This window comes from Sycon ciliatum, chromosome 2 (genome assembly GCF_964019385.1).
Source record: "Sycon ciliatum chromosome 2, ocSycCili1.1, whole genome shotgun sequence".
In the NCBI taxonomy this organism is placed as follows: Eukaryota; Metazoa; Porifera; class Calcarea; order Leucosolenida; family Sycettidae; genus Sycon; species Sycon ciliatum.
Window position 1 is genome coordinate 41,765,996 of NC_088644.1, and position 72,089 is coordinate 41,838,084.

The 72,089-nt window shown below is 46.9% G+C and overlaps 1 protein-coding gene and 1 long non-coding RNA gene across 3 annotated transcripts; both read right to left on the reverse strand.

Annotated features, from left to right (window-relative positions):
• Positions 1 to 10,903: 10,903 nt before the first annotated feature.
• On the reverse strand, positions 10,904 to 52,725 carry LOC135810149 (uncharacterized). 2 transcript variants are annotated; one of them, XM_065323615.1, is made up of 16 exons: positions 52,564 to 52,725; positions 48,735 to 48,879; positions 48,148 to 48,283; positions 47,639 to 47,800; positions 46,979 to 47,131; positions 45,680 to 45,830; positions 43,463 to 43,605; positions 41,503 to 41,553; positions 37,011 to 37,167; positions 34,389 to 34,518; positions 30,286 to 30,421; positions 29,810 to 29,916; positions 28,386 to 28,457; positions 24,812 to 25,025; positions 16,592 to 16,687; positions 10,904 to 11,592 (listed from the first exon to the last, which is right to left on the reverse strand). In XM_065323615.1, the coding sequence occupies exons 1-16, from the start codon at positions 52,626 to 52,628 to the stop codon at positions 11,429 to 11,431; spliced, it is 2,082 nt and encodes a 693-aa protein (XP_065179687.1). In that variant the 5' UTR covers positions 52,629 to 52,725; the 3' UTR covers positions 10,904 to 11,428. The 2 variants fall into 2 exon arrangements, with proteins under 2 accessions (XP_065179687.1, XP_065179688.1); XM_065323616.1 differs by lacking the exon at positions 52,564 to 52,725 and adding an exon at positions 49,519 to 49,798.
• Positions 52,726 to 68,662: 15,937 nt separating this feature from the next.
• LOC135810888 (uncharacterized) lies at positions 68,663 to 70,213 on the reverse strand. The gene is made up of 2 exons (XR_010552440.1): positions 69,813 to 70,213; positions 68,663 to 69,051 (listed from the first exon to the last, which is right to left on the reverse strand). It is a non-coding gene; the product is annotated as an uncharacterized LOC135810888 (long non-coding RNA).
• Between the last annotated feature and the right edge of the window lie 1,876 nt (positions 70,214 to 72,089).

Here is a 72,089-nt window from a genome sequence, read left to right on the forward strand (position 1 = left end):
TTATTATTATTATTATTATTAGGTAAACAGTTTCCTCTGAGACAAAAATGCGATAATACTCATAAAAAGGACACACTTCAGGCTCATTACAAACATCTTGAAAGTTTTTGTCTTCACAAGTATACTTTCAAGCCTTCTCATCAGGTGAAATACAGGCAAGAGAAAAGGAACAGGAACAGTGGATTAAATACAGTAAGAAGGTATTGAGTTTTCTCGCATTTGCACCTTTGTGTCATTATTGCAATTTTCGCTGTTTACTTTAGCTATCTTCTTTCTTTCTTTCTTTCTTTTTGCGCTGTTTTACCACCTTCTTACTGTATTTAATCCACTGTTCCTGTTCCTTTTCTCTTGCCTGTATTTCACCTGATGAGAAGGCTTGAAAGTATACTTGTGAAGACAAAAACTTTCAAGATGTTTGTAATGAGCCTGAAGTGTGTCCTTTTTATGAGTATTATTATTATTATTATTATTATTATTTAAAAATTCGACGAGGAGACAATAACTTCGCTTACATTGTTATTAAAGTAGTCCACATGTCGCTTCAGCTCGTCCTACTTATTGCCATATTAAAATTATTATTATTATTATTATTATTTGAGGGATTCCCCAAAGGCCGAAGCCTAAATCAAGGGGGTCTCCGAGAATAAATATACGTGTACAATGGAAGCCATAAGATGTTGAATAAATAAATAAATACATGTAAATAAATAATAGGATAAAGAAAGGTAAAGGACAAAATGTTACGAGCTAGGTTGGAGCTAGGTGTCAGGTCGCCGAATGTCTCAGTACTCCTTGTCAGTTTTGTGCCATTTTGTCGCACTTGCTGACTGTATAAGATCTGGTTACGTTGGTGGACAGTTTGTCATAACTCGTAACATTTTGTCCTTTACCTTTCTTTATCCTAACTATATTGGCTCACCATCCGAGTTCAAATAAATAATAATAATTTGTTTCTCCACAAAAGATACCAGTATTCACTAGTAGCCCTTTCCCAAAGGTGCTCTTTTAATTCGCAATTAGTGCTTTTCGCGTCCCTCAAAATATGCTGAAAAAGCGCTCTTTTTTCAGTGAAAACAGGCAAAAAGTGCTCTTTTTTCAGTGAAGCATAGCCATGATACATGTTCAGATATGAACTCAAGCTGAGAAATAAATACGCACTCTTCCATTTATGGGTCCACGAAAGGCAAAACAGGAAGTAAAGTAAAAAAACCACTTTTTACAGCATTGTGTACACTGGCGTATGGGGTACTGGGTACAAGCGTCACCAACTTGTTGCCCCCCCCCCAAAAAAAGCGGCGTGCCAAGGCCCATCGAGCACTAACTGTGATCGCATGCACGAGCAAACAGATTTTAGCACTTTATCAGCTAAAAAAGCTCAAAAAGGGCTATATTCACCAAAAAACGCAATAAAGGGCGAAAGAAACGGGCTTTTCCAAAAAGGGCCAAAAAGGGCGAAAAAAGGGCGAGCACCTTTGGGAAAGGGCTATTCACTAGTGCATATTGAAAAATGGGCATATGTACATGGACATGTATAAGAGAAAAGGAAATGCATGACTAAGTATTGGATATGAACTGGCAAATAGAGCTGGGGATTAATCCTGTAACCAAAACCTGTGCTAGTGGGAACTTTCCAAGACGTTCTTCAATATGCGGAGGCTCCACTGCAATTTTCAATCTCCTTCTTCACCACCACGGGCACGGTCTTACACTGCAATCGATATCGTCGTAAATGCCTCTATAAATTATTGCCCTTCCAACATGTTAATTAAGCCCAGTTCACATTCGACGGGGCGCGATGGGACGCGACGTAAGGATTGATGGGAAGCGACGGGACAATCTGACGGCGTCCAATGGGAACACTAGGAACGGGAACGCAACCGTACTGCCGTACAGATCGGGACGCGACAGGAAGAGTTGGATTAGTTCGACTTTTCATACCGTAGACGGGGATGCAAGCGTACAAAACGACTGCATTTTGAGTGTGAACAGGAGACGGCGTCGTGCGCCGACTACTCCTGTTGTGAACCCTCTAAGATTCTCTAAATTGTCAGGATCGTACGACCACACGGCACGAGGACAACTCTTTTCCTTTACACAGTATATTTCACTTCATCGAATAATTAACAATGAACACTAATAACACCAGCTATTTATAGCATGCAAAAACAGCGTACATGCAAAACATACCCATTAACACGCATGCACTCGCTATTGCAGACCAATGGAGAGCACACATCATATGGAGGATTCATGGAGTGCTGGGCAACCGAATCTGGCATGTGATAATCATGTAGGATAGTCCACGCACGAGGTGCAGCCCATGAAATGGGCACCCATGAACTGGGCGGAGTGTGGACAGCCTGTATGATAGTGTGTATGTATGTCCACGCACAAAGTGCAGCCCATGAGATGGGCGCCCATGAAATGGACGGAGTGTGGACGGCCCACGCACGAAGTGCAATGCCCGTTAGGAGGCAGGAGTGTGGGAGTATGAGTGTGATGGCCGAAGGCCGTGATAATTGCCAGATGAGAGGAGATAGCTGGCCCAGCACTCCTATTTATTTTCGTCTTGTATGAATTATGATACCTGTGTTGAATCAAGGATATCAATATTATTCATAGATGGGAAGAGGTGGGTGGGTGAGAAAGGAACAAACCGGTGTTCTTCTCACGGCGCAAGCAAAGCAAATATGAAGTAGCAATGTGGCCAGCGCGAAGTATGGTGTATGCGTTACGGGTTCAAGCTCCGATGTGTGCTGCAGCCGCATATGGCTGGTTGGCTGGCGAGTTCAGGTGAGTTCCGGCGTACGCATGTTACATGCCACCGCAGCGTGCATGTGCGTGTTACTTGACATGCATCAATGAATAGCGTGGGATCTGCGGGCTCTTTGGAAGCCGCTGGAGCGCGTGTGAAGTGGTGGCTTGTGCAATGTGTTAACCTACATTACCGCAAGCTCTAATGTGCTATATAAAACTGGACATAACAGCGTATACCGCAAAACGCACACAGCGCATATAGCGTATGCCATGCAGCAACATCAGCGGTACGGCGGAGTCGAAATACAACATTGCAACGAATACAATGCCATAAGCGCGAAGGCCTTTCCCAATTGAGAACTGGTGGTTTGCAACATTCTCCCCACCAAAGGGCTTCTCACCGCAGTACAACAATGCACACAAGTCAAAACGATCCGGGGCTCTGACTACGCGCCCAGAACGCGTCATCTCCTGCTGCCGTGGTGGTGGTAACTGTGCTGACGGCTCATACGCTGGCTGCTGAGGGACGATAGCAGGTTGAGCGGTATCTGCAAGCCCAGGAGCCACGTCCTGTGACGATACTTCTAACGGCACTAACCTTTGGATCGGCCTCAACAGGGTACTGGTACTCAACTTAACCTTGGCAACACGACGCTTACCATCTCGACCAGGGAATAACTCGATGATCCGTCCCAAACGCCAGAACTGTTTGCGCTTGGTATCATCGAGAATAAATACAACATCACCCAAAGCTAAAGGGCGCGACATGGTCTGTTGGTGTTTGTTCAGCTGACTTAGGAGTAACTTAGGTACTCCACCTCCCAACGATTCTTGACATGCTCCAGTGTCCGACTGAGGTAACGCAATCTCGATGACATCTGCGAAGCGTCCAGAGTACCTGCTGGCTTCTCTGACGACATCCAGATGTTACCCATCATCATTGCAGGGGTTACTGGTGGCTCATCCAGGCTATCAGACACATAAGTTAGCGGACGACTATTCACCACTGCTTCAACCTCATACAAGAGGGTCTCAAGCTCCTGGACCTTCAGAAACGCTGTTCCCATTACCTGTTTCAAGGCACTCTTCACTGTACCAACCATTCGCTCATAGAAGCCTCCATGCCATGGTGCAGCTGGAGGATTGAACATCCATGGCACACTCAGTTTGTCAGATGCCGCCTTGAACGTTGTAGCGTTGTCAGACCTGATCCGAGACGGCAAACTACGTCTCGCGACAAACTTCCGAAATGCTATCAAGAATGACTCAGTACTTTAAAAACTATCGACCACCTCCAAGTGAACTGCTCTGGTGGTGGCACACACAAACAATGCTATCCATACCTTCGGAGATGACTCCCCACGGCGCACGTACAACGGACCAGCATAGTCGATGCCGGTAGTTGCGAACGGCCTCTCGTGAACAACTCGGTCTTCTGGCAGCGGCGGGCAGACTTCTGAGGCAGCCTTAGCCTTGTAGCGGCGGCATGTAACACATCGCTGAGTAATGTTGCGTAGCGCTCGTCGACCACCGATAATCCAGAATTTCTGACGGATGAACGACAAGACTCCTTCTACACCTTGGTGCATCCTTTCAACATGCATTTTCTCCAACAGCAACTCGGTCAGATGATGTTTGCCTAACAGGACTGGGTGCTTGGCTCCATACGCCAACTCGCTGTGCTGAAGTCGTCCCCCGGCTCTGAGCACTCCATGCTCATCCAGAAACGGTGCAAGCTGATACACCTTCGACCCAGGCTTCACTGGTTGACCTTGCTTGATCAGCTCAAGATCCTCAGCGAAACATGCGGCTTGAACGGTGCGGTACAATACGTTGTCTGCTGCAAAATAGAGTTCAGCACGAGGCTCAGTGTGCTTCCACTGCAACATCCGAGTCACCATGCCCTGTGCCCTCGACCATTTACTGAATCGGAGCCACCATTCCTTATCAGATTCTCGACTACAGGTGGTGGCTGACACTCGTACTTCTACACTGGACTCATCTGTAGCTGCGGTTGAGGATGCGGTGGGCCAGTCATTGAGCTCCGTGATCCAGGTTGTTCCGCCCCTCCAGAACGGACTACGGATCTGCTGTGCACTACTCCCACGCGACGGTAAATCTGCTGGGTTGTGAAGGCCCGGGCAATGGTTCCACACAATGCCGACCTTCTTCGATATCTCTTGGACTTGACTGACGCGGTTAGCCACAAATGTTTTCCATTTGTACGATGGATTACTGATCCAATGAACGGTAGTGAGACTGTCAGTCCAGCCATAGACTTGCGTGACGGTCACACGCAGCTCCTTCACCACAAACTCAGCGTAGCGAGCCGCTAGACATACTGCTTGTAACTCAAGGCGGGCTAACGTGGGTGGAGACACGGGTACCACTTTGGCCTTGGCAAATACCAAGTGCGACTGTCCATTGACGACTGCATACAAACAACATCCAAACGCTTTCTCACTGGCATCGGCGAAGGCATGAAGCGCAATCGGCGTGTCAAGATTGCAGCAAATCCAACGTGGTATGTCAATGCTCACCACTTCGGCCAACTCTCCCCACCATTGCGCACATGCGGCTGCGATGCCATCAGGCAACTTATCATCCCAGTCGCCTCCGACTTTCCAGGCTTGCTGTAGCAGTATCTTTCCCGGCACAACTGCCGGTGCTGCTAGACCTAGCGGATCAAACACTGACGCAACACACTTGAGGAGGGATCGCCGGGTCCAAACAGACGGCCTATCGGACTCGCCTAGCGCTGCTATGCTGAGCAAGTCATCACTGGTTTTCCATTTCAGACCGAGAACTTTATCTCCGGCCTCTGGATCGCACGGGATTTCGTTGCCTCGCCACTTGCGTAACTCCATGCCAGCATCCGTAAGCACACGCACGCTGAACTCTTGCATCTCCTTAGCTTCTGAGGCATTTGAGACACTAGAGACCAAATCGTCAACGTAGAAACTCGTGAGCAAGAGATCAATACGATCTCGCTCTTTGGGTGCAGACAACGCCCGTAGCTCCTTCAAGTGATGCTGAATCACCGCAGTAAGCATGTATGGCGAGCAGGTTACGCCAAATGGCAGTTTCGTTAGCCTCCAGGTTAACAGTTCATCGCTGTCGCTTCGACCGGGCCACAAGAAACGCAGGTACGGACGGTCTTCGGGATTAACCGCGACCATGAAGAAAGCCTTGCGGATGTCCGCTTGCAGCGCGCTCTTATATTCACGGAACCGTAATAGCATACCTGCGAGACTCGGCAATAGCGACGGTCCAGGGTCAACCATGTCGTTCAACGACTTGCCATCTGGCGCCGTCGCCGAGGCATTGAACACCACTCTTAACTTCGTGGTTGCAGCGTGCTCGTGGAATACACCATGATGCGGTACATAGTACCCGGCATCGCTCTCACATGGCTCCAGCTCAATTGCTCCAAGCTCGCGGTACTCCCTGATCAGCACATCATCATAGAGCACACGCTTCCCATTCCTCTTCAGCTTTTCAAGAAGCCGCGTTGCGATGACTCTAGCTTGAGCATAGTTATCCGTTGGGCGACGCTCATTTCGCCACAAGAGACCCACTTGGTACCCGCTGCCCTGGCGACATAGCGGGAAAGATGGCAGGTGCTGATGTTGTTCTGGAGGTTCATCCAACTGCCATAGTTTGTCGATGTGGGCTGTGACACATGACACGGTCACCGGCTGACTGTTTCGACTTGGTGCAGACGCTGGACCAGATAATACATTACCTATCTCTGTGTTCCACACCGTCTCACCATTAACTTCCTTCTTGCTGTGCAGTACCGCGTTGATATAGTCTGCACCAATCAGCATATGTATTTCGTCTGATGTCCCTTGTTGAGGCTTGTCACTCAGCTCTACTCCCCAACTGTGCCACTGCGCAATGGTCTGCGGACTTGCGCACTTCAGGTCCAGCTCTAGCGTTGGTTTCACGAACGCGCGTACCCGAATGCTAGCGGAGCTACCCTGGATCGTGATGGCGTACTTATCCATGCGCTGTTGGATTGGTTCCGCGCCGAACGGCTTCACCTCTACATTTTCAACCCCAACGTGTTCTGCATCGATTGCTGACACCAACGCTGCAGTCACGAATGACGCCTCAGCACCCGAGTCCAGGAACACGCGAACCTTCGCGTTTCGAGTTCTTCCCTCAACTCGTGCCACTCCGGTCATCAGCCGCACACTTGGCGAGTGTAGACAGCATGATCCAACATTCTTCTCCGTTACTATCTCAGTCGGTTTCTCCCGGCTGTAACCTGCTCTATCCAACACATCATGTATTAGCAGGTGGTGTTTCCTCTGGCATTTCGTGCATCTCGCACCTGACCGACATTCTCTGGCCATATGGCCATACTTAGGGCAGTTCCAGCAGAGTCTCTCTCGCTGCAGAAAACCCTTTCTCCCTTCCTGTGGCAGCGACTTTAGCTGCTTCTCTGCATCTGCGACCGATATCGCCATGCACTGTGCCGACGCCGTGGGCCTTGGCACGGATCGTTCTACTGGCTTCCTGGCCGTATCACCCTGTCGTCCGTGTGCGACCTGGTAAGACGCGCCGTGCTCCTGTACCTGGCGCAGAGACATCCCGTAGCACTGCCGTTCGACCAGGTACGTCTTCATCTCAGGTCCGCATTGCTCCAAGATTACCTGCTTTGCCATTGCTTGCAGCACCGGGGCCATTTTACCTATATCGGCGCTATACTTGGTGTCCACCTCGCCATCTTCTGTCATAGCGAGTGTGGCCCACACCTCTCACCTCTCGGCAAACACGGACAATGTATTGATGAAACGACTCATCTGACCGCTGCTTGCCTGTCAGCAATGTCTTCCACGCTTTCCGAGCGAGGCAAGCAACTCTCGCTTTGCTTCCTCGTAATTGTTGCATCCAATACATATCCTCTCCGCTTTGCTACCCGCTAGCGCGATGCGCAGTCGCAGCAGCCATTCGCTTTCTTCGAACTCGTTCTTGGAACAGATGTCCTCGAACAGGTCAAGATAACGCTCCAATGGCTGCGTTCCATCATATGAGGGGATTTTCATCAACGGTTGACGCCCCCCGCTGTGACAGGAAGCTTCCTCTGTACCTCCCATCGCGGCTTTACCATCACCCTCATACGCATTGGCGATGCGCTCGTTAATCTCCTTTAGTGTTTTGTCAAACTCGGTGCGGAGCGCCTCCTCTCGCCGTCTGGCACTGCGCTCCTCACGCTCCTCGTACTGTTGGAGCCTCTGCTCCACATGTTCCATCAACGACTCGCCTTCTAATCCTAACCGAACTCCATTGGCGATAAAGCTGGCTTCCAAATTGTGTAGTTGCTCTGCCATGCTCGCTCCTATCCTGGCGTGGTCGCCAAATGTTGTGAACCCTAAGATTCTCTAAATTGTCAGGATCGTACGACAACACGGCACGAGGACAACTCTTTTCCTTTACACAGTATATTTCACTTCATCGAATAATTAACAATGAACACTAATAACACCAGCTATTTATAGCATGCAAAAACAGCGTACATGCAAAACATACGCATATAAAACTGGACATAACAGCGTATACCGCAAAACGCACACAGCGCATATAGCGTATGCCATGCAGCAACATCAGCGGTACGGCGGAGTCGAAATACAACATTGCAACGAATACAATGCCATAAGCGCGAAGGCCTTTCCCAATTGAGAACTGGTGGTTTGCAACAACTCCCGATTCGTACTTGGAACTTTTTAGCATTTCGAACACTGCGCTTCCCATGATAACTCGCAGAATGGCTAACACGAGTCGAGTTGAATTAATTTTAGCAAGATAAGGTCTGATGTCAATTATGGTATTTAGGGATAGTTCAGGAGCGTGACAGACGAACTGTTTTATCATTTCCTGGCGGTATTATTTGAATGGCACACCTTTCGAAGCTACTTTTTTGGTCTTCATGAAAAACTGGCATTGTGAACTTGATTCCGCTTCACTCAAGGAGAAATAATTGAAAAGAAGTCCCGAAAAACAAGAAATTAGGTCCAAAAGTCACCCCGTCACGAACCGTGCCTTGTGTAACAGGTAGCCGAGTGGTAGGCGCGGTGAAATCAACAAGAATTACCTTTATTCTACTTCTTTCAGGTATACACCTGAGATATAATTATTAGTGAAAGAAGAAGCGGCAAAATAAATAACTTTCTCTCCGGTGCTCACCTACAGGTTGACTACTTCTTCTTCGAGTTAGCTTTCGTTGCTATCTAATCTAAACTTATTAAAACAGAAATGCGCAGCCGCTTTAATGCAGCAGACGCCGTACGCTTACATACGGAGATACACTAAATATACATCAGGCAAAGCTCCGTATTAGTTCCGTACTACTTCCGTATTGGTCGGGCAGGGATACTACACCCTCCCTTCCTACAGATAATCACGCCCTCGTGATTTTCAAAAAATTAGTGAAGAGTTATGAACACAGCGTCAACCGGAAGATGGCAAATTATATCGGAAATGATAACGTTCAGAGTAGACAGAAGAAATGAACTGATAACAAAATTAATCATAACATAGAAGTAAAAGCACACCAGGTTCACACGATCTCTCGGGGTCAAAAGGGAAAGAATAGTCCTCCAAACAGGACGTGAAAGACAGCCAAATTTCTGCACATCGCGGGCTCAAACTGCCAGGAAATTCACAATTTCAAAAAAAATGCACTGCATCGTGGGAACTTACTCCGGTACACACCTAGAGTGTAAAAGGGGATTCTCACACACTTCTCTCACCAGGTTACTAAGGTAAGCCGTGGCTCACCATGATCAGACGCCTACCAAACTAAACTGGATACACACACTCGCATAAAGGAAGACTGAAGAGAACAGGGAGACTGAAGGAAGACAGGAAAGAAAATGCCATACCTGGAATCAGCGTTAGTAACCACGGCGGTGGCTGGAGCTACGGCGGAGGGCAAGCCAGGTTTTATCTTCATCTTGGTTGAGCCGGTCACTCAGAGCGGCTAGCTCGGCGTCAGACAAATGACCTCCCTCCTCGTCTTGAATTGTGGTCTACACATTGTCGATAGCATCGCTGTGCGCGACGTAAAGAGTGATGGTCTAGCCAGGAAGAGTGTTGACGAAAATCTGCATCCCACCACGGAGGCGAAGTACCAAGTGAAGAGTGGCCTCCTGCTTCCGACTGCGTGCCGGCGAAAATCAAACGCTGCTAGTCTTGGGGAATACCCTCCTTGTCTTGGGCAGCAGCCTGCCTGTTGTCGTCCTCATCAGCTTCGCCATCACCACCGGTAGTACACATGTAGGTAGCGGGTCGCTTGGAATCGCCATCGGAGTCTCCAGTGTGTGACGTGCGGAAAGAAGGGTGATCAACGCTAGCACCCTGACTGTGCTGCAGGGCCAGGCCCAGGAAGGCAAGAAACATGATTCTCATCTTGATTCGTCGCAGGGAGCTGCAGCGGGTTGAGCCATGGGGGTCTGGGGTCGAATCACGTTGTTTTATTTAAGACTACACCGCTGCCACCAATGTAACAGGTAGCCGAGTGGTAGGCGCGGTGAAATCAACAAGAATTACTTTTATTCTACTTCTTTTACACCTGAGATATAATTATTAGTGAAAGAAGAAGCGGCAAAATAAATAACTTTCTCTCCGGTGCTCACCTAGAGGTTGACTACTTCTTCTTCGAGTTAGCTTTCGTTGCTATCTAATCTAATCTTATTAAAACAGAAATGCGCAGCCACTTTAATGCAGCAGACGCCGTACGCTTACATACGGAGATACACTAAATATACATCAGGTAAAGCTCCGTATTAGTTCCGTACTACTTCCGTATTGGTCGGGCAGGGATACTACACTTGTGACTCGCGCCGTTCGCTGTTGAACGACACAACGACTGCAGCATGTCGTGTCGTACGAATTGTACAAGATTTTACAGCTCACCCCAGCCTTCCCAACAGGCCCTTACGTCCCGTACCGTCAGCGTTCCGTCAAATGTGAACTAGGCTTAAAACATACCATGAAAAACCTTGAGTGGGGATCTGTTTTCAGTAGTGTAAAACAGGACACGCCGGAGGGTATTCAAAAGCACATCAATCTGGTCGCTTACGAAATAGTAATGCCTTCTCCCCCTGGCCCCTGCCACACAACAACGCAAACAACTTGGTGGAGTTTCTGACTTCTTATACAAATGGAAGGCTACAGGAGGAGAAAGGCTAAAGTCAAACAAAGAAAAGAACCAAGGGCCAAAAGACCATGGAACAACAAAGAACAAGCAGTAATAAAGCGATGAAAAATCGGGACGACCAATCAGGGACCAATACGTACAGAACACATGACCAAGACCAAGACAACCAGACCACGGACGAATCACACATCACTCTCACTCCCAGTCCAAACTAGCACTGCGCATGTACAGCCTTCACTTGACAGTCACTCTCACATAGACGCAAGCAGATTCTCACACTCTAAACGCGTACTCTTGCATGCACCACACACCATAAACGTCACACATCACACCATACTCGCACGTACACTTAGACCATATATGAAATCAGACACTGGACTCTACGAGACAAGAACCAAATACAACAACATGCGTGAATAATACTCGCAGCACTTATGCTGCTCAATTGTGTCTCGGGAAAACAACCCAGAACAAAAGAGGGAAAGGACTGTTTACATGACTTGTCTAACGCACCCAGATGATCATTGTCATCTGTGTATTATACAGACGTGGCGAGATAGACTTTGGCAGGTAGCAATCGTTCCAGCGACAATCAGTGCGGTAGTAAGACCAGTCCGTATTACAGTTGGATGCATAAACAGTGGGTGAGACCTTGTCGAATGTAATGCCTGAAGTACAAAGGAGACAGAGCACCAAGTCGAAGATACTGCTGGACTGTTAAAGGTGACCAATATCAGTGAGGCTTTAGGTAACTGAAGGGATGGAAGATCAATGAGACCAACAGACATTGCATTTGGCTGAGGACAATAGGGACTGCAGGAAACACGCTACCGGCGGGTTCAGATATATATATTTTATTTTATTTATCGTCTCCACTTCATAACACATAATAATACATAGCCAATACAAGAAAGGGAGGGTGAAACCAACCACGGAAAAAAGCATTATCAAAAGAAGAAACGGAAGGGAGGTATAGGGCTAGAGTCTGTTTGCACTGTCCGGGTTTTCCCGTCCCCTCTCTCTACCTCACGTCCTGCTGTCAAGTGTGGCTCAGGCCATGGTGACAGTGTGGCTCAGGCCACGGTGACAGTGTGGCTCGGGCCATGGTGACAGTGTGGCTCAGGCCATGGTGACAGTGTGGCTCAGGCCATGGTGACAGTGTGGCTCAGGCCATGGTGACAGTGTCACAGTTGTCTGGGCTACACCAACCAGCAAGATGTGAGGCAGAGAGGGACTGAGTATTAGCATGCCACCAGAGCACCAGAAAAAGGGGACGCATGGAAAAAAGAAAAACAAAGAAAACAAAGATCCGGCTGTTTTCTTTTGTTCTGCTTTTCCATGTGTCCCCTTTTTGGTGCTCTCATGGCACACTCATGCTGAGACCAATGGTCAGTGCAGTGCCTTCAGACTCACCAACACAGCTACCGTGTAGTACCCACCTTCCCATTGTCCTATATTACCCATTTCATATTCTCCCGGTTTCCCTTCCCCATTGGGGCAGTGTTTTTGAAGTGAAAAAAGGTATGTTGCAGTAGCGAAAAGCCCATAAAAGCGGGATTTACAAGTGCACATCTTGAGATGAGATGCACATTAACACTTGATCTGTGATTCCTGAAGTGCAGTGCAACTCGCGAAATGTGAAGTCAACGGTGCAGAGTTGCCATGCTGATATTCCTCAAAGCGCAATGGCCAATGCGGGGTGAACGACAACCTGACATTCGCTTAGCTAGTTACAACTTGTATATATCCTGCTGCAACTCTTTTGAACCTAGCATACAATATTTGCTGTATGGAAGATCCAAATAGCATACCAGTATTCCATTTCGCATCGCTTATCGCATCGTGAAAGTGAGCCAAGTTCAATTTCAGCGATCACCTAGTTCCGACTGTTGCATACCTGCGTAATGGGTGCGATTTGTGGATTTTCCAGTTTCGCGGCCGTCGCAGTGTGCACAGCAAAAATATTCTCCCATGATCCCGCTTTTCTCACAGAGTAAATTTTACTTATATTCACACAGTTAATACTAACAAATCCCGCTACTCACACGCTTACTACTGGCCGAAGTCCACTCCACTAATCCTGTTGCTAGATATTATTAATGTGTGAGTTTCACTTACTAGTTTCAGATTCCTAATCATCATGATCAGTAGCTTGATTATAGCAATGAAAGATTAACTGCGCGCTCATTCTAAACACACATCAAGTCGAAGTTGGTGGGTTAGTTCCAAGAAAGTTTTCTTGTGATATTCATCAGTTGGATTCACATCACAACTTTGCCTTGATGCGTATTTATAATGATTGCGTAGTTCATCGTTTTCATTGCCATAATCAAACTATTGTCTCCACTTGGGTTATCAGTAACTTGTTTTTACTTGTAAGCAGAGATCATGTTACACTTATGGAGACCTCATCCAGTGTTTTTTCTATGGTGTTGTCTGGACAAATGACCTCTTCACTGATCCAGATATCTCATTACTGTTTTCTGATGATCGCTTAGTGCGTGAAACTCGGAGTAAAACACTTTCTCTGTCCTTTCATTGTGTGAGATTTGATACTATTCAGCAGAACATTATGGAGACCTAATCCAGTGTTTTTTTCTATGGTGTTGTCTGGACAAATGACCTCTTCACAATGTTCTGCAGAATAGTAGCAAATCTCACACAATAAAAGGACAGAGAAAGTGTTTTTACTTCGAGTTTCACTCACTAAGCGATCATCAGAAAACAGTTATGAGAAATCTGGATCAGTATTGGTTTATATACTCACAAAGCAAAGTGTAAATAGCTGCAGCATGGCGCAAATCTAAAAGTCGTGAATGGCGGCAGTGCAATGCGTAAATGACTGCATCATCGGGCAAATCTAAAAGTGCGAATGACAGCAGTGGGGAAAGGTGACAACCACTAGAGCCGGTTGTCTCTTACTTAATTAGGTGATGGCTGTGGATGGTTCGAAGTTCCGAAAGTAGTACTTATTCTCGTGGCGACACTTTGACACAAGCTCACTCCTCCTGTTGAGAGAGAGGTGCTTGTCTGATTGCGCGATTGCCAATATTTGCGCCAGGCACAGGTTGCACCTTTTGCTTTTGTTGCTGTAGGCCGCTGCTCTGCGGTGTACCACCTATTGAATGCTGCATGCCTTCCCTTCATCCTTCTTCGCCAGATGTTCTGCGATAGGCGGGTGTCCTTCTCGTGTTGTCTGTGGCGGAATGATGATTGGTGGTTATAGTAGCGTTGTTTGAATGTTTTTGCTGTTAATCCAGTATACTCCTTCTTCTCCATACCTGCGGTGACTCTTGCCTTATACACGATGCTCTCTGTTAGACACGCTCCGTCCAGTGGACACGAGTCTTTCGCCCCACAGTTACAAGTCCTGGTGTCGTTGTCACCTCCGTTGGCTTGTTTCTTGGGTCGTAGAATCGTGTTATTGTGTTGTTTGATGATGGTGGCCATATTCTGCATGCAACTGTAGCTAACTTTTACCGAGTTCCGGTTGAAGATTTTGTTGAGGCTTGAGCCTTTGGGGAAGTGCTTGGCCACTAGCTGGAGGAAGCGATGTCCGACGTTGGTGGCGACGTTCTTGCTAAATGGTGGATTGTACCATAATTATGATGTTCCGGTGGAGATTCCTTTTGCGACTCCGATCTACAGTGACGCGCTGAGGGAGAGTGGATACTGGGAGAACGTCCAGTATTTTGACGAGCGTAAAACGGGCGAGAAAAAAAGAAGAAGAAAAAAATCGCCACCGGAACATCATATGGTTCAATCCACCATTTAGCAAACATGTCGACACCGACGTTGGACATCGCTTCCTCCAGCTAGTGGCCAAGCACTTCCCCAAAGGCTCAAGCCTCAACAAAATCTTCAACCGGAACTCGGTAAACGTTAGCTACAGTTGCATGCAGAATATGGCCACCATCATCAAACAACACAATAACACGATTCTACGACCCAAGAAACAAGCCAACGAAGGTGACAACGACACCAGGACTTGTAACTGTCGGGCGAAAGACTCGTCTCCACTGGACGGAGCATGTCTAACGGAGAGCATCGTGTATAAGGCAAGAGTCACCGCAGGTATGGAGAAGAAGGAGTACACGGGATTAACAGCGACAACATTCAAACAACGCTACTATAGCCACCAATCATCATTCCGCCACAGACAACACGAGAAGGACAACTGCCTATTGCAGTACGTCTGGGCCAAGAAGGATGAAGGGAAGGCATGCAGCATTCAATGGGTGGTACACCGCAGAGCAGCGGCCTACAGAAACAAAAGCAAATGGTGCAACCTGTGCCTGGCGCAAAAATTGGCAACCGCGCAAGCACACAAGCACCTCTCTCTCAACAAGAGGAGTGAGCTTGTGTAAAGTGTTGCCACGAGAATTAGTACTACCTCCGACAAGCGAAACTTGGCGCGTTTTTTTGGATTTTTGTGTTGGTACCAAAACTACTTCACAAGGCCGTGAGGTACGACCTACTTAGTACTAAGTCTTGTAGCTCCATGCAACCGGGTGCAGGAAGCCAAGCGACGAGCTGGTGAGTGGCGCATGGCTAAGACTTAGTCAGAGGCAAGCGTGTCTCTCGTGTACCAGCAAAACTGTGCGCGCGTCCATTCTGCGAAGGAGAATTGTCGTGCTTTCGCGTTGCAATGCAAAACCAAGGAGTTCTCTCTCTCTCCTCTTGGTCACTCCGCCAGCATAGAGTCCATGCATCCATGCCAAACAATCCTAGCCTCTTTCAACAGCCACTAGAGCGATGCGTCTCTGGTGGCTAAGGAAAATCGCCAGGAACTGCTGCAGGCAATTTTGGAAAGTTGGCGAGAATATCCTGCAAAACAGTTGGAGTCCAGGCGCTTTTGGAGGTGTTGCACAGTTCTTACCACGTCAATCTGGATAGTGGCGGCGGAAACGACTACGCTCGACACCGTGGCTCGAGCACAGCACACAGGAGCGACATCGAGATTTTCAGAGCGATTACAACCGAGGTACTTGCTGCAACTGAATCCGCTCTAGTCGCACTTTCGTCTCAAAACAGGGACAATTCCTCTCCAGAAGAAACTGCGATCTCTGACTCAGAGGAGAGTTGTTCAGCCTAACAGATGTCTCTAATGTCCTTGTTGAGCAATACAAAGTTGAATGTTGGCGAGTCAATCATTAGTTTTGATTGTAAAGTGTGAGTTATTTCGAGTAATTTGAAGTAAAAAATCGTGCCAAGTTTCGCTTGTCGGAGGTAGTACTACCTTCGGAACTTCAAACCATCCACAGGCATCACCTAATTAAGTAAGAGACAACCGGCTCCAGTGGCTGTCACCTTTCACCACTGCTATCATTCGTACTTTTAGATTTGCCCCATGATGCAGTCAATTACGCTTTGCACTGCCGCCATTCACAATTTAGATTTGCGCCATCTACACTTTGCGTTGTGAGTATATTGACCAATACTGATCCAGATTTCTCATTACTGTTTTCTGATGATCGCTTAGTGCGTGAAATTTGGAGTAAAAACACTTTCTCTGTCCTTTTATTGTTTGAACCAGCTCTGCCTCTCGGTATTGAGCACACTCTTGGACAGCCTGGTACCTCTCTGTTTTATAGTATCAAATCTCAACACAATATACCTAGAGTAGTAGACTGCAGCTCTGAATCCAGAAACATTAAAGCGACTGACCTGATGTAGCATGGCTGTTTGTAGAGTAACTGGGCCGAATGCCGTTAGAGCGTGTGCATAGATCAACAACCTTGTTGGTCGCTTTCAGAAATACACCTGTGAAAGCAATAACACGACATTCAAGTGTACACAACACAATGGGCGAGAAAAATCACTGAAAAACTCTGTGAGGATGGGGTAAGCCATTTGGTCCTGATTGTTTGGTCGTCTTCTACCACATGTACATCTTTGGAGCTGAGTCTTCCAAAATAGCGGCAATTAGTACTGTTACGTGCTGGTGACCACAAGGGTTGGGTATTTCCCGCGAAATATACGCTAGCGCGGAATGGTTTCCATGACCGCGCTCCGTTTCCAGTCGTTTTCACTGTTTTCACCGTTTACACGAGAACGAAAACGTTTTGAAAAACGTTTCAAAACACTTTGAAGTGCGTTTCCATCTCGTTCCGTTAAGGTATCGTTTTCGGGCGTTGTCGTGTAAATGATAGTAGTAAACGCAACGATTTCGTTCCGTTTAGGTCGTATTTTGTTGTCGTGTAAACACAAATCGTTTTCAATCGTTGTCGTGTAAATGCAGCCTGAGAAACATCGACGCGATCACCGTCGCCATCTTTTGAGCTGACTACTTTTCTTACAATTACCGGTACATACAGCATGTAGGACGGGCAGGCTCAGTATGTGTCTACACTAGCTGCAGGGGCTGGAGTTCCCTCCACGTGCGAGTAGTCTTGAGCTAAAGACAGTAAAATGGTCTTCAGTTTCATGTTTTCCGAACCAGTTTGCTCGACGACGAGCTAGGCCTGGCGTCTGGGTCTATTTTGAGCATAGACAGGAAAAGCAACTAGTTACTTGTTGGTATGCCTCACGTCAGCTCATCCGTCGAAATCCGCCGATCTGCACCCCTGGCCGGCTTCTCTGACTTCATCGTCGGAGTCAGCGAAGTCACAGGCGAAGGGCACCATCAGCTCTTGGCTTGCAACCAGTGAGTTGCCTCTGTCTTGTCTGTATTCGTCTGGTCAGTCCGAACAGCTGACGGACTTGTTGCGGGATCATCGGATCTATGCGCCCGGTTTCCGTCGTTGGCGATGTTGGACTCGTAATTTTTTTTGAAATTCACAGAATGTACAATGTACTGATGTAGTTACAATAATAATCGTTTAGCCAATAGGCCGATCGTTATGGTATCAGCTAAGCCACTAAGGAAAAACCGTAATCGTTTCAGCACTAAGAAGAACACCACTTCTAGCACTGAGGACATGTCCCCCATCATCCTTTTTGGCTTTTCTTGAAATACACAATAGAGAGGTTCCGGGGTACGATTTTCCGTGCCAAAATCCGTGTGGGCGCTACGGATTTTTTCCAGGCGTGCTCCATACGATTTTCGGCACGGAGAATCCGTGTGGACTGGCTTTCACACGAACCATGTTTCGTATGGAGATTTTGCGTCATCGGGTGCAGAAAGATTTTTTGCGTACAAATTTGGTACGAGAAAGATGGATTTTCGGCGGGAAGTTTTGATTTCTGTACAAATTTTCAAAATAAAAAGGCATAGCGCGGGAATGTGACATGTTTGCGATCGTAACCTAGGCAATGACGGCAAACACATAAGTTCCGTACTCCGGAACATTTCACTGCTCGAAAACGACGTATAGAAAATCCGTAGCGCCTCTACGGATTTTGGCACGAAAAATCGTACTCCGGAACCTCCCTAATGTTGAATTTTTCCGTTCCACCATGCTGAAATACGTCCAAACTCATACTATAGCGCAGGAAAGCTCGCCCCTCCGCGACATCTAGTCAGCAATTTCTAATCCAACACTACTCCCAACGCTGCAGAACAAAGTGTATTTTTGACTCTGACAAAGAAAAGCAGCGGTGATCACTTGTCACTCGAAACGACAAGTTTCTCCTTGCGCCACCGAAATTTTTCGGTGCGATAGTTGGTTCAAAAGTAACTGGGTTTTGGGTGCAGTTTTTGAATTTCACGGCAAGGGGAACGGTGAAATCACGTGCTTCATGACGTAGAAAAATGCATTCTGGATCACTTCACTATGCACACGTTCAGGATCATTTCTAATCCGCTATTCGAAACGGACCACGATGGAGGAGGTTCACACATGATACATTTCCTACATAATCTGCTCAGAACGTGCAGAGATTGTAATTTTAGCACTATCAATATTGCATGGGCAAGAATTCTTTGAGATATATCCTCTTTAGAGAGTGGTTGGGTGGATACACCCATTCCCAAAGCACTGCAAACCGAACCAATTATTTTACGTACAACGTTTCGGCAATATTGCAATCGTCAGGTGCGAATGAAAACAATGATGCCATGCAGGCCAAAAAAGGAGCAGTTTTATGCCAAAGTCCTAGCGCCAAAACAGCATAATAGACATCCTTAGGAAAAGTACGATAACGCTAACTTTTACGGTGCTCACTCCCAGCCGTGACAAAAGACGTTATCGGGTAACGGAAAAACGTTACAGAGCTCAAAATAACGGGCCGACGTTCGTTATGGTAATTTTGCAAAAAATGCAAAAACTCGCATTGTTTTGTAACTGGCGGGATTTAAACAGCACGTGCAGATCGAGATGAGAGTCGAGATTGCTTCCTCTTGTGACATTTAGCTTTTTTGGCGAGTTTTGCCTTTCAGTTGACAATGTCTGCGTCCTCTGCTTCGTGCCTTTCACCCTCTATCCCATCTGGGAAAAAAGGACCGGTTCCACGGCACTCCTGAGGAAGAAATTCATCGGCCTCTGTTGTGAACCCTCTGAGATTCTCTTAAAGTCAGGAACGAACGACCACACGGCACGAGGACAACTATTTACTCTTGACAGTATATTTCACTTCGATCAACATAATTAATAATGATCAACTAAGTAACACTATAACCACCAGGTAGTTATAGCGTGAAAATGACAGCGTATATCAGAAAAGCAAACACACACAACATACAACTACAGCGCACACAGCAAACCGCACATAGCGCCTGTAGCGTATACCACGTCTTAAACATCAGCGGTACGGCGGAGTCGAGATACAACTGCATTGAGAACGAACACAATGTTACAAGCGAGAAGGCCTTTCACTCTTGAGAACTTGTGGTTTCATAACAGCCTCTCTCAGACGTGCTGGAGCTGGGACCCTTACAGTCTTCTGTGCTGCGTTTAGGAAAGGTTTTCCAAGGACCTGGGAACAGCGAAAACTCATTTTCGCCGTGCTTTTGCTATTCCAGAGTGAAAGACCTCGCCAAGGTATTCTTTCGGAACGACAGCAAACTAATCCCTGGTTAAAATTTCGAATTTCTTGCACCTGTTTCCACGAACATTTAAAAAAAAAGTATAACCAGGCCTCTTGTACGGGAAAAATATACACAATTACGAGTGCAACCTCAACAGCACCGGAAGAAAAACGAGCAAAAATGGCTGTGAAAACAGTCGAGAGAGCAAAAGTGGCTGTGAAGACAGTCGAGAGAGCAAAAATGGCTGTGAAAACATTCTAGTATGGAACCTCGTAAGGGAGCTTGAACCGATGCTGCTCATGGCAACAGCAAATCGGGCCGAGTCGTTTGCATTTGAGGGCACTCGGTGCCGATGGCCTCGCAGACTGGCAACAGCAGCACGGATGAGGGCAAAGCTGAGCTTACATCGGATGTAGGAGATTCTGGCAGAGTACGGCTCCAGCTTCTTGTCGGCGAGCATCGATGCCAGCCGAGCATAGAGTGCTGTCGCAGCTTTGCCATACCCTCCAGTGCAGGACAGGACAACTGGTGAGAAGGAGGCGTGCTCGGCGTTGGTGATCCGTTCCTCGTAGCGGCGACGCTTCTCCTGCTCATGTCGCTTGTACACAGCGGGCAAGGCAACTTGGCGTTGGTGGGGGCGTGGGGGTTGAAAACCCGGACATCAAAGTAAGAATGTTCCTACCGACCTCCCCAGACTCCACTGGCACCGATGTCTAGGCGGGCGTTGTCTTCAGTTGAAGCCGACCGTAGCGTCATCCTCTCACCTGTCAGCGGCTCTAGCAGCGGTTCCACCGCAACTTGGTGCGCAACTTCCTTCATGTTAAATGCTGTGAGATCGCATACCTCCTTGTGGCGGAGGATAGGGTAGCCGCCGGTTAAGCGGGAGAGAGCATGGGCCACGGTGAATGATTTACCACAGCTGCAAGCAGATGGCAACCGCTTCAGAGGCCAGCCATATCGCAATGAAACCGCATCATACAATGCGCCCTTGGGTAGCATGAAGCCAAACATCTTCAGTGGTTTGCATGTCAGCCACGACGAGGCACCCTTCTCTGCTGCCAGCTCCCAGGATCGCTTTAAGTACGAAGCGATGCTCACTTCCACAGCGATCAGGGTTTCCTTCTCCCTTACAGAGTGGATCCTGTGCACCTTCGCCTTCCCTGTCGTCATGGTGTGGTGAACATCGCCTAGGCCCGTGTTTTTCACGATGATCTGCTCCACCAATGGCTGCGTGATGGTCCTGGAGTCATCAAACTGGCTGGCGAGATCGCACGGGTTGATTAGACCCATGCCCCCTAGCCGACAAGGCAGAGCGAGGAGAGTCCGGGTGGTCTGATCAGGAGCGGGGTGTCTGCCTCTCCCAGTAAAATGGCTACTGAACTGTTTGACTCTGTACGGAGCTTCTTTCCCAAACACTCTGCATACACCCCACTGCTAGCTGACCACTTTGCCAGCCTGTTGCGTCACCACCCAGATCAATTTTTTTAGGGCTGAAACGATTATACCGAATAATTGAGTACTCGTTTGATAACTCTAACGATCGAGCAATCGTTTAGATTACCGATTACGATTATTTTGCGTTTTTAAAAATGTGTCACTAGAAAGTACTGTAAACCCTCGTTTTGTGAAGTTTGAATCAGTTTCCGCTGGGAGTATGCAGTTGCCAGGGGTATGCATGGTTCATGTTCTGAGGTTAATTGACTTCAAAACTGCCATGTTTCGGAGCTACCCTTTCACTAATGCAGATTTGTTGGTATTATGAAGGCATAGTTTGTGGAAACAGAGTAATGTTTGCACAGAATTATGACTCTATTTGCTAACGATTGATCGTTAAGCTAAAGAGTAATCGACACGTGAAAATCCACGATCGTTTCAGCCCTAGGGCCCAATATGCTTTGGTTCTGGTGTTGAACATCTCACCTACACCTTTGCCGCTCAACTCGCTATATCTGTTATTCTTATGGCGCTGGATCATGCTGTGTTTGGAGGTATACCAGTAGGATTTTTGTTGTCACGATATGTTTATGTTTTGGTGCTGACGCTAAATGTCTCACCTACACCTCTTCCACTGAAGTTGCGCGAGATTATGCAGTTTTGGCGCTAGGACTTTGGCATAAAACTGCTCCTTTTTTGGCCTGCATGCCATCATTGTTTTCATTTGCACCTGACGATGGCAATATTGCTGAAACGTTGTACGAAAAAGAATTGGTTCGGTTTGCAGTGCTTTGGGAATGGGTGTGTCCACCCAACTACTCTCTACGGATGAAGCTGCAAGATGCCTCAGAGTTACTTCTCATTATATCCTCTTGCAGTAAGAACAGGTACGCAATTTTTTTATACTAACCTCGCTCATCCCGAACATGGTTCAACAGTAACCGTGGCTGGTTTACACTTGATGCTAGACCCAGACTGCAGACGGCAAGGAATGACCGTCGAGCATGCCATCAAGGTCGCCTGGAGTTGACCAGCGCGCGGACTACACTGGCTGCATGCGGATATGTGGTGTGCCCACTTGGCAGATTTCTTACGTCATGAACAACGTGATTTCCTGATAGTCTCTGTTCTGCATGTTCTGGGAAAGTCCCAGTTGGAAGGCCTACAACACGATCAGCGTGCTCTTGAGCACTTGATCCAATCTAGATCAACAGGCGATCCATGTACTTCCTCCGCTAAGCAAAACTTCGTTGCGTTTTTAGTGTTCTTGTCATGATATTTCTATCGGCATTAGACATACATATCAGTGATCTATCCCCTACATAGGGTAGCTGAGCTGTCGTCCATTGTTCTGACAAGCTTTTGAACCTCCGAAAAGCGTGGAGTCCTTTGAAAAAACCGGCGAAGCAGAACCGTTTTTCGACAGGATGTCACCAGAACACAACCCCAGGCGCGCGTGCATGACACCAAAGTGCGAAAATGAGAAACAGTTTGAAAGACCGTGTGGCTCGAAGAAAGTGTCCAGGAGTCGGCCAGCGCTCAGGCACTGCTGTACTAGCACGAGTCGATGGTGCGCATCCGCACAGAGCCAAAATCAATGCACTTGTGTTTGCAGCGCAGGGGAAATCAAAAGCGTTCGACATTCAGGTTGACGTTCCGATGGCAGTCGGCGCAAAATCCTGATCTCAACGTCGACGACTTGGCGTTCTTCCACAGCCTGTAGACAGACGTGTCACTCGTGGCGAAGGAAACCAGAAAGGAGCTTCTGCAGGGAGTGGAAACGTGCTGGCACGACTACACAGCTGCGAAGATGGGGAGCGTTTGTTTGGTTTCCTCTGTGCTGCGCTGATGAGTTCACAAAGAACGAAACAGCATGCTGTCCGCAGATTGAGTAGTAGTTGTTTGGGTCTGTATGGCTCCTTCCATGGCGTTCCGGAGAGTGGCCACAACTACCAGCGCCACCGTGGAGGTCGTCAAGCTCACAGTTCGAGCGAAGAACTTGGCGATCTCCACGATCAAAATAATCGTGTCTTGGAAACTTGTAAAGGCTGCGGAACAAAAGATGGCAGCGCTGGCGGCGAAAGTCAGCGAGGATGCAGACTCGATGTCATCAGGGAGTGAGTCGTCATCAGATTCAGACGACGAGTGAAGCTGGACTGCTTTGAAACAAGCTGTGTGACATCTGTAAATAAGTATCTTTCATATGCTGCCTTGTTTTCCACTTTGCAAAGTGTGTTCGTAGCCATAGAATGATTTGGATTGAACTGTAAAAACGCAACGAAGTTTTGCTTAACGAAGTAAGTGCACATGCGCTTGATCAAGGTGACTAAAAAAGACTCTTGAACCGTGATCATGCCGATCCACGAGACCTGGCATTCTTGCATCACGAGGCACGTGATTTTGTAGTAGAGGTCAATGATTACTTGAGTATTACTGTAATCATTGCATGACAATTGTTATTTCTTACATTTGTATTTCGTATTTCCTGCTCCTGTCCACGTGACGAATCGCTGGCCTTGTGAGCCGCGCATGCTCACATGCTTCTTGCCTTTCTCTCTCCTCTCCTCTATGACAAGTTTTACTATCGATATGAGCAATTTGGGTGCCTGGTGAAACCTGAGAATGGGAATCTTGTCTTAGGAAAGGGAATCCTACAATTTCACCGTTCCTCTTGCCGTAAATTTCGAAAACTGCACGCAAAACGTCAGTCACTTTGGCATCAACTGTTGAACCGAAAAATGTTGGTGGCGCAAGGAGAAGCTTTTCGTTTTGACTGATAAGTGATCACCGCTGCTTTTCCTTGTCAGAGTCAACAAGACACTTTGTTCTGCAGCGTTGGGAGTATTGTTGGAGTAGAAATTGCTGACTAGACATCGCGGAGGGCCGAGCTTTCCTGCGCAGGTATGAGCTTGGACGTGTTTCAGCATGGTGGAGTTGAAAATTCAACATTTTGTATTTCAAGAAAAGCCAAAAAGGATGATGGGGGACATGTTCTCAGTGCTAGAAGAGGTGTTCTACTATCTGCTGGTGTATAGTTCTTGCTAATTGAGGACATAGCTAAGTCAGATTTTTATCAGCGCTTGTAGTTTGGCTATTTTCAAGACGATCATTTGTGGCATCAGGGGGTGATGGCCCTTGTCTTCTGGGATGCTGACGTGGCGAAGGGGTGCTGTCCCAGGAACTCTTCTAAAGTGAGGCAATGTGGGATTGATGGAGTTTTGTTCGTAGCTTGTTCATGTATGCTGTGGCGTGACTCTTTTGTAGATCCATAAATCACGTGATTTTCGGCCATTTTTGAGGGGTATTCCGATTCCAAGGTAGCCTTCAGAAACTTTTCAAGGGCTTTGCACAGTCAATCTACACCCCAAAGGAAACCTACCTGCAAATGTTGAGCGAAGCTGGAGAGATCGACTTACACACATTGTTTCATTTTCTCAGACATGCTCTCTAAAAGACCAAAAACTTCCAACCCGTCACCAGACCTTAAATTGGTTGGTCGGACTAACATTGAACAAAATGTCAGCAGAGATCGTAATATACTATACCTGGATTGGACTTTCCCAGCTGAGAATTGATATTGTCTTTGTAGGCGAAGATCAGCTTGCCGTTATAGTAAGCACTGACCATCTGCTCCTTGTAACCGGTCTGTACCTTGTTGGGAATGTTGCACCAGGTTCCTGTCGATGTGGGTACACCCAGGCATGGCTGATAGTAACTGCTGTATGTACGCATATCGTTGATGCGGGTTTTGTAAGGTCCCTGTATGAGGAGCATGATACAGAAAGCGCCGGGATTCCAAAGGCAGGCATTCAGAGTTAAAATCTAGTCTGTGAGGTAGAGAAAATTCATGTCTGCTGGCATCAGTAGTGTTCCGTTCTGTTCTACTGTGCCTTGGCCGTCGCTATGATGTGTTGGCTAGCTTGTGCCATTCTGTGAGCTAACTTACACGAAGCATCACAAAACAGGTAGCTGTATTCTAGTCAGGGACGCATCTAAGATTTCAGACAAGAGGGAAGGGATGTCAGTTTTCTCCCACCCTGACTAAAGTGTGTTCTTATGTCAGTATGATGACATATACTGAATCTTTAAAGGTGATGAATTTGTTATGAGAATGGAGTTACTCCTCTGTAGCCTCGTCATAATAAATATATGAACTTGAATTTGTTATGGTGCAAGTTTCCCATAGCAATACCAAGGTTGGAAAACCAGCTTGTACCAATATTATTAATTAGTATATAAAATTCAATAGCACTTTCCCAGCATTAAAGTACACCTGAGTCCTCTATTACCACAGTCTGCAGGTATAACATTACACGTGTGCATCCGGTGTCCAGTAGTTCATGGCACAAGGATTATATAGATGTTGCTGCCACCGACAAACTGATTGGTTCTTTCTCGAACACCTGCTCTACATATACTTAATGTATGTCACCCAAATAAATGGATCGAATAATGCCCTCTGGTCTGACAGATGATGACTAAATTTCTGTAGGTTCCTTCGGCATGCAGGCTTCCTGCAATTCTTTATCTATCATTTCTTCATCATCATCATCACCGGTGCTGAGAGATGCTTCCAGTAGTGAAGGAGATTTCCAAGTCACTACATTGCTTGTCAAATATTCAACACTAGTGGCTACACTTCCATTGGTCTCACATGCTTTTTTCTTCTACAAAGAACACAAACCCGGCTCGAGACAAAAATATAAGGACAAGAAAGATGACAAAGTTGAGTGCAGGGAGAACGAAGAAACGACTAGAACACAGAAGTTGTGGGTTGACAGAACAAAAAACAACTATTCAGTCTGGGCTGACTGCTAGTATCCACTAGCGCAGCTGTGTAGGTGTGGCGTTGTCGACTCCTCCGACCAGAGGTCTCCGTATCCTTGCACACAACGCGCACCAGGGGGGGGGGGGGGGGTAAAAAAGAAAGAAAGAAGAAAGAGTTAGGCCATCAGGTAGTATGCCAGTCTGTGGTGTACACGTCGTCGACAGCAGTCCCACAAGTTTGCTCGAGGAGGTACTTGTACACTGCTACTTTGAAGCGTTGCAGCACTGCCTTTAGAGTGGCACCAACATTCACAGGCAACTGCAGGGTCGACGGTTGAAAGAAAAAGACCGAGCGCTGTACTACTCAGCATAAAAAAGTGTTGTACTGTTCAGAAAATATTTGAGATTTTTTAAAGACGAAAGTCCGCAAGCAGCTGACACACAGAGTCACACACACAGCAGATTCGTGTGCACAGATACTAAATTAGTGGACGTCGTCATCTTCTTCCCGCTGATCTCAAATGTACGATGACGTGCTATTTCGCCTGACGGCAAGTGTCCTTTCTTCGAAGCAAAGTGGAGAGCAAACAGTTTTTATCAAATGGAGTGAAGGAGTGAATGGAGTGTTATGAAATGATGTGTTGTTTTCCTGTGTGATGGCATTCCCCAAACTGCCTCGTCTAGTCGCGTGCATGTGTGATATGAGCATGCGCGATTTTGTAGTCGAGAGTCTTTTTGTCAATCTTCTTGTTCGTCTCTTTCAGTGTAGTCTTGAATTTCCGTCATGTCAAATATATAATGTAAACCAAACTAGTCTTGTTCTTTGCGTCCTGCGTCGCGGGGAACGGAATGGCTGAGATTCCGTAACAACGTGGTGCCGAAACCCGGGACGCAGAGGATGAGTTAGTTTTTCATGAGTCTGTTCGTCTTCGTCGTCAACAACAAAATGACCTTGAAGTAAGCGTGGGAGCGGAGGAGATGAGGAGCTGGTGGGAGACGAGACGAGACGAGTGAAAGGAGGCAGAGAAGGTGGTGGACTAAAACTGTGGACTGGAGCCTGGGACGGCAGGAACCGCGATGGAGCGTGTGGCCGTGGCTCGCCAGAGGCCAGTGGACGAGTCTGGCATCACCGACTGTGTGTCGTCCTTGTTGTTCGCCTTGTTGTCTTGCTCGCTGTGTTGTCTGATCGTGTTTCTCTTGCCGTTCAGTTCGTTGCTTGTTGCTGTGTTCTTTCAGTTTGGTTGTTGTCGTTCTGTTGCTCTTCTATTCGTTCTGTTGTTCTCCATTGTTTTGTGTTTTAGATTTATTTTGCCCTGCTGCGCGCATGGTATTATTATTTTGAGAGCTTCGGCTCTCGTGTTTCGGTTGGCCGTGTGTGCCTGGTTTGTAGAGCGTCGGCTCTAGGTTTTCGTTTGGCCCTGTGTCCTGGCCTGGTTTTAGAGCGTTGGCTCTAGGTTTTGTTTGGCCCTGTGTCGTGGCCCGGATTTTATTTTAGAGCATCGGCTCTTGGTTTTTCTGTTTTGCTGTGGTTCCTTTTGCTGTTGTGCATGTGGAACGTGGTGTCCGTTTATTATTTTGTGGAATGTCATCAAGGGGGCAGGTGTTATGAAATGATGTGTTGTTTTCCTGTGTGATGGCATTCCCCAAACTGTCTCGTCTAGTCGCGTGCATGTGTGATATGAGCATGCGCGATTTTGTAGTCGAGAGTCTTTTTGTCAGTCTTCTTGTTCGTCTCTTTCAGTGTAGTCTTGAATTTCCGTCAAGTCAAATATATAATGTAAACCAAACTAGTCCTGTCCTTTGTGTCTTGCGTCGCGGGGAACGGAATGGCTGAGGTTCCGTAACAGGAGCGAGGGATGAGAGCGCACGGACGGCCAGTGTTGAGTGCGACTGGCAGCTGTTCAGCTGGTTAGTCACCCGGAGCTCCGTCAACGCGGGCATGGAGCTGATGCGAGCGCGTGGCCGAGGTTGTGCTGACTGGTTGGGGGCGGCTAGCCGAGCTCGACGACGCGCACGGCCTCAATAACGGAACTGCCACCCCAACACCGGCAACGCAACGGCTGCAGAATGTTGAAGTTTGCCTTGTTCGTCCTGGCAATGTGTCATGCAAGACATGTCTTTTTCCTTTTCGTGCGAACCTTTTTTGCATCCATTGGTGGTCAGACAAGAACCAATGTCAACATGTAAGGGTAAATAGTTTATTCGAACCCCTTGGACGACCCCACAATACGCCCTGCTAATCAAAGCACAGAACTAACGTTGAAGGGTACACCCTCACCCTAGCGCATTTATCCACAGAATAACATGCTCCGCATATCCGTATCATAGGGTCCCATAAGAATATGGCCTCACCTCAAAGTAAGAGTGCTTCCATACCATGGTCCATCCACCACCATCGATTGACTTGTCCAACAAACAATAAGTCTGCATTCATGCATACAATCACACATGCATATTCACACAGTTGAGGATATCCACAAATTTGTGCGAATATGTACACAGACATATTATGGTGTACTAGCTGTGCTAGTACTTGTTAGCAACAATCCGAACTAGCGCACACACTGCACTGCATTGCTTTGTACTGCATTCAAGACTGACGTCATGCGCTTTGTTTTGCTGCATAATCACAAATGGCACCAGCCCATTTTGCGGAAAAGAAAAACAAATCTTGCTTGCCCTGTTGTGCTCTTCCAGACAACGGATCGTGCTTCAGCAGTGTTTCTTTTCCCACCATCCCTCCCTATCCAACTTATTCACACCATCATAATTATCGTACCCCTAATCGGGTCCACTCTCACAACTGGTGTTATCTAGCTATTTACTGCGGCTCTGCCTTGCGCTATATTACATCCATTTAGCATTGCAGCTCTACGTTGAGCTAACAGCAGCTCTACTTTGAGCTAACAGCAGCTCTACTTTGAGCTAACCGCAGCTCTACTTTGAGCTAACCGCAGCTCTACTTTGAGCTAACAGCAGCTCTACTTTGAGCTAACAGCAGCTCTACCTTGAGCTAACAGCAGCTCTACTTTGAGCTAACAGCAGCTCTACTTTGAGCTAACAGCAGCTCTACTTTGAGCTAACAGCAGCTCTACTTTGAGCTAACCGCAGCTCTACTTTGAGCTAACCGTAGCTCTACTTTGAGCTAACCGCAGCTCTACTTTGAGCTAACAGCAGCTCTGCTCTGAGCTAACAGCAGCTCTGCTCTGAGCTAACAGCAGCTCTACTTTGAGCTTCAAACCAGTTGTTTCGAAACCAGCACTCCTCAATCCAAAGATGCCTCTTTGTTGACTTGTTTGTGTGAGGGATGGGGCTAAGACACAGGTACATGTATACACACCTTCACACATGCATACATTCCATTCAGGTTCTGCTCAATGATTATGTACTAGTGTTAGCTCCCGGCTATTACACTAGTAGACTCCACAGCCCATTACTTCAAAGCTAAGTAGCCAAAACCGCAGACAATACAGGACTTCAATGCAAGCACTTCATCAAAGTGCATGCATGTCCGTCAAGTGAAACCAGTGTATTTGTAACAAATCATGAAATGCGCACCATTTCATGTTCAAGCATTGAAATACACACTAATTTCACACCGGGAATTCTCTAAGTTTTAGCACCATGTCACCCTAGTAATGGCAGGAGTGCGCATTTGGTACTGTTCATAGACTTATCCAAATTATTGTCTCCATACCGACAATTATTATCCGGCAAAAATCCCGTTTTGGTACTTGTCGCAGTAGAATGTCTATAGCAACAACAAATGTACCTACCTGCGCAGATCCACCAGTAGCACCGGCCCACTTAACCCAAGCTATACCACTTGTGTTATAAGTAACTGTTTGGCAACTTGATGCCGGATAAGCTGCAGATTGTCCAACTACACAAGTCAAACACACAACACAACACACAGGCAGTGTGACTTTCCAAGCCTGAAGAAATGTGAAACAGATCTCTGCTACCACTGCTAGAATTCCCACTGTGGCAAATATATTGTGTAGATTAGTGCTGGAGAATGGAAAAGTGAGTTTCCAAGCACGAAGAAATTTGCAAAAGATCCCTGCTAGCGCTGTTGGGCAAGCAACTATAGCACAACAAGGGTATAATAGATTAGTGCTGGACCATCACTGTCCTCTTGACCAGGTTAGGGTGGTGGTGGTGGTGGCGACAGTCAAGTTTTCCAGTCAGACCTTTCCCGTTCTCATACCCTCACACAATTGGAATCCATTGCCACTGTGTGAACACTTACGCGCTCTGCACCGCTTTAGTGTTTTTAAGCAGCTGCCAGTAGCACAGTCAGAGTCCACATTACACTTTGCACCTTGTGGACAGAGATTTGGGCACAAGCCTCCGCAATCCACATCCACTTCAGCTCCATTGCTGACCTGAAAATGAACCGAAGTACACAAACTGGAACATGAAGCAAATGCTAGTATGCAGCAGGGGAGAGGAAGTTTTGTTACAACTCTGATTTTTGTGTGTGTGTTTTTTTACATACACTCTTGCTTACTTTCGTTATAAAAGGCCAGGTTCGCTCCTTGGGCATTGTTCTGACGATGGGTGACTGGCCCGAAACGCCAACAATTTTTCAACATCATTAATGAAAGAAGAGTGAATAGCAACTAAATAGAGTGGTTGTCAGTTGACAAACCCCCTTTTATATCTGATTTTCCTGCATGCTCTAAGTGATCAGGAATGTACAAATCAGGCCTTGATGTTGGCATGGACAGAGTTGCAACTATTTACCCTCTCTCGACTTTATGTGCAGCTCAATCTGACCTTGTTGATCACTCTTCGTTCAGCCATTTTGTCACATAGGTACAGTGCTCACATTGCAAAGACCCCACATGGGATAGCAAAACTGCAAAATATATTGACCTTTGATAAATACCCACACTCATTAGTGACCACACGATCAACAGTATCAAATTCAAATAAATTTGCTTTGACTCAATAAATACCACTGCACTTTTCCATTATAGCACTCCACTTTTCCCTTAAAAGGAGTATTTTATAATCAGTATTTGAGCCAGGGACTACAGAAACCACCCTATGGCACTTTTTGGGGAAATTTTTTTTCTCTCAAAATGTTGGTATGGTATGGTAATGTGCTCAAACAAAATTTCAAGTTGATCTGCGATGGTAAAATGTGCCTAACCACCTATTTAATAATGGCATATCAATTGAGCGATATACTGTAAAACGACAAACTTTCGCGGCGGCTAAATTTAGCGTTTTGGCAAACTGGACCAGTTAGCGGCGATTAATTTTAGCGATTTTTACCTTCCACCGAAAATCAAGGAATTTTATTTTACGAAGCCTCGGAGTGCTGGGTGCAGAGCGCATGAAGAATGAGAGAAGAAATCAAAGAATGAAAGAAGGAATCAAGGAATGTTAGAAGGAATCAAGGCATCAAAGAGAACCATAAGGTATGTACTATAGTGCTGCCAAATAATTTTCGCCCAAAATCGGACACCCTTCACCGCCAAGGCTGGCCACATGGTGCGAATTTTTCTCCTCGGCAATTTTTTACAGAGAATTCAAAATATCGCCTAAAACACCATGAAAATTCGCTTCGTTGCCATGGTAACCCCAGAGTTGTCATGAATTTTGTAATGATGAGTGTGGTCGCACACTGACTCTGTACAGACTGTCAGTGTACATGCCATCCAGCCTGATCCAGGCATGTTACTTTGCACTTACACAGCCAAGCGCTAGCCTTTTTAGAAGCAAATGTACAGTGATTTTGTGCCTTCAGTTGCGCTGAAAAGTGAAAGTACAGGACTTCTGCATAGGAAAGTAATGATCTCCGACATTTTTGCTGCTTTTCGGACGTTTCCCTTTTTGGACCGGTTTTCGGAAGAGCCTTCAAAAATCGGACACTGTCCGAAAAATCGGACGATTTGGCAGCACTGGTACTAGTACTGGGAGAAAGGATGGCACGTTCGGAGAGGGATCATCGGAAGGCTTCCTCTGAACTGCTGAGCCACTGCGATACTCATCGCGATAAAATTCAGAAGACTTCTTCGAGCAGTACAACACTAAAATCTACGCAACAGCAAGCTGGCCAAACGCTCCAAGAAGTTCAACAACACTCTCCACATCACTGAGACATTCTCCAGTCGATCGTTTTATTCTCTTCTGGTTCAAGTCGCCGTACTCCAACGACAACGAATGTTTCAACGGTTACTTGCAAGACTGGTGTTGGTACGTAACCCGTCGTTGCAACAGCTGCGCGCTCTGGTTGGACATAGCCGGCTGTGCAAGCATCGATCAGCGCTGTGAATGTACAGTCAGTGCAGTGAGTGATGCATGCGCGCATGTACTGTACAGATCTGTGGCGCAAAACGATCGATCATCGACGCATCGCATAGTACGTAATAGTACAAAATTTCATATTCGCGAGTCAAACTTTCGCGATTCGACCCTGCTCGCGAAAGTCGCGAAAGTTTGTCGTTTTACAGTAGAGCAAATTTATGTACACAGTATGTAATGTTCTTTGTATATCTTCATTCTTGCTAGTTAGGCAGTTCAAATGTATAGTGAACTATGCCCTCAGCTTCATCCAGTGACGCCTGCGCGCCGTCCACTAAATCTCGGTAGTACTGCCGCTCCTCTTGTGCTAGCAATATGTGCGAACGCAGGGCCTGGACACTACATTCCGTCTCTTCCTCTGTGCGGGCGACACGGATTTTGTACCGCAGATTGTCACACAGTGCGCATACGTCTGTCCTTGGCTTCATCACTTTGATGTGTGCTGCCTGTCTCCTCCAAATGTGGCAAAATGACCTGTAATGAACAGGCGAATACTGTGTGACGGTCTTGGTGTAGATGTTGTATGCAGACTTCTTGTTCTCGGATGCTGGTAAGTATACTGGAGGGTCCTCAGCACGACCTCGTTCCGCTGCAGGTTGAGGTAGACCGTACATGTTAGGATAATTATGACTAAATAAACTGCACTACATCCTGCTCTATGTCTGCTGAAATGGCCAAGTGCTCTGGTGTTCTCCCAGTCAAGCCATGTTGTGCCAGTTGAACGACTCCTTTGTTTGCCTTTTTTTGAAGGCGCTTCATTACATGACTTCCAACAGCATGAACTGCCATGAACACGTCTTTGCACAACTCGTAACCACGTACATGATAGCGGAAATAGAAAGGTCAATCACCACCGCCAGTCATCGACTTTCGCATGCTTCCAGTCAGTGCGCCCAGAACAAACTGCTTGAAGCGATTTTTCGATTCTCGCAGTTTAGAGACTTCAAATATGTAGTCCTCGAGCTGCTGCTCTGGGATGACTTTCCAATGATTCCTCAACTTGCATCCACAGCCTCTCTCAATCCCATCGCGTATGTCCGAGGAGACCACGCTTCACCTGCTCCGTCGTCGGTGGCTCAGGTGCGGGGGTATCTGGTTCGTCATCCGATTCTGAGTAGTCGGTGTCACTCTCCGCGTTTGAAATTTCCGAGCTGTCGGGGCTTGGCGTTTTCGACACAACACTAGCAGCACTCGAGCTTGCTGTGACTCCATACGTCTTCTTCTTAGGTGGCATATCATCGCCGTCGCTGTCAGCATCGGTGTCGGAATCGCTCGCGGACGACTCGCGGGTGCCAGCGCTGAATCCGTAAAAATTCTCGTCGTCCGATTCAAGCGCCTTCGCATCAGGGACTAGTCGACTCCACACAGAATCGAGCTGCGTCGTCTACTAGATGTTGTAGCCATAATCAATCACAGTAAGTGGAGCCTCATGAGTTACTCGACAATCGCTCGAGCTCGGAATCCTTCCCCGAACACCTAACAAGAGGACAGCTCTTGAGTCTTGTCAAAACAAAAGTGACGAGTTCTGCGCTTCGCGTAACTTTGAGTCGCGTGACTTTGAAACGTCATAACTTGATTTTGATATCAAACGTCGTAGGGCGGTTTCTATAGTCCCTGGCTCATTTATTGGCCTTAGTGGTATTTTATAAACAGTATTTATTGGCTTTTGACCCAAATACTGGAAACGGAGTATGGATTTATGCATTCCACTGCCTTGGCAGGCTAATAAAACATTAGGACCTTGCCACGATTGATGTGCCATGGTCAAAATTCATTTTGGACAGAGTTGCTCGCGCTCCGCGGGAGTATGTGCGGCCATTGTGACAATTGATAAAATTGCGCATATGCAGTGCACTGGACATAGCCTTGCATTTTGCGCCATTACTTTGCCTGACAAAGACCTCATCTCAACAATTGTTTCAAGAAATTTCTCAACCAAAAGCATTTTCGCAGCGTGATTTCTTGGGTCCTACCGGTAGGGCGGCATGCAAGTTATCATTAAAACCATCCAGCAGAGATTGATCCCATGACCCTTACCCCATCACGACATCGGTAGTACATGTAGAGGTCATCCGTCTTCGGTGTGCCAACGAATGGGACTTCACGGAGAACTGCCTTTGTCACGGGATCCTCCTCAAAAATGCGCACCTGGGTCAAGACGTTGATTCTACAGCCGGATACCAAAGTAGGAAATAGTCCATTAGCATTTCTTCAAGTAACACAAAGCATTGTTGATTGAACTATGATATCCCAGCCATGAACCACTGCAGCAAATCCAGTCCACTTACAGATTATTCATGGGCAAATCATGATCCTACAAGGTGGTGATGGAGAGGGGTGGGGGGTGGGTTGGGGTGGGGGGTAGATGATGATTGCCCAGTGGCATAGTAAAGCCTAGTTCACATTCGACGGGGTGCAACGGGACGCAACGTAAGGGTCGACGGGAAGCGACGGGACGGTCTGACGACGTCCAATGTGAACACCAGAAACGAGAACGCAACCGTACTACCGTACGGATTTGCACTTGTTTTCTTTCTTCTTTTTTTCACCATGGCTGGCTATAATCGCCCTCACCTCCTCCTTGATTGGCCTTGGCCATGAGTGTGTGCGTAATAATAATCGGGACGCGGTGGGAAGAGTTGAATCGATTCAACTCTTCATACCGTAGACGGGCGTAGACGGGGATGAAAGCATAAAAAACGGCTGCAATTCGAGTGCGAACAGAAGACGGTGTCGTGTGCCGACCACTCCCGATTCATACTTGGAACTTTTTAGCATTTCGAACACTACGATAAACCATGAGACCTCACAGAATGGCTGTGACATGACTTTAGTTGAGTTTTACAAGATAAGATCTCATGACACTTATTGTATTTTAGGGCTAGTTCAGGAGCGTGACAGACGAATTGTTCTATCATTTCCTGGAGCTATTATTTGAATGCCACAACTTTCAGGGCTATTTTTGTTCTTCATGAAAAACTGTTTTTTTGTGAACTTGATTCCGCTTCATTCAAGGAGGAATAATTGAACAGAAGTCCCGAAAAACTGAATTAGGTCCGGAAGTCACCACATCATGGACCGTGCCGTTTGACTCGCGCCGTTCTACGTTGAACATCACAACGACTGCTGCATGCCGTGTTGTGCAAATCGTACAGGGTTTTGCAGCTCACCCCAGCCGTTCCGACAGAACTGTCAGTGGTGCGTCGAATGTGAACTAGGCATATTAATAATATGTCATGATGTAAGTCCATACACACACAGTCACACAAACACACATATTCACACACACACACACATACTATATACACACATTCACACACACACACACACACACACACACACACACACACACACACACACACACAAACACACGTTTATACTTGCACTTGTCTCCTTGCTCACTGCCAAAACTGGTCATGTGGGTCTCCCCGGGAAAAGGGAGAGAAATTCAAATGAATGTCGGAAAGATGGCTCAATTGGCTATTGAACTGCCCAATGGCCAACACCCCCTGAAACCCCCATACTATGGGTTGACTTGGAAATGATCCCACTTATGGGCTTGCCACACCTCAGTAAGTCATAGTGAGTGATAACAAGGTGCACACACACACACACACACCTTTGACCTTTGACGCCCATCGCCGGAGGCGATGATAGCAATGCTACGGCAGAAGCCATAGCAACTTGTGCTGGGATTACACCATTCAACAGCTTGCAAGGCTGAAGAATTGACCGTCACTATTCAGCCTGGTCTACACCATACAGCTATTTGGAGTGACATTTTCTGGCCAGTGAATCCCTTTTTTGGTCTTTTTCATTTTTTTTCTCTTCTTTTTTTTTTCTTTTTTTTTCCCGCACACACATCACACCACATACTCCGGCATGCACTGGCTGTTGGTAACCACCCAGGAGAATGAAAGAAAAGTCAGGAAGAGTCTGAGAAAGAGAAGAAAGACGTGTGTGACCATAATCGTCGGGAATCGAACCCGCAATCTATCGATTGGAAATCGCTGCACATACCACTGCACCATATGGGACACACACACACACACACACACACACACACACACACACACACTTCAGACATCAGACCTGCCCATCGCGGAAGCGATGATAGCGAACAGCTATGTTAGACATAGCAACTTTGCTTGTGCTGGGATTACACCATTCAACAGCTTGCAAGGCTGATGAATTGACCGCCACCAATTTTAGCCTGGTATCCACCACACAGCTGATTGAAGTGGCTTTATCTGGCCAGTGAATCCCTATTTTTCATTTTTTTCCCATTTTTTCATCCCTTTTTTACACACACATGCCACACCATACTGCGGCATACACTGGCTGTTGGTAACCACCCAGGAGAATGAAAGAAGAGCTAGGAGAATGAGAAAGAGAAGAAAGACGTGTGCGACCATAATCGTCGGGAATTGAACCCGCAACCTCTCGATTGGAAATCGACTGCACATACCACTGCACCATATGGGACACACACACGCACACACGCACACACACACACACACACACACACACACACACACACACACACACACACACACACACACACACTGTCCTGTAGAGTCACTGCCGCAAAAGGGTCACGTGATCCCATCACTGGGAAACACACACACACACACACACACACACACACACAGTTCTGACCTGGAGTCGCCGGTAAAGTTCCAGTGGGGTGGGTTACAGCGAATGTAGCTGCTGTTATCTGCCAGCTGTGTAGTGGCATTGACGTGCAGCATCAGACCCAGTGACGATGTGTTAGAGAACTGACAGAGGAACGATACAATTGTGTTGAACCCGATGCCTGAACAAACAAGAAATGCAGAAAGTTGTTGAAACTGTCGGTTTATCATCCCGTTTGACGGAGTTCCAGACGACCAGTGTCTCGATGTTGGTCAGGCGAGATATCCACACACCAAGTCGAGTAATTCCCAAGATCGATCGATTACATCTCAGATGAAAAATTGTCAGGCAGCTAAATCCCGACTGAGTGGCACCCAGCACTCGGAGCAGTACAGCACCAGGAAAAATACACATGCCCAGAGCACTCGGAGCAGTACAGCACCAGGAAAAATACACATGCCCAGACACCTGGCGCCTAATGGCAATTGAAAGATTGCAATCAACGAAAACGGTACGATGTAGCACCACAAAGGCCCTCGATGCTCTAGCAATGCGTGGTTTGATAACATGAACCAATCTAGCATCCATGTGTGCGACGGAGCCTAGACACTTGAAGTAAGTCACATTCTCAACATTATCACTCACTTACATCAAATGTAACACACACACACACACACACGCGCGCGCACGCACAAACATACACACACACACACACGCGCGCACACACACACACACACACACACACACACACACATACTCACACTCACTCAGACTCAGACTCAGACATGCCCATCGCGGAAGCGATGATAGCGAACAGCTATGTTAGACATAGCAACTTGTGCTGGGATTACACCATTCAACAGCTTGCAAGGCTGATGAATTTACAGCCACTAATTTTAGCCCGGTGTCCACCACACAGCTGATTGAAATGGCCTTTTTCTGTCCATTGAATCCCTATTTTTCATTTTTCATTTTTTCCATTCTTTTTTTTGACACACCACACCACATACTCGATCAGTATTTTTGTTCCTTGTATTCATTTTCCACTGTTACTGTATTAAGCCGGCTGTTTGCTTGCAGTCCCTCTTTCCCATCTGTACGTCTACCCGAACTACTCGCGGCTCAACAACTCTTAACATGAGTATCAATCGCTATAGATCTATGTCTGGCTTTCTGTCGTCTCGGAAGGTTGAGAACGAGCTGCCTCTTCTATCCTCGCCACGCCACACCTCAAAACGAACTAGTCAGTGGTTTTTCTCTAGAGCTAGAGAGAGAGCTTTTCATAGTTCACTTCAAGCGGCGACGGAAGAACTCATAATGGAGAACTAACACTGACAACGAATGACTGACGACTGTCAACAAACGTCTGACTCTGACAACGAACGACTAACAACTGACGACGAACGTCGGACAACTGACGACTGACATGGCAAAAGGAAAACATGATAATCATAAATTGGTGCCCTCGTCAGCACAAAAAGGTGGTGTACTCAGCACAAAAAGGTGCACGTGTCAACAACAAAGCAGCGCAGCAGCATGTACGGGTCAGCAACAAAGCAGCGCGCGCAGCAGCATGTACGGGTCAGCAGCACAGAGACACAAATACAGCAGCAGCTACGACGAAGAGATAACACGTGCAGGCGCAGGTACAACACTATCCCCTATCAAAAAAAGACATCCACTCCTGTGGATGGAAGCAAAAGTGAAGTGTATAAAAAAACGGAAGGAGACAGACCGGAGAAGAAGACAGAAAGACAGGGGAAATGAAATATGAAGCAACATAAACAGGCGACAATAAAACACAAAAGAGGTGGGCCACAACTGTTGAACGCATGACGAGTAGGCCAGGAGGGTTAACACCAGTCGGGAGCCCCGCAAAACTGTGCACCAATCAACGGAACCTGCAAGCAACAGATTTTGCAGAGGACCCCGGCTGGCGAGCTGTTCGACCTGTGTTTGTCCCTTTGGATCTTTTATTCTTAGAACAGCACCAACCTAGTACGCCACCCATCCACCAGTCATGACAAAACAAAAGTACAAATGCATGAGAAAACAGGTTATGCCGACGGACCCAGCGACGCTTCCAGGAGCGGCGAGACCGACAGTACGCACCGACCGAGAAGACTGGGGCAGCAAAACGCACACTGGCCGGCTGTCAGAAAACCGATGGCGCTACAGAAACTCCGAGAATCACAGGACACACACAGAAAGAGAGAAGGACTGACGCAAACATCTCAGCCATCACCAAAAATCAGAAAAGCACACGAAGGAAGGGAAGAACAGCCAGGAAGAACACGTCGACTGAAACAGGAGCAATTAATCAGTGAGGACACCATTGAGGACACACAAACAAATCGGTTACCAATACGCAAAAGATAATGAAGAAAAACCACAGGGCGCTACTCTGAATAACCACAGGTCTCTAGCCTGAAAAAACCGCAGGGATTGAACCTGAAAACCCACAGGGATCGAACCTGAATAACACGGAACTTATAGTACATCCGCTCACAAAACCGAAAAACCGAAGAAAAAAAAACTGTCCGGCACCGACTGGGACGCACAAGGGCCAGCCAGCAACACACGGAAACCATAACACCCGCAAGGCAAACCGATACAAAAAAGCGCAGGATCCCTGCAGACCACCAAGCAGACCGTGGCTCACCATGATCAGACGCCCACCCAGGCGAACTAGAGAAACCCACATGCCGAAACACAATTATTACAAAACCATACGCTCACAAAAAAAATTCAACCTGGATCAAGAACGAGAATCCTACATGAAGTTCACACCTCCCACCAAACCGGAAGCCAACAGCTTTCCTACTTTGTTGACAGTGCATGACCGAGCCTGACAACGCTCTACACCATGTACACAGAACATGGAGAAACTACTACTAAAACGGTAAAAACACGAAACAAAACAATATGGATCGACTACATACGAGGCAGCACCTCGAGAACGTTCAGGTGGACATCTAAACAAATCACGCGACACAGTCACACTATCGGAGCAGTCCGACGGCAACTCCGTGACAAGCACAAGTGCACAACACAAGACGAGATCAAAGCTACCCATGCTGAATGCACGACGAACATGCAAACACAAGTTCCAGATTCGAACGAGTAGCGCACGAACAGAAGTTTGAAATTTTCATACACAACAGTACAGTACAGGGTAGTCAGAGCGACACAACTAACACAACGGGGCGAACTTCCAACGAGCAGCAACAACTACACTACGAGTACACACTCGAACACAAGAGAACAAGGTTCCACGGAATTCCTGCCGGGACCCGAGTCACCCGACGCAAAACAATTATTTGAAAATTCGAAATCGAATACAAGGTACGGCAACACATTACGCAGAGCAGACAATTACAAAGGCATGCTCACCTGAGTAGGAGCTCCGAGGATCTTGGAAAGGGTTGAACAGACGCAGCAAAGCGGAGCCATGGCGAGAACGCGAAGAGGAAAACGAAAAACACCGGCCGGAGAGCGACGAGCTTCAGGGTCGTGGGTTCGATTAGTTGGGCGCCAAATGTCGTCTCGGAAGGTTGAGAACGAGCTGCCTCTTCTATCCTCGCCACGCCACACCTCAAAACGAACTAGTCAGTGGTTTTTCTCTAGAGCTAGAGAGAGAGCTTTTCATAGTTTACTTCAAGCGGCGACGGAAGAACTCATAATGGAGAACTAACACTGACAACGAATGACTGACGACTGTCAACAAACGTCTGACTCTGACAACGAACGACTGACAACTGACGACGAACGTCGGACAACTGACGACTGACATGGCAAAAGGAAAACATGATAATCATAAATTGGTGCCCTCGTCAGCACAAAAAGGTGGTGTACTCAGCACAAAAAGGTGCACGTGTCAACAACAAAGCAGCGCAGCAGCATGTACGGGTCAGCAACAAAGCAGCGCGCGCAGCAGCATGTACGGGTCAGCAGCACAGAGACACAAATACAGCAGCAGCTACGACGAAGAGATAACACGTGCAGGCGCAGGTACAACATTTCTGTCCTTTTCAAGTAAATCGGCTCTTGTTTGGAATTATTTACCAGACGACCTGAAGTCCTGCACTACTATCGCAGATTTCCGCGTCAAATTGGCTATTTGGCTAAAAGACAGCTTAACTCTTAATCATTGTTGTGATTTGCTTTCAAGCAATGTGTGTAATCAGTAAATTGCTGTTGCTGTTTTTGTTTTGTTTTTTTGGTTTCCCGTTCTTGGGGCCTTCTATTCGGTACTCTTTGTAGTTGTACTTCTGTACTGTTGAGCTATCCGAATTCAAATAAACACTAAAAAAATATAAAAAAATAAAAATACTCCGGCATACACTGGCTGTTGGTAACCACCAAGGCATTTTTGGAGATCAAGCAACGGACTTATTAGTAGATTGTGTATTGTGGCTATAGGGAAAGCAAGTCGGATTAATGGGGACTGAATGGTTTTGGCCTCATTATACTGTGTGAGTATGACATCGGCATATTTTCATAAAGATGAGCTTACCACGAATCAGTACAGAACCATCAGCCTGGGTAATGGTATTGAACCAACCGACTGTAAGTGCATAGTAACAGACAGAATGACGAAAAGACGGACACATAGACACCAAGAAGAGCACACCGTGAGGCACTCAGACATACGTGAGGGAGGACAGTTTCATGCAGTGGCGGGTTTAGGGGGGGGGGGGGGGGCGGGGGGCGCGCCACCCCCTCAAAAGTTTCGACCTAGGTCTCGAAAAAATAAAAGGCAGGGCTGGCTAGGCTCGGGGCGCGCGCGGCCTGAAACGATCGTCAAAAACACGGTGACCTGACTGTGTACACTGTCACTGTACTGTTGTACAGTGTGATCCCTGCTGGGACACGCTCGACGCGTCTTCAACGTACAAACATCGAAGAAAAGTCTTGGAGTCAACCAAAACACGATTCGAATGCCGTGGGTTCAGGCGATTATCCTCGTTTGAATCGTGTTTTGGTTGACTCGAAGACTTTTCTTCGAAGTCTCAGCGACATCCCAAAAGGCCAAGCTCTAGCCAGCAGAGCCTGGATGGATTTTTGCAAAGCGTTCCTGTGGCGGCGCAACTCCTGCTGCCGCTCCATCAGGAAACAGTGGGAGTGATGAAGTCGCTGTTATTCCAGTTGAACTTTCGGAGCGGACTGACAGTCACACTCCGCCAGATGTGGAAGCACCTGTTGTCAGCGAGCAGCCAGAACATGAAGAACTGCACACAGTGACAAGTGGACATAGTACCGCTTCCTATGTAAAGGATGCTTTGAGCGGTGAGAAATATTAATTGTTGGACTCGCAGAAATTGCAGTTGATTCGCTCACACCTAGTAACGGCAAATTTGAAGTTTACAATGTACAATGTTGCTGCATGTACAGAAATACTTCTCGTGGTGTGTGAGATTTACGGCTCCTTGACATCGGTTTTCAAAATGGCTGACCTGGGACAGTAGCATGATTTCATCTACCCCTACCCCATCCCGGCCGCAACCCCCCCCCCCCCCCCAGTCAAATCCTGGACACGCCACTGACACGTACAAAGTATAATAGCCGGAACAAGTCAGGTGCAATGCTTAGCTGTTCTCTGGCATGGATGGAGAAGAAACGATGCGACCATAGCACAGACTACATCCTGCACTTGTAGTCGGTGTGAAAAGCCTCTAACACGGTCAATTACAGAACATGACAGCACTGGACCAACAACTAACGGAAAAAAGTAAATTACCGTGTCCGTCCCCGCAGGAAACTCACGATGGCTACTAACACCCGATAAACCCTAACTTATTAAAAAAAATGAACTCGGATGGAGGGACAGACATCTGCCTGCATTATTCGTCCTTATATTTCGTGTTTTTGCCTCCCCTTCCTCAATGCCCTGATGATGCCCAATGGGCGAAATATTGGCAAAGTTATTTATTTATCTATTTGGTGCAGCTGAGAGCCTGTTGCCGGAATGGCGGTATTTTCAAGAGCAAGAAATACGCTGCACTGGAGTTTGGGAATTCTGAAGAAACGTCGGATGGAGAGCCAAGGATTACTTATAAAAGTAAAAAGGACCAAGGAACTACTAATTACACTATAATGTCCACTAACACCACCAGTTACTAAACCATCAGCTCATGCGTCCCTTATCCTTATGTTATTTCTGTAACTTAGAACCTTCCAAGTTGGAAGGCTGTTGGAGTGCGCATCCAAGATGTGCAAGAGCTGTTAGCCAGTTAGTTGTAGAACGTCAGTACCGTCGGTCAGTGTCGTGCAATGTCATCACATGACCTGATTGTTTAGTAACTGGTTGTGTAAGTGGACATTATAGTGCAACTAGTAGTGCCTTGGTCCTTTTCACTTTTTATAAATAATGAAAAAAACAATTTTTTTAAAGAAATGGGGTCATGCATTGTAGTAAATGTGTGTGTTTGAATGACATTTTAAAGTGCAATCTTTTGAATGACTATCTATCTTACCAGCGAACTGAACCTGGTTGGAGGTTCCCATTCCAGAAAACGGCACTTCCATTATGTCCTGGAACCAGAGTGTCACATTAACGATCTCCATTTGTACCGGGGCGCCGGATGAGGAGGATCGTAATGTCCAGGTTGGCGCAGTGCTGCATGAAGCAAGAATGTACATAATTGGAATTTATCATAGATGTTGTCGCTCAACACGACTGATCATACAGCATGTGGCTGTGTTGCCAAAAACAAACAAAACAAAAGGGGAAAGGAAAAACAAATCTGAATTCATAGATGTCATATTACGAAATAGAGGTTGCGACTTCGGCGATGATTGTGCTCCAGTGTGGGGGCAAACCCATTCCTAGATGTCATATTGTCATGTTTGACATGCGTCTCGCCAAAGTACAGTGGAATTCACATACTTGCAAGTACACTCATACCTCGCTTATCCGGGCGGTCCGGGACTGGGCATTGCCCGTAACTTCGAAATGTCCGTACCTCCCAATCATATACATGTTGATGGGGAAAGGCCACAAATACGGCATACTACGTCACTATTTCTACATTTCAGCCATCCCGGCTTAACCAGAATGAAGTCGCTCGCCCGCAGCTACGTCTGGTGGCCATCGATCGATGCCGAAATTGAACTCAAGGTCCGCAGCTGTGAGCCATGTCAAGCAACCCAGAAGTCTCCAGCACTACAGCCATTGCATCCCTGGGAGTGCAAACCCTGGACCCGACTGCACATTGATTATGCAGGCCCTGTGGAAGGCGAGATGCTACTTGTGATCGTCGACAGCCACAGCAAGTACATCGACGTGCACACCGTTCCATCTGCTACGTCGACAGTTACCATTGGCAAGCTTCGTGAGTGTTTCGCTACACATGGTCGTCCGCAACAGCTTGTCTCGGAAAATGGCTCAGTGTTCACCAGCTCGGAATTTCAACAATTCTGCTCAAGTAACGGTATCAAGCATACCTTGGTTTCACCCTACCACCCAGCAAGCAACGGTCTTGCTGAGCGAGCAGTTCAAACAGTCAAATCCGGCTTGAAGAAATTGCCAGGTACTGGTGGAGACCTAGCGTCACGGTTACACCGCTTTCTGTTTCATTATCGCTTAACGCCTCAGTCAACAACAGGCCAGTCACCATTTCAGCTGCTTATGAACCGCACGCCACGTTCTCGTCTTGACCTGACGTTTCCAGATACATCAACACGTGTCTTGAACAGGCAAGGTGCCGCTGTTGACAGTCGCACAGCTCGGGCGTCGGATCCCTGTTGTGGTGATGCTGTTTGGGTGATTAACTTCACATCTACGCCTAAATGGATGCCTGGTGTGCTGGAAGAATGTCTTGGTCCAGCCACGTTTACTGCACGTCTGGATGATGGTCGCATTTGGAAGCGCCATGCTGATCACATTAGACGCCATCTTCCGTCCGAGGGAGGAGAAATGCTACCCGAGAGTGCAGGCATATCCGACCGGTCATCACCATCATCAACTTCAAATTTGGCAACTGCATAGCCGCCGTCACATGCAGAGGCCGAATCACCACAGCCGCCGTCACATGCAGAGGCCGAATCACCACAGCCGCCGTCACAGCCAGAGGTTGCCGCCAGCCGCCAGAATGTGGAATCAACATCACTATCCTCTTCTGCATCCGCTGCACCTTCTGCTGAATCTTCTACTCAGTCTTCTGATATCTCTGTTAATTCTCCTAGCTCTAATCTACGCAGGTCTACACCCTCAAGGAAGTTCCCTGATCGTTTGAACTTGTAACTGCAGACCTGCTGGGTTTTGCGTTCAGCTCTCTGTTGGTATTTGCAGTTCCTTAGTGTGTTGCATTGAACTCGCTTCTCGTATCAACAACAAATTATAGTGAACTCATTTCTCATATCATTACTTTAAGTGTTCCTCATCTAATGGTGGAGGGATGTCATATCCTTACTAGTGAGCTGCCTCACATGATAGATCATTATCTTTCTACTCCTCTACTCTAAGTTTGTATCAGCCGCGCATCTGTTTCCGTTGTGCTGCTGAGCTTCCGTGTCGTTCTAGTTCAGCGTTCTAGCTTTGACCTTGAAGCCAACAGTTCCCCCTTTTGTCTTGTCCTGAACTGCTCTGGTGTGATCATAATATTACACATACATATGCACAGACACGGACACACACTGCATATAGCGGTACATACACACGCAGAGCAAGAGAACGTGATAGCACTGCTTACCAGTTGACTTGATAGTAAATCTTGCCAGTTTTCGGATAAACTTCAGAGGTAAGGGCAGCCTTGCTGGAGTACATGGTTCTGGATGAGCTCAGACCATAGAACTTGCATTTGAAACTGGCTTCATACAGGGGATGGAAGAACTTCTCCATATCTGCATGAACACCAACACAATGGGTGACAGCAGGTAGTTGAGCAACAGTTGCACCTCAAGGATTACCTTGCCTCAGAGGAATCCTTATTTCAAGCTTTCAAAATCAACAAGTCTCATACATTAAAAGCGAGCAAGCACTTTGTACCTCCAAACAGCAATCCTACGAGTTCAACTCTTAGTTATCCTCCTAGGAAAAGAACAGGGTGAGAAAATACCGTAGCCCACCGGTGCACCCAACTTGGGTGGCCATTAGCTATTGAAGAGGACACGTGATTGGAAACGCAACAAATTGTTGAAAACTTTTGAAACTTGAATATCCTAATGAACGCCGCTTAGATGGAAATAGGATGAGCCCTGTAACAGTCTGTCTGCTTGCCTAACATATTGTAGTCTTCTGAACAGGATACCTGCTGCATATTAGCCATGTTGAGATGGGTTTTGAGCCACAGGGTCAGTTCGTTGAATGTCGCGCTCAGTATCCTTTTGTCAACTGTGTTCCTTGCTGACGCATTTTTTTACTGACTTTACATCACTTTGTTCAGTTAGTGGATGGAAGAAGGTTAGAAGCAACAGAGAATACGACTACTGTTATGTTTGGTCTCAAGCCCCGTGATATAGACACAGTCGCCTTTTGCTTAGCGATAGCAGTATGATAATATGACCAAAATAGCTGGCTGGGGTATCAATCTGAAGTCTTTCTAACAGATGGAAATGCGGCTTGTTTGGTTGCCGACGCCGACCGTAGCTAAAGAGCATGCAATAGTGGGGAGAGTATTGCTCCGAGCATTACATGTGTCCTGTTTTTCTCTCTTCCTCCTATAATATGATCGGATCAGCAGGCAAGTTTACTGACTAAATCAGGAGGTCATATGTAGACATCATCTCGAGCACCACACAAACACGCACGCACGCGTATGCACACATGCACACACACACACACACACGCACACACACACACACACACACACACAGACACACACACACACACACACACACACACACACACAAACAAACAACATATTGTCCAAAGTGCTATGTACATTTCCAGCATTGATATTTCCCACTCATATTCCTATTTTATTATGTATAGCACACATACTGAATGGATGTTGTTACTGGTGTGGAGAAAGGCACTGCATGGTGCTTACTGCCTGTTGCCACTCTCAGGATCTGGTTCGGTGTGTTAGCTGCCAGGATGGGCTTGTCGAGATTCAGCCAATACGGGCACGATGGAAGATAGGCCAGAAGACAACCATCGCTACCGCTGCCACCACCAACAGCAGTTGTGGGACCAGGCGGTCCTAAAGGAACACAATAATGTTATGAAATTTGACTTATGTGGTGCAAGTATGAGTTGAAGAAGAATGTGCCACTGTAAAAATGCATGCAGAGTGATACCACACTGAGGGAGCATTGCATCGAGCCTATGTGGGTGGGGTGTTCACCTTGCCCAAAGAGAAATCCGGTGTACACCAATGCACTAAGTTTGGGGTAGCAGGTAGAGCTCTGTATAAGACTAGCTTCAAGGCACAAGCAGTATTGCATACTAGACACTTCAAACGTTGTACAGAGTGCATTCCTAGTGGGTCAATTTTGTTCATTCACCAATGTGTGCGAGAAGGGGAGAGAGAGAGGAGAGGGGGAGGGAGGAGGAAGAGAGTACAAGAGGGAGAGAGAGAGGGAGAGAGAGAGAGAGAGAGAGAGAGAGAGAGAGAGAGAGAGAGAGAGAGAGAGAGAGAGAGAGAGAGGGAGAGAACGACGAGGACATAGAAGATACAGCTACGAAAGAGACTTGTAGGTTTACGTACCAGCTTCTCCCTTGTCACCGGATGTACCCTTTGTACCAGCTGTACCCTTAGGTCCCTGTACACCAGCGTCACCCTTGATTCCATTGACACCGCTGGTACCAGTCTCGCCCTTCATTCCCATGTCTCCCTTTGATCCCGTGCTGCCAACATCACCTTTCACACCTGGAACAACACAAATTAACATAACACGCAATACTGTAGACAGCAAGCTGTTTCAGCCATAAAGGCCCCATCAGTGCAGCCATGAGCATTTTTAAGTAAGCCGAGTAAATAAATGTAGTATGATGTTTGAAAATGAGAGACGGTAGTCACACAGAAAGAAATGCAATGACCACTCCAAAATAGATGTCAGGCGAGCTGGACAATAGGGATGATTGAAAGACGCTTTCAGTTGATTGGGTTGGAGCATTACGGAGAGGATGAGGGACGAAATGCACCAACAAAGTAACGTGACATACTGAATAAAACACAGTCATGAGACCATCGTGCCGGCATGTACATCAGCTAACCTGCTACTCCTGTATCTCCTTTGATGCCTTGCTGTCCATTGGAGCCTGAATTTCCCTTTGCACCATCAATAGCAGCGATACCTCGGTCTCCTTTCATACCATCAAGACCAGCTTCACCTTTTGCACCACCATCACCCTGATGCCATGAGAAGAGTCAAAGTTCAGAACAGCAATGTTCTATACTTAGCTACTCAATCCATGTTACCATGGATCTAGCCAATGAGGAGTTGATCATACGTGTATGTGCAACTACCTGTTACAGTCAGGAATGCCCGACAACCAGACTGGCCTAGCTCCTGCCTGCCTTCATCCGGGATATTGGGCATGTATGCACTCAAAGTGAAAGCTCATTGTGCTGTGGCGTTGACCTATCAAACTGCCTGGCTTGCACATACCGGTACATGCAAAATCTCCCCTGTGGATGACTTCTTGACGTTAGACTCCTACCTCAAATGGCGTATAGCCTTATACTGTTTGGTTTTCAGCCACCTTCGCAATTACATGCACAACTGCAGGCGCTGTACTGTACTGTGTTGTGCCAGGCTGTACTGTGCTGTGTACATGTGCACTAAGGACTGTCAGCATACCTTGGCACCCTTGAGGTCAGCAGCTGACTGTATCTGTCCGCCATTCAGGTACAGGGATCCACCAGTGCCAGTTTGGAAAGCAATATCACCATTCCTGCCGGCGCTGAATGTCAATGAACCTCCATCGGTGGACACACGGGGCTCTCTATGATAACCATGGTGATATCACAACAAAACAAACACGGAAACAAGTCATGTGTGATCAAAGCAAAGATCTGGTTGTGTGGCTACACGCTACTCCAGGTAAAAGGGGAGGCTCATACATATACTTGAAGTACCCAATGCTGTAGACAGCCAGCTGTTTTGGCCATTAAGGCCTCATCAGTACAGCCCTTTATGTACCAGCCATCTAATGTATGTAAGGGGCTATCGCAGCCAAAGAAGCAACCATGGTACGAAATCTAGACAACTTTTGTCTATGCAAGTTGTGTTTTCCTGACTCCATATGTATCACTGCACCCAGGTAAGCATGGATGTTGATACAGCATGCAGTAGTATATGAAGGCCATAGGTGGAATACCAAAGATACGCACCAATTGTGCATATTTCTGATCAACCAGGGTATCACAAACAAATAGACTGAGAATTAGTTTGTGCTCATGTACTGGGAACATAGGGACAAAACAACCTTACAAGCGTTGTCTCAGTGCATGAAGAGCAACAGCATACCAGGGATATGGTCATAATTATTGTCACACATTTGAGGTAAAACAATTGGTTCAAACTTGCAAATTATGAATTCTTGTGTCTGATTCTAAATCTATATTTTTCTTCATCTACTTACATCCAGCGTAAGGTAAGTGAAAGATAAGACAAGAAGCAGTCGCTGGCTGGTGAATTACGCCTGCCATGACGATTTTAGGCCATCGCTGCCCTCCCTCTCGCTCCTGTTTTGAGAGCGAATACTGCGATGGGATCAGCGATACAAATTTTCAATTTCGAGTCGCATTCCGCGATGATATCGCCACAGCCGATCTCTCCAATCGTCCACTACATCTAGAAGACGTTGACATGACCTAGAACAAGCTACATATTCGCTACAAGCAGAGAAACTGAACGAGAACACGATCGAAACAGCGACGCTGAAAAGCATACTTTTGAACGCGCTGGTTCTCCATACTTTCAAATGGCAACCTACCCATATCAATGATATTTTAATAATAATATTATTATAATATGTAAATAACTGATAATTATTATAATTATTATTTATTTGGAAAGGATTGGGAGAACTCAAAGGATCAGTCGGGGAAGCGAACTGCCTGAAAAGAGAAAAAAACGCCAGACCCACTAGGACTCGAACCTGGGACCCTGCTTGTCATGAGCAATGCTCTAACTAAGTCTAACCACTGATAGGGACTTCAATTGAAAAATCAAATTCGCGAGTTTTGCATAAAACGCTAGTTTTTCTAAACCGGGAAGAATCGAGAAACAACCTGTGAAAATTTGAACCCAAAATTCCAAGGCAATCTAGAGTTGTAATTATGGTAGTCGATTGAAGATCGGAAAACGGGGGAGAAAGTAGTCACAGAAGTAAATGCAAGTATGTATGGGAGCCGTGTGGTTTCCGTCCAGCACTGCACTATCTGGTGCATACATGGCGATACAGGATGTGTGCATGCATGTGCATGCAGTGTGCACGCATGCCGTGCGCGCCGACTTGCACAAGTCACACGTTTTCACCGTCACTGCTTCTACCAGTACAGTGTGCGCGCAGTTCACTCGATTTTTTCGTCTACCACCAGGAAATCGCCGTGGGCTGGTTTCTGTGATCATTTTCCTTCTACGGCGATAAAGCGCGAGCCTCAATGTTGTAGAATCCTCTTGGTTTAGGCTAATTCGAGGCCGCTGAACACGAAAATCGGGTGTTCCTCGCGAAGCCGAGTACGGATCTGGTCGAAATTAGTACTTCGAAGTGCACCCGCGCCAAGCGCGGAGGCATTATTTTTGGAAGCATGGCATGTGTGGCACCATTGGAAAGGTAATGACCTCAGCTACCTAAAAATAGCATCGACAAGGCCGAAAAGGCCGCGGGACCGCGGGAGAAGATACTCGGGCCGCGAACTGCATCTCGAACTGCAGCCACGAGGCGCCCATTCACTTTGTACAGGCGAGCTGTGACTGCACTTTTCGCTTTTCAGTGACCGGAACTGAACTCCCTACCACTGAGCTATGGGACCAGGCTGAACCCCCATCAGTATGTATGGCACGTGTTGTGAGCTGCCTTTGGAGTGAAAAACTTGTCAGCGCCTTCTAGGTTCAGCCTAGCCTGGTCCCATGGCCATGGGCCATAGGCTGGCATAGCTCAGTGGTTAGAGCATTGCTCATGACAAGCAGGGTCCCAGATTCGAGTCCTGGTGGGTCTGGCGTTTTTTTCTCTTTTCAGGCAGTTCACTTCCCCGACTAGCTACTGATCCTTTGAATTATAATTATTGATAATTATCATACATGTTTGCATTTTATACAGCGCGCCGGTCGCATCGGTTCAACATGACGTTTATGCACTGCACGCAGCGTTCTGTACGCACTGAGGGCGCCGGCCCCGGGTACGTACTGTGGCGGATATGGAAATCCAGTCGATTGACCGGGGCCGGCGCCCTCAGTGGCAGTGCGTACCGAACGCTGCGTGCAGTGCATAACGACAGTTACATGTACGTCATGTTGAACCGATGCGACCGGCGCGCTGTATAAAATGCATGTTCCGCTTATCCACGGTTGCATGGCCAGCGCCCTGGCCTCGGGCCACTAGACGTGCGACTGGATTTCAATTCCATGTCCACGTACGACATGTACATACATGTGTAGTACATCAAATTTTGCAGTGGGATTTCAGCTGCCCAGCGCAAAAAAAACCGCGAGTCAATCGGAGCTACGGCGGCGGGGAACGGCGCGCTTGATTGTAGTGCGGCGAACCGTACGGTTCGAGGTCGGGCTGGTACAAGAATTATGTCATGTAGATCAACACAAACTGACAAAGGCCAGCCATGCCCATGGCATGGTGCAAATGCCAAAGGAGGCACCACAATGACAGACATTATGATAGCACGTCGCTCTTGATCTAGTCTAGAGCCGGCCCAGAGTGCTCAGTCTAACCAGGGAGTAGTACGTACATGTACATGTAATATTCTAATAATGTAAACTAACCTTAGGTTTATACGTGGAATATAAACTGAACACAAACTGGGCCGAGGCGAAGCCGAGGTCTTTTACGAGGTCTTTTATTTCCTATACTGACCAAGTACGAAGTCAATATTAGATTTATCACGACTAACCAAAGCATTGTGTTCAATCGCTAAAAAGGAGTCAAAATAAGCGGTCAATATAGCCCTAAGGAGTCAAATATGCAAGAATAGTTGACTGCTTAGGTATGGCAAAAATCTATGTGAGTCAATACTAAGGGAGTGATAAAATATTGTACTACTCCCTGGCTCTAACTACGAAAAGTAGCAGGCAATGCGAAATGCAGCAGCACTAGAGCAGCCTACCGAGAGAGGCACCACAGACATTAAACATGAAGTTATGCCTGAAAAAAAAGTGAAACCCTTTTCAATTATTATCATCGCCTATGACTGATCTTCCCGATGTGGTTTTGCAACTCGAACGCCTAAAGGACAATGCACATTTGAAGTATAGGCGGACAAGCAGTAGGAGTTGGCAATCACACTGCCATTGCAGCACTAGTCTGCAACCGACTCCAGGGCAGGAGGTTTTCTCGTCCGCCGAATAACATGCCAACAGTCTTTGCCAAAACGACCGTGCAGTGAATGAGGCGCTTTACTCAAACTGTAAATGCCTTAATGCCGTAATCGAATCTAGTACTTGTACTTACGAGTCAATTTGGGCCTGTGTCTGAACGACCAGTCCGCAAAGGAGAACAACAATCGCTAGCTTCATCTTCGTCCAGTGAGCCACTCCAAGAAAGAAGGCTCAGACGCTCTGTTCACATGTGTCTCCAAGTTCGATCCACAAGCAATGACGTTTTTTTCCCCAGCACGCCTTCTCATAAACCTCCAGGGTTCGAACTAAACCAGTAAAACATGGATTGGACACTGACCACACAAAGTGACAAACTAACACTGTAACGTTTAGGCCTAATCTAACCTCATGTCAAATCCTATCTATTATAGACCTGCTTCCCTGTCAAGTTGCGGGAGCATGGATCCAACATGCAGAGCACAAGTCACATCATGTCATGACAGGTCATGACAGGTTGGAAAGCAAGCAACAAAAAACACCCGCAGTTGTTTGCGAACGTTGCCTGTCCCCGACCCGAAAAGATTGTCTGCGTTCGAAAGGGGGCATGTCAACTGAGAGTCCACTGTACAACACATACATGGCACCACCTGACCAGCATGCGGCACAGGACTTGTTTGATAGTTTGCGTGTGAATGGGGGGGGGGTAAGTACACAGTTTTCTCGTTAGTTGCATGCAAGGGAGACGACGCGACAGAAAGCAAAGCTCTTTGTGGGTTTCTCTCTCGCACTCGTCCAGCGGGCTGGAGGGGACGACCAAGACACACACTACCAACGCTACTACAAGATGATGCCAAGCGGATTGGACTTTCCTTGTCAAGCAAAGTCGATCTGGAGGCGTTCCGTGCCCTTGCTGCTGACCGAAGCGGTTGGGTGGGCATCTGTGCCCGAGTGGTGTCGGCACCCTAGTTTTTGTCTTCTTTTCGCATATTTCTTCTTTTTCTGAAACTGTTATGGTCTTTTGTATTTATTCGAAGTGGCTTATGCGAACATTTTTGGCTGGTTTGCATGATTTGCATGCCCATTAATGCAGCTGCAGGCCATGCTGATGTCTACGCGAACAAGCACATAATAATAATAATAATAATACTGGTAATGTTCTGCTGTTGGAGTCGAAATGCTAAGCCATAATCCTTGTTTCTCTCTGCTGTGTAGTGTGAAGAGGTCAACGAACATGTAGAGCTCACTTTGATGAAGTAGGCAAGGCTGTGGGCGCTGTGGCTCAAAGCGATAAGCCCTTAATCTTACGCTGAGATATTTCGAGTGCTATTGTTTGTTGCGAGCGCTTCGTTTACGATGAGTCCTGCCTCTTTCCTGCCAGGCTTCCTCCTGTAGGACCAACCACGAAGTGACTGTACTCATCTGCAGCCGATCAATGTTCTACTGCACAAGAAGATTGCGTTTTCACCAAGCAAGTGCCCCAGCAAAGACCATCGCCATGTCACACCGTCGGAATGAGTTCATCATGATGAGAATCATCATTCGCGCGAGCTTGATGAAGAACTATTTCGAAAGACAACATAGTCTCTACCCCCGGGACGACAAATATGCGCAGGTCCTGGAAGGAGAGAATGTCTCCAGCGATAAGAACGAAGACGACGGCGGTATCTCGGCAACCTGGAGTCAGGGGAGCTCGTCAAGCTCCTCCGCCTCCGCGATCCGGTACATGTACAGTAGATGACATGTCGACACGAGCGGACGGAAACCCAACATACGCTGTATAGTGTATAATGTTGCGAGAGTTTGCGGTAGAAGTCCAAGTCGGAAAATCCATCGGCTCCAAAGCGGTAAAGGTATAGTTTAGGGTCCCAAATTATTTTAGTGGGTCAGCACTCTCTACAGAGTCCCAGGCATGCACATTACACATAGCCATAGGCCTTGGCCACAACTGAAATCGAATACGATGTGGATGGAAAACCACTGGTGTATGCAAAATCACCTTACGATGCGAACGAAGACGGCGCAAAGGACCATGAAAATCGCCTAAGTTTGAAGCTCGGTGATGCCGTGCGTGTCTTGAACACCTCCATGGGCAAGGGATGGTGGTGAGTAGAAGTCAAAATATTCGTCGTTCTGCCAGGAGGCTTCCTCCGCGCCGCGCAGGTCATCCTCAGTACCAAGGAATGATGATGGAACGTAGCCAGACTCGCCATCGACTTCTACCCACCACCATCCCTTGCCCATAGAGGTGTTCAAGACACGCACGGCATCACCGAGCTTCAAACTCAGGCGATTTTCATGGTCCTTTGCGCCGTCTTCGTTCGCATCGTAAGGTGATTTTGCATACACCAGTGGTTTTCCATCCACATCGTATTCGATGTCAGTTGTGGCCAAGGCCTATGGCTATGTGTAATGTGCATGCCTGGGACTCTGTAGAGCATGCTGACCCACTAAAATAATTTGGGACCCTAAACTATACCTTTACCTCCAAAGCTACCTGTAGGTGGGCGATGAGACTCCAGCTTCAGACTACAACAGTCAGGACTTGTAAATAGTTGAACTTGGTGAAGCAGCAGATCGAGGAGTAAGTTGAAATCGTAGCTGTTGTGGTATGTCGGCGCTGTGTAGCTTGTATTTTTTACGGAGAGTCGATCGCCACGCGAATGTTCTTCTCCTTGCCGAGAGCTAGCTGGCCTCCAAACTCCGTCAGGGTCTGCCTAAGGTACCGAAGGTCCTTTGACTAGCTGCTGGCAGGACGCCATCAAATCCTTTAGCTTCAGCTCGGTGAGCAAAAGTCTCTCTCGCCTCCGCCATGAGCTGACACATACAAACTAAAATACAAAACGATGCACTTCACACGAGCTGGCTCGCAAGCGTGCCCCCTTTCACGAACCCAGACAATCTTTTCGGGATTGGTCTAGTATTAAAGACCTGCTTCCCTGTCAAGCTGCGGGAGCAGGGATCCAACATGCAGAGCACAAGTCACATCATGTCATGACAGGTGTCACATCATGTCATGACAGGTCATGACAGGTTGGAAACAAGCAACAAAAACCACCCGCAGTTGTTTGCGGACGTTGCCTGTCCCCAACCCATGTTCCGCATCCCATTTCTGGCAATGGGCAGGTATCTAACATGATCATACTTGCTTGAGAGGTACCATATAACGGGTTTAGACCCAAGATGTCATACTAAGTCCATATTCTTTGTGTTCAGTTGCATCCACAATATCTGCAGTTCACTCCTTTCTGACATGTTCTCTCTTGGCCGTGACTGCGCTCACACGGATAGAGTCACCCGCGGCCAAGTCAATAATTCCCATTCTTTACCCATTGTGCAACAGATGTTGCACGAAGGAAACAGTTAGCAACAGCAGCCTTCAGAGCGCTATTCACGGTACGCGATGGATTTCCCGTACGCGAAATAGTTGAGTTCAGATCAACTTTTTCGCGACGCGACGCGTTTCCCGTACGCGACATGAAGTATGAATCGGGCTTAAGGCTTTACAACGCGTTTATCATCCCTGTGCTAACGTACAATGGAGGCACCTGGGCACTGACGGCTTCAGCATGGGAGCGTCTGGACACATTCCATCGCAGACAACTTCGAAGTCTCCTGGGTATCCGCTAACCGCAGGTGATTCCAAACAGAGCCCTGTACGGCAGATGCCCAAGCAGAGCCCATCAGTGCCCTCATGCGGCGATCCAGGTGGGGCCTGTTTGGGCATATCCTCAGACTCCCTCAAGACACGCCTGCCGCCCTCGCTATGCGGAGTTACTTCACCTGTGGGGACAAGGTATGGCGAGGGCGGCCACGGACAACCATCGTGTCCACACTATCTGCGGACCTAGAATCAGCAGGACTGAGGAGTCTGAGGAACTTGGCAGACCTGGAGCACCTGCGGGCCATCGCCGCGGACAGGCCTGCGTGGCGCGGGCTGTGCCAGGATGTACGCAGCAACTAACGGATGGGACAGAGGCATTGTACAGATCCCGTGCACTTAGCACTTACCATCGACCATGAGTTACAAACCTATCGTCGTTGTCTGCTATTCTTGTTTTATTTTTTGATCTTTCGAATAGATCCCATGCATTGAGCACCTATCATCGAACATGAGTTATGTGCCTATCGCCTGCTGTCTTACATTTATTTTTTACTTTTATTTTTTGTTTTCCTCTCTGCCCACTCTGCCTGTCTTCCGGCACCTGCGAATACGTGGACTTACTGTTGACGTAAACGCGGACGTGCGTATAATAATAATGTAGTATCCCTGCCCGACCAATACGGAAGCAGTACGGAACTAATACGGAGCTTGCCTGATGTATATTTAGTGTATCTCCGTATGTAAGCGTACGTCGTCTGCTGCATAAAAGCGGCTGCGCATTTCTGTTTTGATGAAGAAAGAGATTAGATTAGATTGGATAGCAATGAAAGCTAACTCGAAGAATAAGGATTCAGCCTCTAGGTGAGCACCGGAGAGAAAGTCAGTTATTTTGCCGCTTCTTCTTTCACGAACGATTATATCTCAGGTGTGTACCTGAAAGTAGAATAAAAGTAATTATTGTTGATTTCACCGCGCCTACCACTCGGCTACCTATTACATTGGTGGCAGCGGTGTAGTTTTAAATAAAACAACGTGATTCGACCCCAGACTCCGATGGCTCAACCCGCTACAGCTCCGTGCGACGAATCAAGATGAGAATCATGTTTCTTGCCGTCCTGGGCTTCGCCCTACTTATTAGCTTGCAGCACAGTCAGGGTGCTAGCGTGGATCACCCTTCCCTCCGCATGGCATCCACTGGAGACTCCGATGGCGATTCCAAGCGACCCGCTACCTACATGTATACTACCGGTGGTGATGGCGAAGCTGATGAGGACGACGACATGCAGGCTGCTGACCAAGACAAGGAGGGTATTCCCCAAGACCAGCAGCGTTTGATTTTCGCCGGCACGCAGTTGGCAGACGGCCGGACCCTGAGTGACTACAACGTTCAGCAGGAGTCCACTATTCACTTGGTACTACGCCTCCGTGGTGGAATGCAGATTTTCGTCAACACTCTTCCTGGCTAGACCATCACTCTTTACGTCACGCAAAGCGATGCTATCGACAATGTGAAGACCACGATTCAAGACGAGGAGGGAGGTCATTTGTCTGACGCCGAGCTAGCCGCTCTGAGTGACCGGCTCAACCAAGATGAAGATAAAACGTGGCTTGCTCTCCGCTGTAGCTCCAGCCGCCGCCGTGGTTACTAACGCTGATTCCAGGTATGGCATTTTCTTTCCTGTCTTCCTTCAGTCTCCCTGTTCTTTTCAGTCTTCCTTTATGCGAGTGTGTGAATCCAGTTTAGTTTGGTAGGCGTCTGATCATGGTGAGCCACGGTTTACCCAGCTAACGTGGGACAATGTGTGTGACAACGCCCCTTATAGTTATAGTGTATTCAGTTCGGTTTTTGAACTGCGATGTTCCTGGCGGATTGTGCCAGCGTTGTGCAGCAAGAGTGCTGTGGATTTTCAGGTCCTATTTGGAGGACAGTTCTTTCCCCTTTTGACCCCGTGAGATCGTGTGAACCTGGTGTGCTTCTACTTTATGATTTGTTATCAGTTCATTTCTTCTGTCTACTCTAAACGTTATCATTTCCGATATAATTTGCCATCTTCCGGTTGACGCTGTGTTCGTAACTCTTCACTAATTTTTTGAAAACCACGAGGGCGTGATAATCTGTAGGAAGGGAGGGTGTAGTATCCCTGCCCGACCAATACGGAAGCAGTACGGAACTAATACGGAGCTTGCCTGATGTATATTTAGTGTATCTCCGTATGTAAGCGTACGTCGTCTGCTGCATAAAAGCGGCTGCGCATTTCTGTTTTGATGAAGAAAGAGATTAGATTAGATTGGATAGCAATGAAAGCTAACTCGAAGAATAAGGATTCAGCCTCTAGGTGAGCACCGGAGAGAAAGTCAGTTATTTTGCCGCTTCTTCTTTCACGAACGATTATATCTCAGGTGTGTACCTGAAAGTAGAATAAAAGTAATTATTGTTGATTTCACCGCGCCTACCACTCGGCTACCTATTACAATAATAATACCCATAGTGCAAAATCAAGCTGGATACAAATCTATTTCATTCCTTGGTGCATTCATTACCGTGATGATGGGCCAGGCACGAAAATTGATTGTAACGTTAATGTTAATTTCAATTTGAATCGCAGTGAAGAGACCGTTTTTGGAGTTGAGAAGTAAAGTTTGCTATTGTAATGTGTAAGTGGCTGCGTTGGAGTTTGCGGACAATTAGAAAAGAAGTTTTCCTTGGTGCTGACTACTGACCGCTTTAATTAATGCGCTTCCCGAATCCCTTCGCAATAATCATATCCCCGATTCATTTCGCCCGGAATTGGGAATATGGTACACATTCAATCATCTTGGGGTCTGTTGGGAATGCTCAAGTAAAATAATAGAAATGCTGAAATACAAATACAATAAGTCTGTATGTGTGTGTGCTCGCACGTGCGCGAGTGTGTGTGTGTGTGTGTGTGTGTGTGTGAGTGTGCGTGATGTCCGTCGCCTGGAGTTCTTTCACCTGCAGTGCGTGCGCTCCATCCTGAAATGAATCGTGGCCGGCAGATCGAGGAGCACATCTCCTCTCTCCAGGTTCGCAGGATGTGGGGCGATATGAAGGAGATCGCGGATAAGGTCAGAGTCCGCCGACTTTTATGGCTTGGCCACGTGTCCCGCATGCAAGATCGTATCCCTCGTCAGCTGCTGTACGGCGCGTTACCCTCCAAACGTCCACCGCGCGGACCCCGTATGCGCTGGAAGCACTCCGCGAAGTGCGACTTGATGGCTGTTGGCGTTCCTCTGGAGCAGCTTGGTGACATCGTCCAAGATCGACAGGGATGGCGGGTCACCTGCCGTGACGCTGTCGACGCTATTGTCCAGTCCCGCATGGAGCCTGTGGCGAAGCCCCTCATCTGTAGCTGTGGCACTTGTGCGCGCAGTTTTCGTCGGCCACAGGATATTGCGAGGCACAAGTGTAACGCTGTTCGCGCGGCCCGCGCGCCCTGAGTATGGCGTTCCCGGTGGACTACACGTCTCCTGGTCTGCCCCGTATGGGCCCATAGCCAGTCGTGGCAGTGGAAGAAGGAAGGAGGAAGGAGTGTGTGTGTGTGCGTGTGTGTGTGTGTGTGCGTGTGTGAGTGTGTGTGTGTGTGTGTGTGTGTATGTAGCTATGTGTATCCATGTGCACGTGCGTGCGTGCGTGTGTGTGCGTGCGTTTCGCAAAACAGAGTCGAAACCTGTATTTGAGCCGCGCCAGTAGGCAGCTGTGATAGGTGTCGTTTCCAAGCACGATGTGACCTAAGCGTGCGTTACCGATGCCTCGAGGTCGAGCGCCCTAACTGATTATTATTAATTTATTATTATGTCTCCTTTATTCACTTCTTTCGAAGGCGATAAGCCAGACCCACCGGGAAATATTTCCATGGGTGGGACAGCAAAAAGAAAGTGAAAAAAAATAAAACAACCAAAAACCAAAGGAGAATGAAATTGAAGCCACCACTGCAGCTGTACTTATGGTTGATAAATATGGTGGTAAAGACACACCTGGCAATATGGCGGTAAACACACGCCTGCCCACACACGCTCTCTAGGCTGCAAAGTTCTGGCACAGAGCTCTCCTTCTCACCACCACCACCATCAGTTCGCGCCTGGCGCCTGGTCGATGCATGGCTGGCGGTATCCGGCATAGCAGGCTGGTACATCAAGTAGCGCATGGCACATAGATGATGACACAGCAACGACATAGCTCGATTGCGACGTACGTTTCGTCCCCGCTGGACTCATCAGGCAATCTTCTTCTTGGATGTCTTCATACGGAGCTTGACTCGGGAGAATGAAATTGAAGACACCACTGCAGCTGTACTTATGGTTGATAAATATGGTGGTAAAGACACACCTGGCAATATGGCGGTAAACACACGCCTGCCCACACACGCTCTCTAGGCTGCAAAGTTCTGGCACAGAGCTCTCCTTCTCACCACCACCACCATCAGTTCGCGCCTGGCTCCTGGTCGATGCCAAAAGCCAAAGGGACAAAAATAGGGGAAGGAAGAGGAAGAAAGTAAAGAAATTCAATCCAAACTCCAACATCAAAACAATAATATAGAATTTGCAACGACAGGTATTGTACAAAGACAGGTATTGTACAAATGATAAGGACATTGATGTTGTTATGGGGAGTACAAAGGAAATATCTTTATCAGTCGTTATTCAAGTCTCTTGGCTATTGAACATGAAAGTGCAGCAGATGTGCCTTTAGATGTTAAGGACAGTTCTTAGTATTTTAACCGAACCTTGGATAGCCTCCTGTTGCACAATAGCCAGGTCTCCTCCCTGCACAGTCCGAAGGCATTGAGGAGCCTCCCCCACCAAGTCTCCCAGGGCACCGACAACCACAGCTAGGGACCACGTCAACCTGGGTGAGGGACCAAATTCTGGAAATCTCCCGCTTCAAGTCATAATATTTCGAGCGCTTTTCAGCCCTTTTCTTATTGATGTTGTTCTCACCAGGAACGCTGATGTCTATAATGACTGTATGCGATGCGCTCCTTGTCATCGACAAGGAGCAGATCGGGCCTGTTTGCTGATAGTTTCAGGTCAGTTGGGACCGAATACTCCCAATACAGCCGATACCGATCACTTTTGACCAATGCCTTGAGCTGGTGGTCGAATCGTGAAGCACCAGTAGGTAGATCTCGTGCTCTACACATTTCGAAGTGCACATACTTTACTATCCGGTTATGTCGTTCAATGTAACTTGTCCGTGCAAGAACTGGGCAGGCACTGACAATGTGGTCAATTGTTTCTAAGCTGCCCTTGCAAAGCCTGCAATTGGCATCAGTTCAGGCAATTGACTTCATTATGGCGTATTGGTAATTTTTCGTTTTGAGGGATTGGTCTTGTGCTGCCATAATCATGCCTTCAGTTGAAGGTTTCAGTGTCCTTGATTTCAGCCACATGAAGGTAAGCTCCTTATCTAGGTGATTTTCCTCCAAGCGGCTCCAATATCTCCCATGCAGCGGCATAGTGGAAAGTGTTTTGGATTTTCGCTCTGCGCACGCTTGTTTAATGGTGTGCTTATTGGGTAAAGCTGGTCCAGCTGCTGGCAGATCCAAACTCGACAGGAACTTAGTGGCCTTTGCAGTTATTGAGTGGCTTTTTGTTGTAGGTTTTTGTTGATGATACTGATAAAGAAGGCTTATTCGGTCTATTGGGCTGGTACTCATGTAGCGGGCCAGGCCACACATGCTCCGGCCGTGCATATCCTCGCAAGAGACCAAGCCCCGGCCTCCATCTCCCCTCTTCATGTAAAGCCTGTTGACTGAGGCTTTGGGATGGTGAAATCCAGACGCAGTCAAGGCTGATCGTGTCGCTTGATCTGTGGTCTTTATTTCAGCCTCGGTCCAATTTACGATTCCATAACTATAATTATGTCATAACCGGCAGAGCATACGTATTGATGGCCTTGATCATGGTTCTCGCATTCAATCCACTGTTAAGAAGCAAATGTAATGTCTTTTTGTATTATTATTATTATTTTTTTTTTTCAAAAAAGCAGATAGATGGGAGCTCAAAAATGGAACGAAAAATAGCAAATAAGTAGAATCAAAACTCACGATGGAATCAAACTCACGATGGAATCAAACTCATGATGGAAACTACAACCCAATGAGTTGGAAAACCAAACACAGAATTAGATATTGGGAATAGAGTCAGACACAACAACAACCGAAATCAGTACACCAAAAATCTGTCCTACAAAAAACAAAGGAACAAGAAAAACAAGAAAGACGAAGTACAAAGAATCCCCAAAAAAAGAGGGGAGAACGGGATGAAAGAGGACCGGAGAGCGGCAAACCCCAGGAGGACTTAGCGTCACGTAGTGGCGGGAATGCGGGCCTCCACAGAAACAGCATCCACATCCGCCACCAAACCAGGTGCACGGAATGCACGGCGACTCCCACGAACCATCAGGACGGAGTCGCGGACAAGGCTGAAAGCCAGGTCCGTCCGCAGCTTTCCCATCACGAGGGGATAAGGCTGCGAGAGCTTGGTGGAGAGCTTCGTTCCGAGCAGCTTCAGGAACTGGGTGGCCTCCTTCGCCAGGGCACCAGCAGAAGACAGGACGATCTGGGTGAACGACGCGTGCTCAACTTCCCGGATCCGGGCACCGGATGCCGACTGCTTCTGACGCTCGTGCCATTGGAACACCTCAGCCAGCGGGCGAGATCGGTACGACTGTGCGTTGCGATAGAACACCCTTACATCAAAAAATGCATCAGTCTGTACCGACCAAAACCCCCTGGCCTTGATGTCCGGTCTGGCGTCGTCCGCAGTGAGCAGGGCAGGACCATGGTCAAACGTGCGGACCGTCGGTAGAGGTTGCAGCGGTGGCTCCAGCTGCACATCCTCAGACACTTGAGAGAGAAGTTGGCCCAGGTAGTTGCGGACATGGTTGTGCCGGTGGATGGGATAGCCGCCCAACTTGCAGATCATTGCGTGGTCGATGGTGAACGGCCGGCCGCATGGACACTCGGTAGGTGAATCGTGTTGGTGAGGCCATACCGAATGCATAGGGCATCAACGAAGGACCGCCGGTCGAGGGAGTATCCATGCTCGCGAACAGGAAGACAGGTCAGCCATGCACCTGTTCCCTTGGCCTGGAGGTGCTCCAGAAGCATTGGTGGTAGGGCCTCTGGACCAGCTGTCTGCAGGACGGTCTTGGTAGTCACAGACTGGGCTTGCTTGGCAGCAGCCTTGGCGGCGTAAATGGTTGCTGGGTCTATTATTATTATTATTATTATTATTATTTGTAAAAGAGAAAAGGACATATGGATACGAGTTTAGAGTAACTCTCCATCACTGTAACATGATACTATATACAGTCAGAAAGTGCAATAACTAGGCACAAAACTGACAGAGTACTGAGACATTCGACGTCCTGACACCTAACTTTAACACATCTCCGTAGCGCTAACCGACAGCCTTCCAACTTGGAAGGTTCAAGGTTATGGAAAGACCAAAGAGGGGAAGGCAAGCGCAACGAAAACGAGCAAAAGCCACAGTCCCAACGGAACAAAGAATGTCGATTGTTACTGGACGATGACGAGACCAGTACGATATTTGACAAAGCGGTCTAACTACAATTCGAAGCAGCAAAGCAGCACACCACCCAACTTGGGTGGGTCATAAATATCAAAGATAAGTAAAGAAAGGGAAGCTTTGCGAAAACGAATTGTACAAGCCGAAAGCCAAACTCCTACAGTACTCCTCATGCATGACATTGTGATGGACTAGTTGACTACAAAACAAGTTGTTTCACACGACGTACGTTTCGCCGTATGGTTCGTGACGGCTCATCAGGTGTGCAATTTGAAACTCGGATGTTGAGCCATAAATAAATGTAAAAGGGAAAAGGACATATGGATACGAGTTTAGAGTAACTCTCCATCACTGTAACATGATACTATATACAGTCAGAAAGTGCAATAACTAGGCACAAAACTGACAGAGTAGTGAGACATTCGACGTCCTGACACCTAACTTTAACACATCTCCGTAGCGCTAACCGACAGCCTTCCAACTTGGAAGGTTCAAGGTTATGGAAAGACCAAAGAGGGGAAGGCAAGCGCAACGAAAACGAGCAAAAGCCACAGTCCCAACGGAACAAAGAATGTCGATTGTTACTGGACGATGACGAGACCAGTACGATATTTGACAAAGCGGTCTAACTACAATTCGAAGCAGCAAAGCAGCACACCACCCAACTTGGGTGGGTCATAAATATCAAAGATAAGTAAAGAAAGGGAAGCTTTGCGAAAACGAATTGTACAAGCCGAAAGCCAAACTCCTACAGTACTCCTCATGCATGACATTGTGATGGACTAGTTGACTACAAAACAAGTTGTTTCACACGACGTACGTTTCGCCGTATGGTTCGTGACGGCTCATCAGGTGTGCAATTTGAAACTCGGATGTTGAGCCATAAATAAATGTAAAAGAGAAAAGGACATATGGATACGAGTTTAGAGTAACTCTCCATCACTGTAACATGATACTATATACAGTCAGAAAGTGCAATAACTAGGCACAAAACTGACAGAGTACTGAGACATTCGACGTCCTGACACCTAACTTTAACACATCTCCGTAGCGCTAACCGACAGCCTTCCAACTTGGAAGGTTCAAGGTTATGGAAAGACCAAAGAGGGGAAGGCAAGCGCAACGAAAACGAGCAAAAGCCACAGTCCCAACGGAACAAAGAATGTCGATTGTTACTGGACGATGACGAGACCAGTACGATATTTGACAAAGCGGTCTAACTACAATTCGAAGCAGCAAAGCAGCACACCACCCAACTTGGGTGGGTCATAAATATCAAAGATAAGTAAAGAAAGGGAAGCTTTGCGAAAACGAATTGTACAAGCCGAAAGCCAAACTCCTACAGTACTCCTCATGCATGACATTGTGATGGACTAGTTGACTACAAAACAAGTTGTTTCACACGACGTACGTTTCGCCGTATGGTTCGTGACGGCTCATCAGGTGTGCAATTTGAAACTCGGATGTTGAGCCATAAATAAATGTAAAAGAGAAAAGGACATATGGATACGAGTTTAGAGTAACTCTCCATCACTGTAACATGATACTATATACAGTCAGAAAGTGCAATAACTAGGCACAAAAGAGAAAGTGCAATAACTAGGCACAAAACTGACAGAGTACTGAGACATTCGACGTCCTGACACCTAACTTTAACACATCTCCGTAGCGCTAACCGACAGCCTTCCAACTTGGACCAAAGAGGGGAAGATGTGTTAAAGTTAGGTGTCAGGACGTCGAATGTCTCAGTACTCTGTCAGTTTTGTGCCTAGTTATTGCACTTTCTGACTGTATATAGTATCATGTTACAGTGATGGAGAGTTACTCTAAACTCGTATCCATATGTCCTTTTCTCTTTTACATTTATTTATGGCTCAACATCCGAGTTTCAAATTATTATTATTATTATTATTATTACGAAGTAGTGGTTGCGACTTCGGCGAGGATTTGTTAGAAAAGGGTTTGCTCCCCACACCGGAGCTCGCGCTATTCCGCCGACTTTACTTGACATTTGACTGACTCACGACTGCCATCCAGAGCACACGAGAAGTCCATCGAACCTTCGACTCGGCAAACCTGCAAGAAAGCACCACTCCCTGCTCAATACACAGTGTTTCGGGGAATTCACCCCTCATCAGTTGAGCTTGAGTAGGCTGAGGAAGATTGTGCCTGAAGAGCACCACTTATATAGTGCTCTCCAGGCACAAACATCACCAGGGATACAAACTTACAGAGACGCTCCGTATCCAGCGCGACAAACACCTCGTGAACACCAGAATTCCCCGAATTCCCCGAAACACTGTGTATTGAGCAGGGAGTGGTGCTTTCTTGCAGGTTTGCCGAGTCGAAGGTTCGATGGACTTCTCGTGTGCTCTGGATGGCAGTCGTGAGTCAGTCCAATGTCAAGTAAAGTCGGCGGAATAGCGCGAGCTCCGGTGTGGGGAGCAAACCCTTTTCTAATTATTATTATTATTATTATTATTATTATTATTATTTCTCTTTCCCTCAAAACCAGTTAATATTATTATTATTATTATTATTATTATTATTATTATTATTATTATTATTAATGCAATGAATATAACTAAATGCGTACTCATATCACAACCAAGGGGACGAATCATGTACATGTATTCCAGAACGTTTTCTTGTCACAATTATCAATGGAATTCGTGACTAAAGAGAATGATGAAACTACAATAGGATTTATACACTTATACACTTGGTTGTGATATGAGTACGCATTTAGTTATATTCATTGCATTATTAAGATTATTGTCTCCACGTCGCCTCATTATTATTATTATTATTATTATTATTATTACCGTGTATTGAGCAGGGAGTGGTGCTTTCTTGCAGGTTTGCCGAGTGGAAGGTGCGACGTGCTCCTCGTGTGCTCCGGATGGCAGTCGTGAGTCAGTCAAGTGTCAAGTTCGGCAAGAAGCGTGTGTTCCTAGTTGGAACAATCAACTTCATGACTATTACCGCCGAAGTCGCAACTTCTAAGTTCGTATTGTTGTCCCTCACGCGGACGTGCGACTAGTTGTTGGAGGTGACAGCGTTGCGAATAGCTATACTGGCTCTCAACGTCTGTTTATCACAACTCCATGAGCGACTCTGACTCACGCTGCTACCTGGAGCTTCACGAGTTGTTTGTCGCGCTGGAAACAAAGCGTCTCTGTAAGTTTGTATCCCTGGTGATGGTTTGGCCTGGAGAGCAGTATATAAGTGGTGCTTTTCAGGCACAATCTTCCTCAGCCTACTCAAGCTCAACTGATGAGGGGTGAATTCCCCAAAACACCGTGTATTGAGCAGGGAGTGGTGCTTTCTTGCAGGTTTGCCGAGTGGAAGGTGCGACGTGCTCCTCGTGTGCTCCGGATGGCAGTCGTGAGTCAGTCAAGTGTCAAGTTCGGCAAGAAGCGTGTGTTCCTAGTTGGAACAATCAACTTCATGAATATTATTATTATTATTTAAAGAGTCGGCGTGGAGAAAGCAATTTTATTAGTGCAATTAGGAGTATAACAAATTCAGACATGGCCAGACAAGAACGAGTTCATGGAATTTTTAAGGATTTTTATGTTATTCAAAATCGATTTTCGTGTTCCGCTCATCAGTGAATAGTATCGGAACTGAGGGTACTTTGTACAAAAAATAGAACATTTTATAACAGCATAATTTAAAGTGTGAACAAAAAAGGAAGTGCTACAGCATTACATGATAGGTGTCAAACATAGTGCTAACATAATATAACTGAGTGCAGGCACAAAGCATGAGGTGATACAGTGCAACATGACACAACATTTACATCTGATAACCAGCTACGAGAACAACTTTAGCGCGACTACATGCTTCTTTTGTTTACAAAGAACAGGATTATGCACACGAATACATACAGCTTCCAGAACCTTCAACTGCTTAACATAACTTGCACGGCACAAAACAGAAAAGTGAGAATCATCGTACACACTAAGACAATCTGGACGTGATAACAAGTGACAAAATACAGCTGACTTTTGCTCACGTCGCTCTCTTCCGTCTCATCCCGCTCCTTTCCTTCAACCTCCTCCGCCTTATCCTCGTCCTCCGTCTCATCTTCATCATCATCGTCCTCATCACCACCATCATCATCATCAGTCACTTCCTCATCATCCGTTTGATGCTCAGTCTCACTGCACTCCTTATCAGCCTCCAACATGGCTCCATCATCTCCACCAGCATCACAAGTCGTTTGACCGCTGCCCCGCGTCACCAGAGCTATCAAGACCCTAGTCAATAAAACATACGTTGCTGCCCACTTCATCCCCGTGTTCACCACGGTACGTGCGTTCATGGTGAAGAAGGATTTCCTACCTCCCCAGCTTTCAAGCCATTAAGTGCCGGAATTGTGCTGCCCGGTACGTTGGTAGGACTCTTCAACACCTGAACGCACGTATCAGACAACATGTGCCGTTGCACTTATTACCACCAGCAGCCAGAGCAAAGCGGCCAAAGCGTGGTAGGCCGTGTAAGAACCCAGTTAGCTCAGTAGACAAACACGCTGTGCCGACAGCGCCGCCTGTTCCCGTGCCACCACCGGCCCCACCACCAATTCGACAAAAATTGTTTTTGTTTGAGAACTGACAGTGGCAGTCATTAGACTCAGTAGGTGTCTTTGCTGCTTCTTCCCCTTCATTGGTAGGGTTGTGCTTGAATAGTACAAGTGCTTGAAGTAAAATAAATAGAACATGTGGAACATAAATCTAATCAAGCATCAGTACATGTATTGCGAAGTTCAACTTCAAAGCACATGAAATCACAATGATCACGACGTTTATGTAATCAGGAGTACACCCTGTGTTCAATGAACACATACACACATGCTGTATTGCGCACACACATGTACACATGTGCGTGCACCCCCACCCCATCCCACAGACACACGCAGGCAGCGCGCACATCCATACACATGTGCGTGTACCGCCCCCCCCCCTCCCACACACACTCCTACCCATACACATGTGCGTGCCCCCCCCCACACACACGTGTGCACATACAGATACACAAACACACACGCACGAACATACACACACACACAAGATACGTGTAAGTGTACATGGTCTTCCTGGTGCAGATGCTGAGCCAGCACAATGGAAAATACCTCCATCAAGATGCTTGATCAAGTTTTGTGATAATGGCACTGTTTGTTTGTTTTTACAAAGAAGTGTGGGAAAGATTACAATGCATTATAATTCATAATTGTTCTTTGCCTTGTACTGTGCAGACCAGAATGCTTCGCTATCAACTCCTGGCTTTCCATCGGCATGGTGTTCAGCTGCAGCGGCATCTGGTCCGGGGAGTTCAAGTTGCTGGATGGCTGCACTGACACAGGATGGGTTTGCGTTGGCAATGCGATACGGCAGTCATCCCACATCACGAGCTACATGTTTATGTAATTTATATTGTCGCTCATCCAGCAACGTCAAGGCTCTGCATGTAAACACAGGAGAACACCATAATACTACTCAGGGGATAATAGTTTTGGATATCAATTTTCGCATTTGCACCTTTGTGTCATTATTGCAATTTTCGCTGTTTACTTTAGCTATCTTCTTTCTTTCTTTCTTTCTTTTTGCGCTGTTTTACCACCTTCTTACTGTATTTAATCCACTGTTCCTGTTCCTTTTCCCTTGCCTGTATTTCACCTGATGAGAAGGCTTGAAAGTATACTTGTGAAGACGAAAACTTTCAAGATGTTTGTAATGAGCCTGAAGTGTGTCCTTTTTATGAGTATTATCGCATTTTTGTCTCAGAGGAAACTGGATATCAATTTCGTGACAATTATTAGATTCACACAATATTCACAACGTATGCAACACGATGCTGTCTATTGACACTACTTCAAACTGAAGTGCTCACTACTCCTCTCCCGTTTTCATCTCCCACTACCTTATGAATACTCTGCATTACTGGTTTCGTTTCTACCCTTTCCATTGCTGCCAGCTCCCAGTCTTTTTCAATGCACAGCACCACCTTGACAGTCATTTTTGTGATTTGATGTACACATACTTTGAAGTTCAAATTTGAATTACATGATCAGATTTTTGTTCCACATTTTCTATTTATTTTTACTTCAAGCACAACCCTACCGATGAAGGGAAAGAAGCAGCAGAGAGACACCTACTGAGTCTAATGACTGCCACTGTCAATTCTCAAACAAAAACAATTTTTGTCGAATTGAAAAATCTCACCTGTTAGTACAGTGTTGCTCACTAGCCACTAGTGACTAGAGTTGTTCGTCCACGAAATTTGCAATATGCCACTACGGTACCAGCAAGAGTAGGTAAGTTGGCATAGAACATCAGCTATGCAAAGCCATGTTCATCTCCTCTTCACTTTGGAAGGCAGTACAAGCACCCTTCATACCTCGACATTGCCTTGGAGTGGAAGCAAATTCACCATGAGTTTTCCAATTCGCTACGATCGATCTCGGGGTGATGATGTGTCTTTTTCATCACCACTGCAGCCTGGACAGCCTTCGGGAAGACATGTGTCACTCTCCTGCTCAACAGATTCCTACATCTAGATTTGGTTACCGTCAGGGAACGAAACAGAGCTGCAAAACACCAAAGTAATTGTTTTCTTCCATTCAATAACACTGCTGAGCATGCACAGCATGGTGACAGCTAAGCAGTACGCACGTCATCAAGGCCAATTTCCAAATATGGGAGGTGTCATTTATGAAATTTGACACAGTTCCTCTTCTCTGATCGGCTCGAGACATAGCTCATCGGAATCAGTGCCCAATTCTCCTTCGGATAAGCCATACTTATTTTTGGCGTTCAGTTTCCCTTTAAGCTCAGCCGACCAAGGGTCTCGGCATCACAGCTGCACATGTGCACCAAAGGAAACAAAATGGGGAGTGGAAGGGCGGGGAGGGGAGCAGGAGAGCAAGAACTCTAAGGGTAGGAAAGAGAGGAGGGGGGGGGGTAGGAAACCAGGAAACTTGTTATTCCAAGATATGAGTGCAAACAAGTACGCAAACAAGTACAAATATAGCAGTATCAAGATCATGATGCTGAGGCGAAAGTAGAGGCTGATTGCCATGCAGATTTGACGAAAGATTAGAGTTAGAATCGAGGAGAGTTAGAGAGAGATAAAGACAGATGGATTGGGAGTTTGATGAGAAGGGAATGCTCCGAGAACATGAACAGGGTCGTACTGGCAGTAGCCTAGGGGGCGATGTCCGTGGCCAATGACCAACCCGACCGTTTCAGGTAGCGGTAGGTCTGAACCTTGAACTGCTGCATCCCTTTGGCAGACGGTGCATCGCGGAGGAGAGTGGCTGGCAGTTCATTCCAGGCCTCGATGAGGCACTCCGGGAAAGAGCGCAGCGCAACATTGCACGATCTGGCAGGTAGGGCTGTCTGGAGTTGAAGCTCGTGCGCAAGATTGGCTGCCAAGCGGCGATGTGTGGCAGGCGCGATGGCGGGTGCGATGGCTCTGGCTGGGCGTGTCGCTGCAAGAGCTGGCGGGCTTGCGATGTAATGGAGCTTGTACAGAGTTGTGAGGCCGGCCACACGGCGCCGCAGGGACAGAGTGTCCATTGCAGCGGGTAACTTGTGGTAAGTATTACAAAAAGTGAGAACTAAAATAAAGAGTAAGTGTGACAAACGGGCATGAACAGTGCAGAAACAACTCATGAACACGGGGTGCAAACTCACGAAAATAACCTAAGTGCTAAAACATGTTCTTTTTGCTTACACAAATCGGGCTTATGCGTACGAATTTTTTTATTTTTTTTATTTATTTCTGCACCTCGTGGCATGTCAAGACAGCCAATTGAGTTGAGGAGAGGGTGAGACCAACCACGGAAGAAGAGAAAAAAAGAAAATTAAGAGCACGTACACAAAGTGGGAAGGGATTAGCAACTTACAAAGCAATGGGATGCTCAGCGAGCTATGCAGCGGAAGTGGTGACTGTGACTTTGTTTACTGGGAGATACTGAAGTGCTGTCTGACGAGTGAATACAAACAGCTTCAAGGACCTTCAACTGCTGGACATAACGGGCACGATACAGTACAGAGAAGTTGGAATCGTCATACACACTCAAACAATCGGGTAATACTTACCACAAGTTACCCGTCATGTGTCACACTTCTTTGGATTTTTAACCTTTGTTTTTCCCTTGATCTCTTTAGTTCCGTATTTCCACTGATGATCGAAACGTGAAAATCGATTTTGGAAACACACAAAACCAAACCTTGAACAAATTGTCATGTTGCGTGGTGATGTCTGTGGCATTCATACTTTTCATTGCTATTATTAAACTTCCTTTTTTGTTCACACTTTTAATTATCTTTTAATTATCCTGTTATAAAATGTTCTATTTTTTGTACACAGTACCCTCAGTTCCGATACTATTCTCTGATGAGCGGAACACGAAAATCGATTTTGAACAACATAAAAATCCTTAAAAATTCCATGAACTCGTTGTTGTCTGGCCATGTCTGCATCTATTATACTCC

What these genes read in the sequence shown, in the direction of transcription:
- LOC135810149 (XM_065323615.1), bottom strand. Translation starts at nt 52,628, where the DNA reads ATGAAGCTAGCGATTGTTGTTCTCCTTTGCGGACTGGTCGTTCAGACA. An exon ending in ATTTACTATCAAGTCAACTG is followed by an intron (nt 43,606 to 45,679) that starts GTAAGCAGTGCT and finishes TGCTTCATGCAG; the next exon opens with CACTGCGCCAACCTGGACAT. An exon ending in ACTAAAGCGGTGCAGAGCGC is followed by an intron (nt 29,917 to 30,285) that starts GTAAGTGTTCAC and finishes TGACTTGTGTAG; the next exon opens with TTGGACAATCTGCAGCTTAT.